A 70,151-nucleotide genomic window follows, 5' to 3' on the forward strand; every position below is an offset into this window, starting at 1 on the left:
TGCAGAGCTGGCCCTCGAGCCAGGGCAATGGTCCTTGAAGCGCACGTCAATGTGACGTGACCACAGGGGTCACTTGGAAAGGGCAGGACAAATGGGTCATGGGAGAGAACAGGAGCATAGCAGGAGCCCCTCCCATCCGCACAGTGGTTTGCCCCTTACAAATCCTGTTTCCACACTGTGGCTCCCTGAAAGAGCCACTACAAAAGAATGGGTGAAGCGAGGCAGGCTCAGAGAGCTCAAGTCACTTGTCCAAGGTCACACAGCCACACCACAGCCCTGCTGACCCTGCCTGTCAGCCTGCCCCTCCATCCCAGGCCTCCTTCACCACCCGCAGCCCCTCTCTGGCTCGCATGGGTGGGCTCAGGGAGGCAGGGGCTGGGCTCTGTGGCTGGGCCCCGCCATGTGCATTGAGGCATTGGAGTTGGCAATGACGATGGAGCTGCCAGAGCTGCTGTCTGCCGGGAGGAGGTCACGGTCTGCAGACGCCACGGTCTGTTGGCTTTGCGAGCAGGATGAACTGGGGAGGCCCACCTGGCCCTGGGTAGGTTGGGGTGCTCTCAGCAGAGCCAGGGGAGACGGCAGCTCCGCCAGGGCCCTCTTGTTTCCCTGCTTCCTGCTGGAGTGCGGGGGCAAATAGCCCATCCAAGCCTCCTTTGCAGGGCAAGTGAGTGGGTGATGCACTAGGTGAGGGGTGCACTGCAAGAGACCGGGGGACCTCAGGCCAAGGGCAGCATTACCCAGCCCCCTTGGAAGCCCAGCAATTACCTAAGCATGGGCACTCTGGAGCCACGCTTCTGGGTTCAAATCCCAGACACCTGTGTGTGACTGTGGGCAAGGTCACCTTCACCTCTCTGTCCCAGCTGCCCCATCTGTGTGATTACACTAATACCAATGTTTACCTTATAGGGTTGTTATGATAATACTGACCCTCATAACCAGCAAGTCAGGCAAGGGCCGGGACACAAACGTAGGATCCCTTTCAACAAAGGCACAGCGTATGCATGAGAAAGACTACCCTAGAATTGCTTCAAAAGCCTCTTCCCCTCTCCAGGCCTCAGTCTTTCTGTCTGAAGAGTGGGTGGGTCAGCCTACTAGGTCTCCAAGTCCCTGAGAGGTTAGCCACCCGATGCCCTGTGCCCCCTTGAGCACTGATGGAGGATGGAGAGGCAGCGGGATTAGGCAAGTGACCAGCAGGTCTAGGGCTGAGGACAGTGTGTCCTCTCCACTCTAAGGACACTGGGAGTGGTGGCAGAGGAGGGGATGCCCTTTTGGGGGTGTGGAAGACCATGTCCCCCATCTCACTCGCCCAGCTGACTAAGGCCAGGCCCTTCAGGCAATAGGGACAGGAACAGGATTGGGGCACCCCAAACTGCTCCCCAAATCAACTTCCTTTTGTTAAAAAAATGGCAAAATCTTTCTGGTGTGGATTGACAAAAATTACAGAGCCATTTAGGACCAGACAGAGGTAGATTCCCAACCCGCCTCTTCCACATAATGCTGTGTAACTTGGGTGAGACACTCAACCTCTCTCTGTCTCCAATTCCTCAACTGTAAAATGGGGCTTATAGTCCCTCCTTCACAAGGGGGTGACAGGTGGGAGAGCTCCCTAACCAGAGCGGGTGCTCAGAAGATGCTGGGCCGCTGGGTCCTTCCCACCTTCTTTTGTTGATTCAATCCAACTACCTTGATGCCACCTAAAGTGGACTAGGCCCTGTCGTGGGCTGAGGACCCACATAGACCAGCGTCACTCCTGCTTTCAACCAGCTCAAGGGTCCCAGGAGAAGTCAATGCTGTGACCAAAATGTTGAGATGAGTGAAGACTTCACGCTGGAGGTGGAGGCAACTGGATGTTTTACCATGATTGTTGAAGTCAGATGATTCAGACACGGGGTTTATGACACTATTCTATATGATGTTGTAAGTTTTTCATGAATCACCTAAAATCATCTCAAATTCTATCTTCCATATGTAATAGTCTCAACAACCAGACGTCAGGAAGCATTGGAGGATCTGTCTAACTTTGCCTCCTCTGGACAAGGTCCAGTTTGTCCATGGAGCCCAGAGCAGGCCGTTCTCCAAAGTAGAACATTCCTTCCATGTCCAGCTTTGGAGAAATGTAGGGTCCTGGCCCCCACATTTCTGGTGATGCAGCCAGAGATGATAATGGTGTCCTTTGCAGCCTGCCGCTGTTGGCTCATGGCCACTCTCCCCTCTGCTCCTATCCTGGGTGGCCTGCAGGTGGGCTGAACCACAGGCGGCAAATATTTGCTGACCGAGGGAACGTATTGTCATTGAATACCACTCAGCAGGTGTCTGCATGTGAGGGGGTGAAACAGGGGGCAGTGGCTGGGGAAGGAATTGCCTGAAGCTTCACACCTGTGGGGAGGCCCAGACGGTGGGTGACCCAGCCCCAACCCTGGTCAAGTTCAAAGGCTGAGGGAGAAGACAGGGGCCAGATCGGATGCTTGAACAACAGGGCGCAAGAAGTAAAGATGTCATCAAAGGCTGAGGTGACAGCTCTGCAGTTGCGCTGAGCCAGAAAGAGCTGGGCACGAGAAGACAGGTCAGGTCCCCACAGCAGAGTGAGGGCAGGGCACCAGCAGCTCCTGGGGTAGCCCACATATTCAGAGACACCCCCTCGCAAGGAGAGGGCAGGGTTAAACATGAGTGGCCAGGTGGAGTGTGGCATATGAGCATCAGGACCCCATAGAGACCCAGATCTACCCTCGAATGTGTGCAGCCTCACAGGGCACTCCTGCAGGTGGAGATAGCAGTAACACCCCCTTGAGATGTTCAGGGCGGAGTTGATGATGGGCTGACACTGTGGGTGGGCGCTCGGTGGAGAGGGACTCGCCTGCCTCTAAATCAGGTCCAGCCCTCAGCTCCAGGGCTGCTCCTAGTGAAGCTGGCCCTGCCCACCACTTGTTAAAAAATATTCCGAATAATACTCAGCTGCATCTTGTCAAGCATCTGCTAGGTGTCCGACAGTTGCTAAGTGCTTCATAGGCCCTAACACGGGATCCTCACGAAACTGCATGGAATAAGTGCTACCACTTCCTCCCTTTCCAGGCAAGGACACTAAGGCTGGGGAGCTGAGGAGACTGCCTGAGTTGCGAAGCCAACATTCGACAGACGACTTCGGGGACCACCAGCCAGGCTGCAGGGCCCTGCTAGTCCTGCGGCCATTCCTTCCTGCAGCTTGCCACCTAGGCCACTCGGCTGGCCCAGAACCACCTGCTGCCTTCTGTTGTCCTTAGAACAGGGAACAGTGGGGTTCCTTAGAACAGACTCCTGGGGTGCCCACTGGTCCTGTGGGCAGAGAGAGACTCTGACCACTACCTTAGGTCTCCCATTCCCAGTAGGGAGAGACTTGGTGGCCTCATGCCCTGTGGAGAGATGAGGGCCTGGGTGGGGGGAGTGAGAATTCGGCCATTGTTGGGCAGGGGTCCTCAGAGCAGCCACGAGTCCAGAGCTCAGAGGGGAACTCACCCAGCTTGCCATGCCAGGGGCTGCCGAGGACCCCGGCCTCCTGCTCCCAGCCAGGTTCTGGCCACGTCGTGGAAGAAGGGGAGGCAGGGAGCAGGAACAGCCAGGTCTCCCCCGATGGGGCCAAGGCATTGGAACCTCCCTGCTCACTGTCTGGGGTGGGGGTTGAAGAAACAGCACAAGGGCCTGGAAACTTGGGACCTGTGGAGTGGTCTTGGGCAAGCCCCTTACCCTTTCAGAACCTCCGTTTCTGCCCAGTTGACCCACTGGCTGAAGTGTCCAGCGAGACAATGTGTGCGAGTGTCCTCGGTGGTCCCCTGCCTAAGCTTTCTACCACTGCTCTTGCTACATGACCTCAGGGCACCTGTGTGGCTGTCCTGGCTGGGCTCCAGGCGGGAGCGGAGCTGTGGTCTGCTCAGATAAGGAGCCCCCCGGCTCCCAAACAGGATGGTAGCAGCCCCACTGTGTGATTTTAGGAACCATCATAGCAGTCAGGCAAACCAGGAAAATAATACTAACCCGGCCAGCTCCTTCCTGCTGCCAGAAATCACAGACGGGAAAGTGCAGGGGCCATGGTGGGCGAGGGTGCTGGGGAAGCCAGGTGCCCTTGAGCCCGCCTGCCATGGGACTCTGTGGGATGTTTCTGGGCAAGGCTGGGCAGGGGGGCTGGTCTCAGCTACTTATGCCCACACCTCCCCTAGGTGGGGCCCTGGGGTGGGGGTAGGGGCACCAGTGCACCAGAGGAGGTTTCACCGGGCTGGACTGGGAAGGCCCTGTCCCTGCCTCCTTGTGACTCTGGAGGTCCCTGGCCCTCTCTGGATGCTGGGATTCCCATCTACATTAGGGGACTTCTTTCTGACTCCCTATGATCCTGATAGGGGCTGGGGGGTACCATCTGCAGGGCCCTGTGGCTGACACAGGCCCAGGGAAGGGTTGGGACTCTGTCTCAGGCACTCCCCACCTCCCCATCTCCCTGCAGCCTGCTTCTCCCATCCCTCATCTGGACTACCCACTTCCTCCCCCGGGCTCCCCACCTCCGAATCTGCCTCACTCATTCCAGGGGGATGCAGACATCACCCGCAAACAAACAGGGCTCCTCAGGGTGAATCTAGGCACCTAGGAAATGTTCGCTTTTGGGAGGAAAGTTCCAGGCAGAGAGAAAAACACACTGAACGCCTGAGGAGACCCGGCCCATTTGGGCACAAGGGTGGCCCATGGTATGGCTCAAAGACCAAGACGCGATGGGGACACAGCGATGGGAGTGGAGGCTGGATGGGGCATGTGGGGGACAGTGAGGGCGGTAAATGCCTGTGAGGCCTGTGCTGGGGAGGCTGCTGCACAGGACGCAGGTGCTTGAGGAAGAAGCTCTGCCCACAGTGTGGGAGGCACGGCACAGGGCCGAGGAAGAAGGCAGAGGGACCGGGGCGGCAGGCCTGGGGAGTGTGCTGGGGTCGGGGAGGACTCCAGAGCCTTGACAGAAGCATCAGGATGGCCCAGAAAAGGGGCACCCACCGTGTGGATAGGAGCCTGGCTGGGCTCCAGGGTCGCCCATCCCGGGGCAGGTGCAGGGAGGTGTCTGGTGTTCAGTGGCCTCAGAATGTGGGGCCTGGTGCAGCCTTGGGGTGTGGAAGGGCTTTCATGAACTGTGAGAAAGAAATTGCTGTTCTTTATATATGACCCAGTCTATGGTGTCCGTGACAGCAGCAGGAGACGGCCTCAGACAGTGTCGTAGACTGTGAGATGGAGGCAGGGGCTGTAAGCGTGCGTGTTCAGCACCCAGTGTAGCATAATTCCCAGGGAGCAGCTGGTCAGCTCTACCCTAAAACGGGCTCTGGGCCAGGGATGAGCAGCATTATCTGTGTCAGAGACCCCACTGTCCCCTGCTAGGGACACTAAGCAGGACCCTGGCAGATACCCCCAGGGGGTCACCCACTCTGAAGGCAGAGGCTGGACTCCTGTGCCCGGGCAGGACAGACCCTCCTCTGCCTCAGCACAGCCCTGACCTCAGCCTGGCCCCTGCTGCTGACTCTGCTGACTACCCTGGACGCAGAGGGGCTGGAGAGAAGGGCCTGGGGGAGGATATGAGGATATGTGTCCAGGGCCTGGGGTTTTCCTATAACTGCAGGTGGCTCATGAAATCCTCACAGCAGCTGTCAAAGGAGGCAGGAGAGGTGAAGTGGGGTCCCCAAGGGCATAATGCAGGAAGCCGCAGAGCGGACTTGACCCCAAAGCCCTCACACTTTTTCTTTCAGGGCTGCTGCCCCCAAAAGGAAGGTGAGAGGTGAGAATGAACTTACCATACCACGTGGCCTACCATGGAAGCCACAGGCTCTGCAGAGTTGCCAGCGCTTCTCAAGCCAATGAATTGTTAGTCTCAGGTGGGAGGGGAGGAGAAGGGGGAAGGGGAGGGAGGGATGGAGAGGGAGTGGAAGCGTGTGGGAACCCCTGCCTGGCTGCCTGGCACTCAGACACTGCTCCAGGGAGCCAATCCCACCCTTGTGAAGCTGATGGCGTCTTTGCCCTGAGTTGATTGGCCTCCCCCAGGGTCTGTGGGTCCCGGTGGGAAAGCTCGATAGGGTGCTGACAAAACACTGGGCTGGGTGCAGTGGCTCACACCTGGAATCCCAGCACTTTGGGAGGCCAAGGAAGAAAAATCACTTGAGCCCAGGAGTTCGAGACCAGCCTGGACAACATGGCAAGACCCCATCTCTGCAAAAAATTTAAAAAGCTAGCCGGGCATGGTGCTGTGTGTGCCTATGGTCTCAGCTACTTGGGAAGCTGAAGCGGGAGGACTGCTTGAGACTGGAAGATCGAGGCAGCAGTGAGCTGTGATGGCACCACTGCACTCCAGCCTGGGTGAGAGAGGGAGAGGAACCCTATCTCAAATAAACCCGCTGAATCAAGGGCACGTGTCGCTGACATTCTGAGGGGCTGTGGGTAATTCATGCCTCTCTGGCCTCAGCTTCCCAATCCATGCAATGGTATGATGATCACCACTAGGCCCATCCCACAGGCTGCTGCGGCCCGGCAAGCTCATGGCGGTGAAAGCATGCATGGCCTTCTCAGCCTCCTGCACAAGGAGGGTGTCAGGATCGGTCTCCTCCTGGGGGCAGGTGCTGAGTGTGCTTGGCACCCGTGGGATCTAGGGGAAAGGAGGCTGCTCCCTGTCTGGTCTGTGGTTTCATCTCAGCCACCTGCACCCCAGGGCCTTGCTCAGCCGAGCCCAGCCCTGTCCCTCCCTGCCCGGCCCTGTCTGTCCCAGGAGCCCCAGTTCCCTAGGCCCCCATTGTTCTCCCAACCCTTCACCCTGTGGCCCTCCCAGCCTGGAGCTCTGGAGACAATTCACATTCCATTCCGTGAATTCCACAGCCCCCACCCCTGCCCTCAGCCTCCTTCAAAGTGGCCGCTGGGGCTGGGGTCTGTCTTTGCAGAGGTGCCAGGCCACATGCCCTGCCCACCTCTACCAGCTATGCCGCCTCTGAAGTTCCTCCAGCGGCACTGAGGAGGGGCCCTGTGGTCGAGGGTGCAGTTAAACGAGGCCCGACCGGGTAGTTGAGCTCAGCTTGGCTGTACTTGTCTTCCTTGGACCTGCTGGGCACCCCCAGGTAAGTCACTGCACGCCTGGACCTCAGTATCCCCCTCTGTAAAGTGGGGCAGAGACAGCAGGGCAGGGTGAAGACAGCAGGGCGGGGCTGAGACACTAGGGTGGGGAGGAGACAGTAGGATGTGGCAGTCATGAGCATGGGCCTTGGAGTCAGACACCCCTGCTCCCACCTTTGACCTGAGCAGGTGGTCAGGCCTCTCCATGCCTTGGTTTGTATCCATCCAGTGGAGAGGACACCAGTACCTATCTCACAGAGGCTGTGGGCTTTAGATGGGTCCCACAGGTCCCCATCATGATGGACTGCATATGTGTCCTCCAAATTCCTATGTTGAATCCTTAACCCCCAGTGCGATGTTATTATGGGGCCACTCGGAGGTAATTAGGTCAGGAGGACGGAGCCCTTGTGATGGGTTAGTGCACTTATAAAAAGAGACTCCAGGGAGCTTGCTTCATCTCGCTCTGCTCTCCACCATGTGAGGATACAAGGAGAACACAGCCATCTGCAAACCAGGAGGCAGGTCCTCACCAGACACTGACCTGCCGGCACCTGGAGCTCAGACTTCGAGCCTCCAGAAGTGCTAGCTCGTTGTCTAAGTCACTCAGTCTATGGGGATCTGGTGTAGCAGCCTGAACAGACTAAGACACCACCAAGTTCAGGGCCCGGCCGAGGTGAGGCTCGAGGGGAACAGCTGTTTCTAAGGGGCCTTTCAAAAGCCCCCTCCCCAGTGTCACTTCCTGCTATTCTCTGCCCCGACACTGGTTCTCCATGTGGTGCTGCCATCTTGCCTTTCCTCATGCTGCCCCCTGCCTAGCAGGCTTCTCTCAGCTTGTCCAATCCTCACCTGCACGCACATGCCAAATGGGAAGGGCATCCATTTTCCCTAGGGATCTGCTGGGCCCCAGCTATGCTAATGTCTCCTACCTCCAATCTTCCCACCTCCTCATTCTCTCTGTGGAGCCTAGCGGGTGCCTAGCACTGTACGCCCACCACACTCTCTGGGACAGGAAACCCCTCCAGCACATCTCCTTGGCCAGGTTCCTGCCGGACAGAGACTTAATTTGCCTTATGATTCAGCTCCCCTCCTGAGCTCCTGCCCTGTGCCTGCCTGGCCTGTGAGCTGCCCTCAGGTGGTTCCCAGGCTGTTGGGGATGGCGGAAGGTGACACCCTCTGAAACACAGTGATCTGAGCATATAGGAGGCTGGGGTATCCAGGGAAGGGGACCTAACTCTGTGGGGAAATGGGCTAACCAAGGAAGGCTTCTCAGAGGAGGTGGCACTGAGCTGAATCTTGAAAGATGAGTAGGATTCATCAGATGGACAAGGGAGTGGGGGTTCCTGCCTCACAGTAGGAAAACATACACGAAGCCCCAAAGGCTGAATGAAGCCACCAGAAGGGCTGCAGAATGACACATCTAACCCTTCACTAGGAGGCAGCACAGGGTAGAAGGGCTGGAGAAGAGCACTGGATTGTAGAAGAGGCCAGATAGAGCCAGGCTTAGGCACAGGGGTGCTGCTAGAGACATGCAATTAGTTGGCATTGCAGCAGGGCTCTCCTGGCTGCTGGCAAGGATGGCTTGGAACGGGTGAGACTGGAAGCCCAGAGCCCAGGGAGGGGCAGGGGCCCTGGCCTGCACAGGAGCAAGGAGGTAATAAGGAGGCAAATTTTCAGGAGCTACTCAGGCTCTGCACCGAGCCCTTCTATACTCTCTGGCCATTTCTCCTGGGCAATCTTTATCTCTACCTCCCTGTATATCTCAGGCCTCTCTTTCCAGAGCCACAGGGGCCACCTGACATCTCACAGGCTCATCTACCTTCCAAGACCAGCTCATCACTTCTGGCACCCCTCTCTATAGTTGCCTCCCAAAGTCTCCCATCTTATACCCACGGCCCCCTGGGCATCAAGCTGGACATCTGGGAACAACCTTCAGCACCAAGTCCCCCCACCACTCATCTGGACTTGCAAAAGTCTCCTTACTGGTCTCGCTGTCATCCAGGAGCCATGGTGAATTACTTAAAAATTCTTTTCTTCAGCGAGGCGCAGTGGCTCATTCCTATAATCCCAGCACTTTGGGAGGCTGAGGTGAGCAGATCACCTGAGGTCAGGAGTACGAGACCAGCCTGGCCTACATGGTGAGACCCCGTCTCTACTAAAAATACAAAATTAACCAGGCGTGGTAGTGCATGCCTGTAATCCCAGCTACTAGGGAGGCTGAGGCTGGAGAATCACTTGAACCCAGGAGGCGGAGGTTGCAGTGAGCTGAGATTGGGCCATTGCACTCCAGCCTAGGCAACAAGAGTGAAACTGTCTCAAAAAAAAAAAAAAAAATCTTTTCTCCAGCCTTAGAGCAAGGCCAGGGCATGCTTGCCCATCACCCTGCTGCACAGCCCAGGCCCTGGCACAGAAAACTGCACACTTGGTCATGTCCGCTTCTCTTTTTCAAGGGTTTCTGACCCTACACAGAATGGCTGCCTCACCTCCCATCCTCTCTCCAGGCTCCTGCGCTCCAGCCACACTGGCCTTGAACCTGCTCCTTCTTGCCTCGGCCTCCACAAGCTTTTTCCTCTGCTTGGCATGCCCTCCCCTGGCTCCTCCTCTGACAAATTCGCTCTCTTCCACCCCTCCCTGCAGAGCCATCTCCATGGTGGCCATCTGTGAGGCTATGACCGTCTCCCACCAGGTTGTGAGTCCCATGAGGTCGAGGCGGCAGAAAGCAGCACCGCTCAGATCCCAGAGCAAGGCAAGCAGGGAGCCACGCCTGCCTCGGGCCTAAGCCCTTGCCCAGGGCTGTCTTCAGAGCTCCTCTCCACCTCCTGGGGCAGGGCGGAGGCTGCTCCTGGCGGGCCCAACACTGAGAACCATCAGGGACTAAGGCAGAACCAGAACACAGGGATTTGCTCTCCTGCCAGCCCAGGCCTGCAACCCCCTCCTGCCCCTCACCTTCTTAGAGTTCCCTGGGGCCTGAGAACCCAGCAGGGTTCCACCCACAGTGCCCCGAAGGGTCACTTCCCTGCCTGCTCCCCTGATGGCCTCCTATACCTATCAAGAGCTAACTCACACCTTACCCTCTTCTGAAGCTGTTGCTGCCCCTCAGGCAGGGCTGGTCACCAGCCTCAGGGCACCCTGTGTCATTAGCTCCCTACTAGTCAGCCTCCCACCCAACCCCCTACGCACACACCAGGTCTGGAGCCCCTTGGAGTCAGAGCCTGAGCCTGCTCCATCTCCATCTCTGTGTCTGCACTCCCAGCACGGGGACTTCAGTTGGGGTTGGTGTGGAACAGGGTGGAAGGTGGAAGGAAGGATGGATGAATAGCAGAATCGAAGGGATACTCTGATCTCCAAACAGCCCCAGCCAGTTCTCCTCCCCCTCTGGTACCTCCTGCTCCACCTCCTGGGCAGGAGAGCAGCAGACCTAGCCCTCCCATTGCCAGTCCTGATTTGTAGGGTCTCTGAGGTGGTGAAAGGAGTCTAGGCCCCTTTCCCCTTCCTGCTTGGCCCACGTGCACCTCCTGGAGTCTCAGCGCCAGAGAAACCCCCTCTGGAGGGAGGCATCTCTCAGCAATGTCAGGGAAGGGACACGGTCAGCTCGTTTGTCAGCCCTGCTGGTCAACACCTGCCCGCCTCACAGGGAGGGGCTGGCGCTGGCCTCCCCTCCGGGGCCTGTTTCCCTTGGAGCCCTTTCCCAGAGCTGTCTAGAGCTCCCCACGAGCAAGCCCTGCTCATTTCCTTCTGAAAATACAAACCACTTCCTGCCTTCGCAGAGAACTGCTCCGGTGAAATGGGCCATGGTCTCGGAGTCGTCTATGCACCACCCCCCACGACCCAGCTGGTCAGAGCTGTGCCCCCGCCTCCCCGACCACACAGTCAGCCCATCCACAGGCTCCGTCCAAGTCCTCCTGCCTATCCAGCCCTGCACAAAGGAGCGGGGCAGGAGCAGGGTGTTCTTTGATTCCACAGACCTCCAGCGACATCTCCTCTGTGCCAGGACCTCAGCTGGCCACAGGGGAACCAAGTCAGCATGCCCTAGCACTGCCTATGGCTCTGCCAGCCTGGACACTGTCATCCCACATCCGGGTTTGCATTCTGACTCGGCCACTCTCAAGGCCATTTGGCCCCAGCAAATGCCTGGACCTAGGCCCCAGGTGCAGAGAGAACAGGGCTACGGGAGGAGCAGAGGAAGTAAGGTGTTTCTCACTGCAAAGCCCTCAACAAATCTTAGATAATAAGCAGGTGGCAAGGCTACAAATGCTTGGGGCTCAGCGAGCAGTTCACTCTGGAAGGGGTGAAGAGCTTCACAAACCATGATGTGGAGAACAAGAGCCTGCAGCCCCTGGAGACCAGGACCTCGAGGTCTGCCCCCCACAACCTCTGCCCAGGATCCCAGTGTACAGAAGGGGACACTGAGGTCCAGAGCGGAGCATGACCTGTCTCAGGTCCCACACTGAATCATGGCAGTGCCTGGGGTGGAAGGGACCATCAAAGCCAGGTTCACTGCAGGTGCCCTCACAACCCTAGACAAAGGGGAAGAGGAGGCAGGAAGGGGAGGCTATGGAGAGGATGGGGGCCAGGGGAGGCACAGGGGTGAAGCCTGGGGCAGGGATGAGGGGGCAGCAGGTGAACAGATGTGCGATGCACACACACAGCTGATGACCCCTGGATGCCCCCAGGCCCTGCAGACTCCCCATGCCCATCCATCCTCAAACCCGCTCTCCCTGGGTTCTCTCAGAAATGGCACTTCCAGAAGCCCAGCCAGACGGTGGGCATCCCCTGAATGACCCGCCTTCCCCTCCCTCCCCACAGTGAACTTGTCTACACCTCATGAAAACCTCTCCACGGTGACGATGTGAAGCACCTGGAGCTCACACAATGCTGGGCGAGTATAACTGAGTACAAATACTTTGGAACACTGTGTCACACATAAAGCTGAACATCTCCTATGAACCAGCAATCTACTCTTAGGGACATATCCAGTGGTGTGCTGGTAAATGTATAACAACCAGCTCTCAAAAAAAAAAAATAAATAAATAAAAAGCTGGGCGAGGTGGCTCACGCCTGTAATCCCAGCACTTTGGGAGGCCGAGGCAGCTGGATCACCTGAGGCCAGGAGTTCGAGACCAGCCTGGCCAACATGGTGAAACCCAGTCTCTACTAAAAATACAAAAATTAGCCAGTCATGGTGGCGGGCACCTGTAGTCCCAGCTACTCAGGGGGCTGAGGCAGGAGAATCATCTTTTTTTTTTTTTTTTTGAGACAGCGTCTTGCTCTGTTGCCCAGGCTGGAGTGCAGTGGCGCGATCTCAGCTCACTGCAAGCTCCGCCACCCGGGTTTATGCCATTCTCCTGAAGAATCATTTAAACATGCAAGGCGGAGGTTGCAGTGAGCCGAGATAGGATCATTGCACTCCAGCCTGGGCCACAGAGTGAGAATTCCTTAAAAAAAAAAAAAAAAAAAAAAGGAAGAAAGAAAGGAAAAGTCCTGATTTGTAACATTTGCCAAATTCTATGGTGTCAATAATCCCACTGTGGCCTATTTGAAACTACCAATGCAATGCCCCGGAACGCAGAGTTGGGAAGAGATGCATGTAATGGACTCTTTTTTTGAGACAGGGTCTCCCTCTATCACCCAGGCTGGAGTGCAGTGGTGCAATTTCGGCTCACTACAACCTCCGCCTCCCGGGTTCAGTCGATTCTTCTGCCTCAGCCTCCGGAGTAGCTGGGATTATAAGCGCCTGCTACCACACCCAGCAAATTTTTGTATTTTTAGTAGAGACAGGGTTTCACCATGTTGGCCAGGCTGGTCTCGAACTCCTGACTTCAAAGTGATCTGCCTGCCTTGGCCTCCCAAAGTGCTGGGATTATAGGCGTGAGCCACCGTGCCCCGTCACATGTCATGGACTCTTGCAAGCTGGCTCCGGCACATCACTGAATGTATCCCGCACACTTGTGTACAAATGCACCCCCATAGACAGGTTCTGGCATGCTCATAGCAGCACTGTTCCTAAAGCTCCAACCCAGACACTACCCAAATGCCCACCAACAGTAGAAAGGGAAAATCAATTGTGATCCCTTCACACAACAGAATGCAATACAGCAATGAGAGTGGCCAGCCACTGCTACTACATGCAGCCCCATGGAGGACTCTCACAGATACAACTCTGAACGAAAGAGGCCAGGCGTGAACAGCACAGGTGGAACTGAGGAGTCCCAACCCAGGGCAGGAAGGGCACAAGAACATCGTCCTGTTTGTGGACTCACCTGGTAGTTACCCGGATGTGTTCACTTTTGATAATTTATTAAGGAATATTTTTATGATTGGTGCACTTTCCTGTATGCATGTTATATTTCAAAAACAAGTTTTCATGAAAAAAAAAAAAAGCAAACAAATACAAATGCTGTCTGCTGTCCCCTCCTGTCCTCCCATGCCCTTGCCCTGTGCAGGCCAGCACCGCCTCCCCCTGGATGGCTGCCCTGGCCTTCCTCTCATGTGCTCACCTCCCCATACCTCCCACTCCCACTCCAAATTATAGTCGCCAGGCTTAGCAATAAAAGTACACAAATGCCAAAAAAGTTATTCACTGTTTATCTGAAATTCACATTTGACTGAGGGTCCTATGTTTGACCTGACAACTCTACTCCTGATGCGTGTTCAACCCCCGCCTCCTGAGAGGTCTTCCTCAAAGGCAAATTGGGCCATGTCCCTCCCCTTCCCCTGCTCCCCTCTGGCCTAGGACTCACCAAACTCCTTAGTATGATTTTTAAGACTCTCCATTTCCAGCCCCCTCCAGTGTTTTCCAGTCCCACACTCTAACTACACCAAACTTCTCATGCATTCATTCCTTCAAAAGATGTTTGCTGAGTGCTCGCTGTGTGCCAGGCCCTCTTCCCAGCCACACCGTTCCCTCTAGAGGACTGTCACTCTGCAGGTGCTGTTTTCCCTGCCTGCCTTCGGTGCCTTCCATAGCTGGGCACCCTGATGAACTCATCTTCAGAATGCAGGTCAGGCCTCCGCCTCCCCCAGGGCACACCCCCACCCTCCTGACCTCGGTCTATGTTAGGGGCCCCTCCCTGGGGCTCCTCTTTGTCCCAGCTCTGAGCACACCGCTTTGTCATTGTCATTGCCTGTGTCCACACCTGTCTCCCCACCAGACTGTGACTTCATCCTGGACGAAGGCCAGGTCTGACTCATCTCGGGGTCCCCAGCCCCGGCCCAGGGCCTACAGAGAAGCTGGCACCAGGAAAGGTGCGTGGAGTGTGTGGGAGAATCAGTGATAAATGATCACAGGGAGCAGAGTCCTGGAGTTTTCAAGACGGTTCTGATTTCGGTTTCTGTCCAGTTGCTCCCATAAGAAGCCAGCTGTGGCCAGACCACATGTCTCACCTGCTGGCTTAGAAAGCACAGTCTCCATCTACAGGAGAGGCATGGGACCTGGGGTGGTGGTGTTATATCCTGATGCTCCAGTTCTGCCTCTGCCCCAGGGGCTCCCTGCTCCCTCCAGTCCCCAAGCCTCAGTCCCAAATCTGTGACGGGGTCTGGGGAGACTGGGAAGTGTCTGAGGGTCCCTGCCATGCAGCCCTCTCACCCTCACTTGTCTTCTCTGAGCTGCCTCTGTGCCTCACGCTCGAGCGCCTTTGGCTCTGGGAGGCGAGACTGACAGCAGCAGAGGTGAAACCCCGGGTGCATTAATGGAGCCCGTGTTTACCCAGGCTGGGCCCGTAAAATGCCTCAAGCGGAACTGAGCTCGGCTTGCAGCTCCCGGGCATTGTCCGTTACGGCTGTTGAACCTTGGAATGGACCACCCGGGTGGGCATCTCATTCCCTTGACACCTTGGAAAACTCCAAAGGGAAGCTTGGGAATGCCTTGAGGCAGAGGAGTAGACAAGGATGCGTTGCAGGGCTCAGGGCCCTGAGAGGTTGGCCTGTCCAGCCTCTTGCCTTATGCTGCATTATGGCCTGGGGGAGAATGACTTGGGCTTTTTCTGCATGCTGCCTCTAAGCGGAACCCTGCAGTGGTACCCAGTAGACATGGCTCTGTGACTTGTCACCTCTGCCTGGTGTAGGTCTTCTTTCTCTACACTATTGCTGGGCTCTGTGGGCAGGTCCTGGGGCACCTCATCTCTCAGCCCCCCAGCCTGGCCCTTTTCTGAGTTCCTCTTCTCTGTCCTGCCCTGTGCAAGGGAAGAATCAGACTCTGTCTTGCCTTTAGGGAGTTCCCTGTATGAAAACAGCTAGCGCTGAGTACCCAGTAAACTAGAGGATGAGGCAGGCGTTCATCCATCCATCCACCCATTCTTGCATCCATCTCTTGGCAACAGTCCCATCAGTTTCTGGGGAACAAAGTTACCAGTGTAGCCTTGGGGGTCACGTGGTTCTGACTTCAAACCTGTCCCTATCAATCACATGACTTTTGGCTTCTCTCTCTACCTCTTTGGACCTCCGTTTCTGCATTGTTTTTAAAAAAAAATCCCACCTCACAGAGTAGTTACGGAGATTCCCTGAGACAATGCTCATCCACTGATTAGAACAGGGCCAGGCACCAAGGCAGACATACCCAGAAGCTAATAAAGTCTACACTTCAGTGCCCCTTGCTTACAGCTGTCCCTTCGCTGGAAGATAGATACCCTAGCAATGCGTTCCCATGGTCATATGTTTTTGTAAAACTTTGCACAAAGCAAGGTATTCTAGCCGCAAAGGGTTGATACCGCTGTTTCTTTTCACTTTTACTTCCCCTCCTTCCTTTCCTGTCAAGGGGTGTTGAGTGGCTGAGGCATTTGGGGGATTTAGCTGAAGGGAAGCTGAGCTGAGGATACATTTACAGTAATTTGGGATTAGTGGTGCATATTTATATGGTTCGCGGTCACTTACGGGTAGAGTTATTACTAGACGTTCTGGTATAGGAACAGCTTTCAGAATGAATACCTATACTGCCTGCCCACCGTGCCGACTCATTTGGTGTCATAGCTGTGACCGGGGCTGGAAGTCTGTGGACAGTGGAGGAGAAACAAGGTTTGAAATGTATAGAGACTGAAGCCAGTCTGGAGTATTCGTTCAGGCATCAGATGTACCAAATTGTAGGCAAAGAATTTGGGCCTCATCAAAACAGAAATTATCAGCCTCGTGTGGTGGCTCATGCCTGTAATCTCAGCACTTTGGGAGGCTGAGGTGGGCAGACCGTTTGAGTCCAGGAGTTCAGGACCAGCCTGGACGACATGATGAAACCCCCATCTCTACAAAAAAATGCAAAAAAAAAAAAAAGTTCTTTGGGCATGGTAGTGCATGCCTTATAGTTCCAACTACTCAGGAGGCTAAGGTAGGAGGATCACTTGAGCTCAGGAGGTGGAGGCTGCAGTGACCCATGATTGCACCACTGCATTCCAGCCTGGGTGACAGAGTGAGACCCCCTCTCAAAAAACAAACCAACCCAGTAATGATCTTGCATCAGGAATGTCATAGATAGTGCAGCCTATATAATTAGAAATTATAAATACATCTTTTCTGGACCGGGTGCAGTGGCTCACACCTGTAATCCCAGAACTTTAGGAGGCTAAGGAGGACAGATTGCTTGAGCCCACGAGTTTGAAACCAGCCTGGGCAACATGGCGAAACCCCATCTCTACTAAAAATTCAAAAATCAGCTGGGAATGGTGGCATGCATCTATAATCCCAGCTACTCCAGGACTGAGAGGTGGGAGGATCACTTGACCCTGGGAGGTAGAGGCTATCGTGAGCTGAGATCCCACCACTGCACTCCAGCCTGGGTGACAGAATGAGATCCTGTCTCAAAAACAACAACAACAACAACAACAACAACAAAAAACCACAATAGGCTGACGCAGTGGCTTATACCTGTAATCCTAGCATTTTGGGAGGTCGAGGCGGGCGGATCACTTGAGGTCAGGAGTTCGAAACCAGCCTGGCCAATATGGTGAAACCCTGTCTCTACTAAAAATACAAAAAAAAAAAATTAGCTGGGCCTGGTGGCAGGTGCCTGTAATCCCAGCTACTCAGGAGGCTGAGGCAGGAGAATCACTCAAACCCAGGAGGCAGAGGTTGCAGTGAGCCGAGATTGTGCCACTGCACTCCAACCTAGGTGACAGAGTGAGATTCCATCTCAAAAAAAAAAAAAAAAAACAGACAAAATAAATAAAAAGTAAATAAATACATCCAGGTTTTCTTCTTGATGGGAATCATGTGAAATAGAATTTGCCAGAGCTCTACATTTGTAGGGCACAACCCTACAGCAGTAGAACAAATAGCAAGTGTATTTGTGTCTGAAGCTGCATATTTTATGCATCTCAATTGTCAATCATAATACACTAGTTTCAATCAATCACATGAAAAAAAGACTGAATTATCTTTCTATTCTTTCTATAGAAAATATTGCATAAGTTGTCCAGGCGCAGTGGCTCATGCCTGTAATCCCAGCACTTGGGGAGGCCAAGGTGGGCGAATCATGGGGTCAGGAGCTCAAGGCCAGCCTGGCCAACATAATGAAACCCCATCTCTACTAAAAATACAAAAAAAAAAAAAATCTGCCAGGCATGGTGGCAGGCACCTGTAATCCCAGCTACTTGGGAGGCTGAGGCAAGGAGAATCGCTTGAACCTGGGAGGCTTCAGTCTCTATACATTTCAAACCTTGTTTCTCCTCCACTGTCCACAGACTTCCAGCCCCAGTCACAGCTATGATGCCAAACGAGCATCTTGGATGCTGATACACCATGTTGACTTCTGATTAACCCCTGTTCTGGGAAGGCCTCTAAGATTTCCAGTTTCTCTATTGTTCCTTGTGTAAGAGTGCACACTTACTGTAAATCCTGCCCTTAGGCCAAAACAACCTTGATGTTGTAGTACTTCGATTGTCCTACACATCCCTTCTGAATCACAGATGCCCTTTCCCTATGGTATATAAGCCCTGGGTCTTCGGGGGATAATGGTGCAGGGATCCACCATCTTGTCTCACTGCCACCCAAGACACAACAATGACTTCTGTTTGTCAGACCCTATTACATTTTTCTCTCTAAGAAACTGATTTGGCCAGCTTCAGCCTCTCGGTTTCCTCGGACACTGGGGACAGGTTTGCATATGCTTGCCCACCATGGAACACCATCCTATGGGGTCCTTGAAGCCTGGTGTGCACGGTTAGGAGCCCAGTGTAAAGGCTGGGCACACAGATGAGTTGAATACAGTTGCAATCTGTGGGCATACTCCCATAGAATGCACAGATACCTCTGTAAGATGCAGAACCCCTGCCTTATGTGGGCAAATAAAATAACACAATAGCCACTTACTGAGCATCTATAATACATGAAACCTATTTATATAATGTAACCGCCAACAGGACTCAGTGACTTACACTTGTAATCCCAGCACTTTGGGAGGCTGAGTTGGGGGAATCACTTGAGGCCAAGAGTTTGAGATGACCTTGGGCAACACAGCAAGATCCTGTCTCCACAAAAAATAAAAAAATTAGCTGGGCATGGTGGCTTGTGCCTGTAGTCCCAGCTACTCAGGAGGCTGAGATGGGAGGATCGGCTTGAGACCAGGAGGTGGAGGCTGCAGTGAGCTACGAACGTGCCATTGTACTCCAGGCTGGGCCACAGAGTGAGACCCTGTCTCAAAAATAAATAAGTAAAATATAATTTAATTCCCTCTTGGAGTATTATCCCCATTTTACCCAGGTGGGGAAACTGAGGCCCAGGGAGGTTAAAAACTTGCTCAAGATCACAGAGATCATGAGCTGTGGCTGGAGTTTAAGCCCCACCATCCACCCCGGAAGTGGATGTTCTTGTCCTGCCTGTTGCCACCCACCTCTTGGTTCAGGCCCATGTTACCCAAGCCTTCCTCTGTGCCCGGCCCAGTGTTGGGGCTGGGGTACAGGATAAACCTTCAGGGATCTGCCAGGGCAGGTTTGCTTCCTACATAGTCAATGCTAAGATGAGATAGCCGTTCTCAGAGCAGAAACTGGAAGAATCTGAGCTGGGGTCAGAGGGCCAGAGGTGGCCTTTGCACAGAGCCTTAACAGGTAAAGAGCGATGAGCCTCAAGACCATCTGCTTTGAATCCCCATTTTACAGACAAGACCACAGAGGGGTGCAGGAAGCAGGGGCACAGCTGGGCCTGTAACCCAGGCCCTCACACCCAGCCGGGCATTCAGGCCCTGCTCTCTGCCCACGGCCTCCTGCGAGTCCTTGCTGACTGTTCAGAGGGCAGCCAGGTGGTAGGAAGGTGGGAGCAGGGAAAGAATGGACCAAGAGTGGAGGTAGCCTCCAGAGGACACAGAACGCTCCTGTCACAGAGGGCCTGCCTGGGCAGAGGGAGTGGCAGACACAGGCTCCACCCACACTGGACTCACAGTATTTGCTGAAGGAAAACATGAACAAATGAATGAGTGGGGTCCCAGAGGGCAAAGTGAGGATCAACAGAAAGGAGGCTCAGGAAGCCAGATGTTTGAACCAGCGTCTGGAAGCATCTTCTCCCAGGCAGATGGGCCCCACATGAGGTTACTCTGGGAGGAGGGAGCACACGCCCCATCAAGGCAGGGGTGGAAAAATCACTTCCTGGAGGGCTATTGGTCAGGACTGCTGCAGCCAGGATTCCCTCCTGAGGAGCTGGTGTCTCTGGTCTGAGCTTCTTCCCACAAAGCCGCCTGGCCCAGAGCTGACTTGCATTAGGAGAAGGGACGTGCTTGCAGGCCAGTGATCTAGCCAGCTGACAGGTACCCCTCTGCTGGGCCAGGGGGGCCAGCCTCTGACCTCCACACCAGACACCAGCTCCCAGTGCCCGCTGGCCCCATGGGCCAAGGCCAGCCTGCCACCAGCTCATGGCGTGGCTGCGTGGAAGGTGGATCCCCTTGGTGCCTTCGCCTGCCCTGTCTGCAATCAAGACTGTTTTGATGCAAAAATCATTCCTATTTCCCCCCATGTTGCAGCCTAAAAACATGTTTACTTTATTCCTTTCATATAAAGGGTGGAGGTGGGATATAAATTGTATCCTCAGTCACGGATACAATTTCTTGGGTACAAAAGCCTCCCCCTGTAGTCGGGATGGGGGTGGTCCCCAGAACAGCCTGTCCTGGGTCATTTCTTTCTCCTCCTCTTTCTCGTCCCCAGGGCTACCTTGTTCTTCCAGTCTCTTCACCTCTCTGAGTCTTGGTTCGTGTCCTGTAGAATAAGAATATAGCGTGATTTTACAAAATCAAAACAAACCAAAAAATGTTATTTAGAAAGGAATGATCGTCTGCACCCAACTCAGGGGCTATGAGGACTGGCAGGACGCCTGGCAGGTGCCTGTTCCCTGGCTGGCTTTCAGGCCCCCAGTCTCGACCCCCACCCCACGGCAGGCCTGAGCGTGGGAGCTGCCCCACAAAGCACTGTGTCCAGCTCCTGCTCCTCTCATTTTGTGCCTGGGAGAAAATGGAAACTCTGAGGGCTTCAAACTCAATGTGTTTTATGGGCCCTGTGAACCCAGCAGCCCCGTAAAGTTGCTCTAGATGGTTTCCAGGTCCTGAGACCTCCTGGGATCCCCTGACCCAGGGAACCCTGAGCTCACTGGAGAGCACTGGGCCTCAAAACCAAAGGACAAGCTGCCAGACCCATGGGACTGGGCCGCCGAGATAACTCCCTCTGCCTACCTTGCTGCCCTTGCAGCCTGAGAGAGGCAGGGAATGGCTCTCACCATGGATGGGGCCATCAGAGGACCCAGAGAGGGATTCTACCTGCAGTGATTCTCAGCAGCTTCTGGCTTTCCAAAGAAATAATGTATCAACCCAGCCAGGGCCCGGGCGCTGAATGGGCTGAAGGAGTGGCCGTGCTGCCCACCCACATGGCTCTCACAGAGGTGTGGCGGGGGCCGCTGGAGAACGGCAGCCTCCCTCTGCTTCCCTTCCCAGGAGGGCCATGGTTATAGACACAGGTTCGGAGTCAGCCCCAGCTTGAATCCTGCTTCTGCCACCAGCCCTGTGACCTGAAGCAAGTGAGTCCCAATCACCTCATCTGTGCACTGAGATGCAGAGTGGCTATTTCTACTGCATGTGGCTGTTGTGGGGACTGGGCGAGAGAGATCCCCAATAGGTGCTATGATTTTTCTCCCTGCTTTGCCCTCCAGGTAAGATGGTACCAACCATGGACCCAACAGATGGGCACATCCTGTTGTTGCCATGTCCCAGTTCTCTCTGGGGCTTTGCCCAACCCAGCTACATTCTTTCTTTCTTTCTTTTTTTTTTTTTTTTAGAGCGGAGTTTCGCTCTTCTTGTCCAGGCTGGAGTGCAATGGTGCAATCTCCACTCACCGCAACCTCCGCCTCCCAGGTTCAAGCGATTCTCCTGCCTCAGCCTCCCGAGTAGTTGGGATTACAGGCATGCGCTACCATGCCCAGCTAATTTTGTATTTTGAGTAGAGACGAGGTTTCTCCATGTTGGTCAGGCTGGTCTCGAACTCCTGACCTTAGGTGATCCACCCACCTCGGCTTCCCAAAGTGCTGGGATTACAGGCATGAGCGACCACTCCTGACCCTACATTCTTTCTTGTTCCTTGATTGTCAAGGAACTTCCAACGGAAACATCTACTTTCTTGTTCTCTAGCCATACCCGGAAGCCCCCGAGTTTTGATCTGGCCCAGGTAGACCGATCATTTCCTCCAAGTCCCCCTTCCCTGAGGAGCTGGCGTGCTTCAGTCTCACAGGTAATACCACTACTACTAATGTCCATAATAATGATAGGAATAGCTGGCATTTACGGAGGGCGAGCCCCTCATGTATTGCACGTTACACACAATTGAGTTACAGAAACAAACCCAATTCATCTTCACCACTATCTGTGACATAGGTGCCAACATTATCCCATGTTACAGATGAGGATGCTGAGGCACAGAGACAAGTAACTTGCCCAAAGTCACATAATTAAGGAGTAGCAGAGCTGGAATTCAAACTTGTGAAGTCTGGTTGTAGAGCCCCCACAATGATCATTCTTGGCACATGCTATGCATGCATTCATGAGACATGAATGGGGACTGGAAGGCACAGAGAACGTGGGACAAGAGGAGTGTCCTCCAGGCTGGACATCCACAAAGCCCAAGTGTAGATGTGTTCCGCAAATGCTGCATGCCCACTATCTCTTTTTTTTCTTTCTTTCTTTCTTTCTTTTTTTTTTTTGTGATGGAATTTTGTTCTTGTTTTACAGGCTGGAGCGCAATGGCATGATCTCGGCTCACCGCAACCTCCACCTCCCAGGTTCAAGCAATTCTCCTGTCTCAGCCTCCCGAGTAGCTGGGATTAAAGGTGCATGCCATCACACCTGGTTAATTTTTGTATTTTTAGTAGAGACTGGGTTTCATCATATTGGTCAGGCTGGTCTCGAACTCCTGACCTCAGGTGATCCGCCTGCCTTGGCCTCCCATAGTGCTGGGATTACAGGAGTGAGCCACTGAGCCCCGCCTACACGCCCACTATCATTGCCATTTTCAGATGAGGTGGGTGAGCCTGAGAGGCGGAGGAGAGGTGAGTAGCCTAGGAGCTCACAGAACTGAAGGAAGGGACCCCAGGGCCCTGCCTGCTGAGGTCCAGAGATTTCCCTGGCGGTATGATGCCCCCATGGCCTGGGCATTCTGGAGCCGACCCTGTCACCTACAATGTTATTCTCACCGTAAAGGCATCAAGGTGAGGGTGGTGCTTCCCAGGACATGCTCCCTGGACCACCTACCTGTGCCAGAGTCTCCCAGACACTTGTGAAAATGCAGATTCCTTGGTTCCATTCCTGAGCTCCTGAATTAGAACCTCCAGGGGTTGAGAAGAAGCATTAGGCTAGAAGGATTTCTGCTCGGACGTTGGAATCCATTCAGATACAGAGTCAAGGATCCCTGGGCAAGTCATTGAATTTCTCTCAACCTTCATTTTTTTTCATCTATAACTTGGAAATGATAAAACCAGTGGCTGTGAGATTCAATGAAATAGTGTGTGTGTGACTGGTGTATGGAAGAGGCCGAATCAGTGGCATGCAAGTAAAAAACTTTTTCGCTACCATCTTTCTTTTTTTTTTTTTCTGAGACAGAGTCTCGCTTTGTTCCCCAGGTTGGAATGCAATGGCGCTATCTCAGCTCACTGCAGCCTCCGCCTCCAGGGTTCAAGTAATTCTCCTCCCTCAGCCTCCTAAATAGCTGGGACTTTAGGCGCGTGCCACCACACCCGGCTAATTTTTGTATTTTTAGTAGAGATGAGGTTTCACCATGTTGGCCAGGCTGGTCTCGAACTCCTGACCTTAGGTGATCCACCCTCCTCGGCCTCCCAACATACTGGGATTACAGGTGTGAGCCACCATGCCCGGCCTCACTACCATCTTTCAAACCTGCCCTGTTGGATCTCCCTCCCCACCCCTTGAAAAGGACCTAGGGACCAGGCACGGTGGCTCACTCCTGTAATCCCTGCACTTTGGGAGGCCGAGATGGGTGGATCACAAGGTCAGGAGTTCAAGACCAGCCTGGTCAACATGGTGAAACCCCATCTCTACTAAAAATACAAAAATTAGCTGGGCATGGTGATGCATGCCTGTAATCCCAGCTACCTGGAAGGCTGAGGCAGGAGAATTGCTTGAACCCAGGAGGTGGAGGTTGCAGTGAGCCAAGATTGTGCCACTGCACTCCAGCCTGAGACAGAGTGAGACTCCATCTCAAAAAAAAAAAAAAAGGGAAAGGACCTAGGGTGGACCCACATCTCCCTGCTCTGCGTTCAGTATTAAGGAACAGGCTCGTCTTCAGCTGGTAACAGGTGCACCCAGTCTGACCCCAGGAGCTTAATCTCATGCCCAATTCAAAGTTCCTCCTCCCCCAGCTCAGGCCCATTCCCTGATTCTACTGCTGGGTGGGGAGGGGCTCAGTTGGTTCCTCTCTTACCTCCTTCCACTCCTCTAGGCTGCCCTCTGCCCACAGTCAGGCCTAGAATGGGGAGTGGAGGGCAGTGTGGAACACCAGTAGGGTCTTACCAGAACTGCTGAATCCAGGATAGGGGAGTCCTCTCAGGGTGGCAATGTGCAAACGCCAGCCTTCTCTCTTTGGGGTGTCCTGTGTCCTGTGGGCTCTTCAGTGACCCCTTTTTGCTAAGAACCTCCAACCCACAATTCATCGGCCTGGGCACGCCTCCTCTTCCTGCTGATGACTTAACCAACCCCACCCTCAAGCCCACCTGATGTCTTCAGTCTTCCCTTCAGCCCCACACAGAGGCTTTCTGTTGGGATTCCCTGATCCTGGCAAGCAGCAGACTCCTCGGACTGGTCCTTGCTGCATGGTTTGAGCCCCACTCCATTCCAGAGTGTCTACTTTGACCGACAGGAAACTTGGCTTTTGCCTGCCAAACTCTGGCAGAGAGGGTTTGCCCCTGCAGCCCCCTCTTCTCTCCCTCCAGCTTCCAGCCTCCAGATGGTGTTTCAAGTGCAAATCAGACATCTGTCCCTCTGCCCCTCAAATCCAGGACTTGCCAGGAAGGGGACAGTCCTTGCACACCAGACCTCTCCTTCCAGTCTCTGCCTCCTTTCATGCTTGGGCTAAAGGTGGTTGCCAGTAATAGAACTGGTTTGGGACCATCCCTTTCTTCTGTCCTACACAGAGACCTTAAAATGTGTGGTGTTGAGCATCCGTGGTGTGCACTTTGGGGCCTCAGCACCTAACACAAAGAAGGAGTCCATAAAGAATCCCAGACCCTTCTCTTCCTAAAACAAGGGGAGATGGGGACTCAAGGGAGGAAACAGAAGAGCAGAAACCGGGGCTACGCAAAGCATCAGGCGGAGCGGGGCACCTCCACAGGCTCCCGGAGACGGACATAAAACCAGGGATTGGGAGAGATCCGTTTTTAATTAAAAAGCCATCAAGGCCCAGGTATAAAGTATCATGACACTAACGGCTCAGGAAATCTGGAACCTTAAATCACAGCAATTTCTCCCCGGAGGGCAGGCCTGGGACCCCCAGGATTAGATAGAGGGCTTGGCGTGTGCCAAGGCAGGAAATGCTGAAGGCGAGTGCAGACTCCTCCCTGCTAAGACATTCAGATACACAGCAGCATGAGAGCTCAGAGGCTTCAGAATCCAGCTGGGTGCCATCATTTCACAAATGGGGAAACTGAGGCCCAGAGTCACACAGAGAGCAGGGGCAAAGCCAGAAGAGGAGCCTGAGCTGGAGGCCTGTCCCTGTGCCAGCCTTGAAATCGCACCCCAGGATGGAGGGCTTTCCACACTCCCCTGCCAGGGTTCTCCAGCAGGCCCTGGGGGAGGAGAACTCTGCCAGGGTCACTGAGCCCAGAGTGTTGAGTTTCTGCAGAGCTGTTGAGTGCTGGTGCTGGATGGGGCTAACCTAGAGATCTTGTAAACAGGGTGAGCCAGCTGTCCCCACAAGTAGAGGCCACCGGCACTCATTATCTAATGTGGTCCTCCCCATCTGCCTGCACCGCCTTCCAATAGGGACTCCCTGGGTAGAGGCACCTTGCCAGCCTCCCTCTACTCCAGCCTCACTTTCACCATCTCTATGCAGAGGAGGTTGAACTGGACCCTCTGTAGAGGCCCTCCCAGTGCTGACAACCTGAGATTCCAGAGTCTATCAGTCTGCTGTTCCATCCCCCAAAGAGTGGTGTTGTGAAGGCAGAAGGCAATCAGCAGGGTGAGGGGAATGATGAATGGAAAGACAGGAAGTATTTTGAGCTCCCAAGGAAAAACTGTAACACCACCCCCAGCCTTGAAGATTGCTCTGTGCCCTCTAATTCTCCAGATTTCCCTCCTCAGGGCCGGCATGAGCCAAAAATCAGACACTTCATTCATTTATCCCACAAGGATTTATTGCTTCCCTGGAATGTTCTGTGCTTCTTCTACAAATCTTAAAATATCTGAGAGCATCTAGCCAAAGTGGACGGGTCTCCCTGCTGCAGCCGAGTGAGACAGGCTGCCAAATAACTACTGACCTCTTTGGCCACCTCAATAGAGATATTGTACCCAAATCCAGGGAGGTGATTTTCTCAATCTGCTCCACACTGACTAGATTCCTAGAGAGTTGTGGTGACCAGTGTGGAAGCATAACTTTGAGTGGAGCTAGACGAGGTGACCAGGGAGGTGGGAGTTCTGGAACCAGAACATGTGGGGAATGTTGAGGTTGCTGGGCCAGGTCAGCCCAGGAGAGGGGTAATCTCAGGGGACAGGGATGCTAGTTCCAAACCTCTCTAGAAGACCTCAGAGACGGCTGGTTCAAGCTCTCCCCGCATAGTCTCCCTGGTTGATAAACCCTTATCCAGCTCACGTTCTTCCTGTGGCAGGGAGCTTCCTTCCACCTGGCAGTTGCTTCCACAGTAAGAAGATGTGGGCTGGTAGAAAGTTCCACTTATAGTCGGGTGTGGTGCCTCACGCCTGTAATTCCAGCACTTTGGGAGGCCAAGGTGGGCAGATTGCCTGAGCTCAGGAGTTCGAGACCAGCCTGGGCAACACGGTGAAACCCTGTCTCTACTAAAATACAAAAACTTAGCCAGTCATGTTGGCATGCGCCTGTAGTCCCAGCTACTCGAGAGGCTGAGCCAGGAGAATTGCTTGAACCCAGGAGGTGGAGGTTGCAGTGAGCTGAGATCATGCCACTATACTCCAGTCTGGGTGACAGAGCAATACTCCATCTCAAAAAAAAAAAAGTTCCACTTATTTGTGGTACCCCCACTGGTTACATCTGTGTTGATCTCTGCCAGATACCAAGCTGGGTGCTTTATCAAACCTTTTACATTTAATTTTCACTGCCCTGAGAAGTAAAACTTATACTCCATTTTCTACAAATTCTGAGGCTCAGACAAGTCAAATAATTCACTCAAAGTCCCACAGCTAATAAGACCAGAACTGGGGCTCAATCTTGTATCTCTCTGGTTCCAAAGCCATTTACATCAGAGTGTTCACTTCTTTCCTGCTTCAACCACATGGAACTTCTTGTCCTTTTCCAAACTCATGATATCCATTCATGAGTCACTGCCTTTGCCTATGAGCTCCTTTTGCCTGGAGTGTCCTCCCTCCATGTCCAGGAGAGAAAAACTTCTATTCTGAGGGTTATGACTTTCTTCACTACTGTTTCACACACACACACACACACACACACCCCTAGCCAAAGTGGGTGGGTCTCCCTGCTGCAACTGAGTGAAAGACAGGCTGCTAAACAACTACTGATCTCTTTGGCCACATCAATAGAGATATTGTACCCAAATCCACGGAGGTGATTTTCTCAATCTACTCCATATTGACTAGATTCCTAGAGAGTGGTGGTGACCAGTGTGGGAGCATAACTTTGAAGTGGAGCCAGAGAAGGTGACCAGGCTCCACTCAAAGTTATGCTACACACACACACACACACACACACACACACACACCATCTGTGCCTATTATGTTTTCTGACACATAGCAGACACTGTCTAATCAATACATGAATGCATCAAAAATTCCAGTCCTCAACTCAACTCTCACCCACTCAGGGAAGTCTCCCCTGCCTCCTGCCTACAGGGGCTGCTGCAGGCCCCCTCCCTGCTCCCACCGTCTCCACCACCACCCGCATCCCTACCCCATACACACCCCCCAGCTGACCACTGGCGTCTCTCCTGACATGGCCTTGGCACGGAGGAGGAACCCAGAAAGGAACGTGGAGTGCACTGTAATGTTAGACCCCTAATAAAACTGAAAGATGACTATATCTAATCCTCTATTGTTACGAAAGAGGAAACTGAGGCCTGGAGAAGGCAGAGTTGGGAGGACAGGAATCCAAGCTCCAAATCCCCATCCTATTAAATGTCCTTACCAAAGAAAGAAAAAGGCCAATCAGATGAAGAGGAGGCCTGTGGGGGCTTAAGGGTCTGAGCTGGCGCTAAGTCCCACCTCGGGTCAGCCATCCCCGTAGTGGAGCTTGTAAGACCTGCCTCTGGGGCCCTGGAGGGGTGAGCTGGGGGTCAGCAGGAGTTACTCAGGCTCCTGCCTCCCCACAGAGGCCTTTTATTTTCCAAGCCAAGTGCCTCCTCCTTGCACTGGCTGGAGGAAAGGCCTCGGTGGGTGCTGAGTGGAAGGCTGAGGTTCAAAGGCTGCCTGTAGCAGGCGCCGGCCCTTAGCTTCCACCATAAATTTACAACCCCCAAATGGCCCTGCATCCTTCAGGGAGGAGGAGAGGTGGCGAAGGCAGGTTTTTCCATGGCTGGCCCCACTGCTCTACAGAGTCAATGACTTGTTGGAAAGTCTGAGTGAGACAAAGTGGTCCATCCATGCTGAGGGAAGTGGTGGGCCTGACCTGGGTGTAAAGGGTCTGCCCGAGGGGCCTCACTTGGGGGCATCTCCGGACAGGCTTATAGCCTGCCCCCATCTAATCAGGCCATTTCCTGCTTAGCACAAGCTCCCACACCCCATAGGATGAAGTTCAAGCCCTGGATCAAGAATCAAAAACCAGGGGTGGGTGGGGTGGAGGAGAGAGGTTAACTCCTTACCTCCAACCCCTGGGGGGCCTCTCTGGGCCCAGAGCCATGTGAGCCTGGCAGAAGCTGCCAATCCTACAGATGGCAGCCAGGATCCCAAAGTGGAGTGTCTGGGCAGCAGCGGAAGTGGGCAGCACAGTCAGATTGATGGATGGTTGCAGGTTGGGGCCCAGCCCCGCTGCCGTGCTCAGCCTGGGACCACCCCTGACACCCTCCTCTGTCTTCCTCACCTTCATGGCCCTCAGAAGCCAGTATCCACACTGGCCTCTGCTTGGTAGGGCAAGACTTCCGCACCAGAAACTGCAGAATCCCTGAGCATCAGATGCAGGAGGGGCCCGGGGTCCCTGACACCATGTCTTGCCTTTTGCAGAATGGGCAACTGAGGTTGAGAGAAAGGAAATAACTTGTCCCAGGCCAGCAGCTGAGTCACGACCAAGGCACTTCGTTCTTCATCTAGTGCGGCCTGTGCAGGTGAGTGATGACCCAGCCCAGGCTAGGGACTGGGACAGAGTCACAGCAGGAGAGCTGCCGGCAACTCTCAAATTATCTCACCTCCCCTGATGCCACCTTCATGCCAGGCCTGGCCTGGCCCTGGGGCCTGGTGCTGATGGTATCTGCCTCTGCCCTCCTAGTCATTTCCTGGCAAGACAGACCACCACATTCTGAGTGCTAAGTGCAGGGGTGGGGAGAGGATCGAGTGCTGTCTAGGGAAAGTGAGGAAGAGGAGGTCCTAAGCAGGGGAACAGCACGGGCAAAGGCCGTGCCCAGCTGGGGAGCTGCAGGTGGATTCGGTCTCTCTAGAATATAGGGTGGGAGTCAGGTGGAAGGAAGATAACCAGGAGATGAAGCACGAGAGCCAGGTGAGTGAGGCTTTGTGAGCCGCATTAAGCAGGTGGGCTTTATCCTGAGCCTGGGAAGGGTTCGAGGACGTCCTCACAGCCAGCTGCAGCAGAGTCACCTGTGGCCCAGGTGCCCAGCTCTCCCCTGCACCTGCCCACTCAGCAGAAAGACCCATGGGTCCCCTTACTGGGGAAAGTGAGGCACTGAGGTCTGGCCATGAGCCAAGGCCACCCCAAATGACCTTGTCAAGTTTCCTCCCTGGAACCTTGGGAAACTTGTTCTTAGCCAGGCCTGCCAGACCTCACCTCGAACCAGGAATCAGCTTCCTCAAGTCTTTATTTAATTAAGGTAATTTTCTCCCAACCTGCACATCAGACTGAAAACAAAACAACAGCCTAGGCCTTTCCCTCCGCTGCTGGGGACTGGCTTTCCCACCAGGAGGGCGCAGCCTCCACATTAACCTCCCCAAGGCCTGGGCCTGGCCCAGGGTAGGTGGGTCAGGCCGGCCCCCCCATGGCCAAGGAGGGGGCTGGAGCATAGTGTCCATATAAATTAATTTAATTGGGCCCTATTATCACTTTGCTCCAAGCCTGCAAGCCTAATCTAGCGTTGAAGTAATTCATTGGGTGTGAAGTGTCCTGGAGCCAAGACTTCCCTCTGCTCACGGAACAAACCTCTCCACGCTTGGCCCAGGCCCTGGGCCACTGCAGCCTAGCTCAGCAGAGGGGCTGTGTGGGGAGCAGGGCGGGCGGGGGAGGCATTAAAATAGCTCTTTGCCTTGGCTACATCCCCTGACTTTCCCAGAAGGAGGCTCTAGCCCACACCCCACCTCCCAACACACACACAGCCACATGTCAGGGTGACGGTCGGACCCTCACGGACCTAGAAGATGGCTGAAGAGGTCCAATGAGACCTGGGTGAACCCCCAAATACTCCAAAATTTTGGACAAGTATTTTTTCGCCTTTCTCTGCCTCAATTTCCCTTCTTGCAAAATTTTCTGGCTTCTCCCTTTAGTAGCTATGTGACCTTATGCAAGTTATAAGACTCAGTTTCCTCATCTATGAAACACAGAATCCAATAATGACCATCTTATAATGCTACTGGAAGGGCTGAATACATTAATATGCATAAGGTGATCTGAACTATGCCTGGCATACAGTAAGCACTGCATAAATGTTTGCTCATTCCTATTGTGAGATGTGGGTGGGATGGGAGCAGAGAGCCCTCTGTGCAACTGTGATTGCTGAGGCCAAGGTACACATTGTCATTATAATTTCAGAGAAGTAGGAGGGTGTGGGACGGTGTGGTTCCCACGGAAGTTCTCTCCCAGGATTAGGGCCCCTGAGAGCTGAGAGAATGCAAGTTGCCCAGCACAGTGTTGTTATGATTAGATTTGCATAACTTATGGTGCAATTATTTGTACCCTGATGCCAAGCTCATTAAGCAGTCAGGCACCATGAACCCACTGGTTGAGGCCCAATCTGAAGGGGAGACGTGGCTTGGGGGCTCTAGGGGGCCCTGCTCTGGGGGCAGAAGAGGACACTCATGCTTGAATGCAAGTGTGCATACCACATACCCACAGGGGGCCCAGGCACTGCCCGGGTCTCATCAGGAACAGGTAAGGGCCATAGGCCCTAAAACGATTAGGGAGGCTGAGGATTTACTGGTCTGCCTGCCCATTCCTTTACCCCTCCTGAAATACCAGCTGACTTTTGCAGGGCTTTTGTGCTCCAGAGCCTGGGCCTGTGTTAACCCCTGCCATCTGAGCCATGCAGCATCATGAAAGACAGCATCGATTAGCACTACTCCTAGTATTAACACCCATTTAATGGCTTTAGCACCCAGGCCAGTCTCCGGGGAGGTTAATGGGCAACACAGTGAGACCCCCATCTCTACAAAAACTTTTTAAAAATTAGGCACGAGGCTGGGTGCAGTGGCTCATGCCTGTAATCCCAGCACTTTGGGAGGCTGAGGCGGGCGGATCACAAGGTCAGGAGATGGAGACCATCCTGGCTAACACGGTGAAACTCTGTCTCTACTAAAAATACAAAAAATTAGCCGGGCATGGTGGCATGTGCCTATAGTCCCAGCTACTCAGGAAGCTGAGGCAGGAGAATCGCTTGAACTCAGGAGGCGGAGCTTGCAGTGAGCCAAGATCGTGCCACTGCACTCCAGTCTGGGCAAGACTCCGTCTAAAAAAAAAAAAAAAATTAGGCAAAATGCTGCATGCCTGTAGTCCCAGCTACTCAGGAGGCTGAGGCAAGAGGATCACTTGAGCCCAGGAGTTTGAGGCTGCAGTGAGCCATGATCATGTCACTGCATTCCAGCCTGGGTGACAGAGCGAGACCCTTTCTTTTAAAAATGAACAAATAAAAAATAAATATAAATATAAAATTAATCCCCATTTAATGGATGGGGAAAGTGAGGGTTGGTTGGTCCAACCAAAATTTCTCCCTAATAAGCACAAAAGTGAAACCAAAGGCTTCTCCCCACTGTTATTTACTCCCCAGTTCAGAGATCATAGGATACGCGTCCTATCATTTGTGGAAATAGCTGGGAAACAGCAAAGGAATCCTGGGCTGGGAGTTGGTAAATCTGAGTGAGTCCTTTCACCTCTCTGGCTTCAATCTCCCCATCAGAGCCATGGGAGTGATAATCTCTTTCCCACTGGGCCGCTGTGCAAATTGGATGGGCTCAGGGACTTACAACACCCCTATGCGGGGCTTGGCACCCACTAGGTGCCCACAAGACAAAATAGCATCTGAATTCAGCCCCAGAAACACTAAACCAGGAGAATACTCAAGTGGCTCCTGACACACCCCAACCTCTGGAAGAAAAGGCTTCTTGGTCAGAAACCATTGCCTTCTGCATGTCGCCTGTCACCTATAAGGAGACTCCCCACATGTTGCCAGACAGGGTAGAACGCAAGTTGCCCAGTGCACTGTGAAGTGAGCATCCCAGCTTCACTACCCGAGGTGAAACCTTCCTTGTTCTGTAGCCAATGGTGCAATTATTTGTAACCCAGTGGCTGGGAGGTGGAGGGTGGCTCTGCTCCTCCTTCCCCTCTCCTCCCTCAACACCCAGGGCTCAGCAAAATCCAGGCGGAGCAGGTCAGGCAAGATTCACCCAGGGCGCTGTGGCAGAAGCAGCTGTAACCCGCTCCATCTCCAAAACACCCCCAAGTGCAGACCAGAGATGGCCTGGCTGAAACAGGGCTGAGAGGCATCCTCTACACCCTCCCTGAGGGCTGCCAGCGCCCTGGAAAAGTGGTGGCAGCTCACATCTCAAGTCAGGGACTCTCCCCCGACCTCACTCCCATTCTCCACCTTGAATTCTCTCCCTCCTGGGATCCTCCCATCAACACTTATCAGCTGGATATCACCGTGCAAGTCACTAGAGCTTTTCAAGCCTCCATGTCCTCATCTTTAAAATGGGCTAAGAAACTATCCCTCCTGCCAGGCGCGGTGGCTTACACCTGTAATCCCGGCACCTTGGGAGGCCAACACGGGTGGATCACCTGAGGTCAGGAGTCCGAGACCAGCCTGGCCAACATGTCAAAGCCCCATCTCTATTAAAAGTACAAAAATTAGCCGGGCGTGGTGGCGGATGCCTGTGATCCCAGCTATTCGGGAGGTTGAGGCACGAGAATTGCTTGAACCTGGGAGGTGGAGGTTGCAGTGAGCCAAGATCACGCCACTGCACACTCTAGCCTGGGCAATAGAGTGAGACTCTATCTCAAAAAACAAAAAAAAAAATTGTCTCTCCTCACAGAGTTGTGAGAACGACCTGCAGTGTAAGTAAAGCACCTGAGGAAGTGCTTGGCAAACAGTAACAGAGGGCTGGGGAGCTGGGGGTTTTGTTTTGTTTTGTTGTTTAGCCTGTCTAACCCACAGTCCTGGGAATGGCAGGCCCAGCTCTGCTCACTTGTCTTCCCCCTCAATCATACCACTTACATCACCTGCCGGCTCTTGGCCAGTACCCAGGCTGTGCCTCTGAAGGGCACGGGGGCCAGGGATGCTACCAGGGGCCGAATCATGAGGACAGCTCTGATTCGGGGGGGCCTGAGAGCCCCCACACTCTATACACAATGGTATGGCCCCCAGAGGCAGCATTTGCAGTGCCCCTCCATGTACCAGGTGAGGCCAAGTACCAGACCTGGCAGAGGAACCAGCCCTCGCTGCTCCTCCAATGCACCCCCACGGTGCTGGATTATTGAATTCTCTGGAGTACCCCTCAGCCTCTCCAGTGCTCAGCTGCCTCCACGGCTCCCCACGGGGAAAGCAGGTGCCAAAGGAGGAGAAGTTTGGAAGCAGAGAGATAATTATAAGGCTGATGGGTGAGCCGTATGATGACAGGAAAGCCTGTGACTCCTGTGAGCCTCAGTTTCCCCACATGCCACGCATGGGTGATGACACATGCCTCCCATGTGCGATGCTAGGCCTTCCAGGTCCCTCTTCAGAAATGAAGTGCTGGGAGTGCAGGAAGACAGCCCCCAGCTGTCAGCACTTCGGCAAAATCAGCTCTGCTGAAGAAAGCTGCCTTGGCCAAGATCACTCCCTCTTCTAGGGGCAGCTTCCACCAATGACTGACCAGCTTGCAGGGAGGGGAGACCCAGCCCCTCACCTCAAACTGGGGCAACTCTGAGTCTTGTCTCAGGTCCAGAGCTCCCGCAGGGGCCAGCTGAGGCCTTCATACGACTATCACAGCCTCCTGCTTCCTCCCCTCCCTTTAGTAGGGATGATTCCAGGGACACCCCTCATCAGCCAGCCAGGAGCTGCCTCTCAGGGAAGCCAATCTGTGATCAATGCCATGTGAGAAGTGGCAAATACTTGTCCCAGTTTGTCTCTATTTCCTGGGCATTTCTCTGCCAACATGAGCCTCCCTCATTGGGATCCAGGCTCCCTGAGGGCCAGGACCCTGCTTATTTTTGTTCATCACTGTATTTTCATGCCAGGTAGATGGTAGGCACTTAACAAATGTGGACAGAAAGAAAACAGGCAGGAAATGGAGATCTTAGGATGATTTTTTTTTTCTTTTCGAGTCGGGGTCTTGCTCTGTCGCCCAGGCTGGAGTGCAGTGGTGCGATCTCAGCTCACTGCAACCTCTGCCTCCCAGGTTAAAGTGATTCTCCTGCCTCAGCCTCCCAAATAGCTGAGATCGCAGGCGCCCACCACCACCGAGTAGCTGAGATCACAGGTGCCCACCACCACACCCGGCTAATTTTTGTATTTTTAGTAGAGATGGGGTTTCGCCATGTTTGCCAGGCTGGTCTTGAACTCCTGACCTCATGATCCACCTGCCTCGGCCTCCCAAAGTGCTGGGATTACAGGCGTGAGCAACTGCGCCCGGCCAAGGATGGTCTTAAGGGAGGAAGGAAGGCAGTCAGAAGGGACACAGGAGAACCCACTAGACTCAGGTTCAGGTGAGAATAACCCCAGGATAGTGCTGTTCAAACTGAGAGCTGATGGGAGGGAAGACACTGGCCAGCGGTGGCCGCCGTGAGGAGCGGACGGAGGGGCAAAAGGACATATTCTTCCAGGCACAGGCAAAGGCTCTGAAGCAGGAGTTTGAGGAGCTGAAAGAAGGCTGGGTGTAAAGCCCAGGGGGGTCACGAGATGAGGCCGGAGAGGTGGGCACAGCTGGACACTGCCCCATGGAACATGGCCTGAGCCTCGAGGCAATGGGAGCCTGAGAGTTTTAAGCAGAGAGAGACAGGGTTTGGTCTGCGTTTGGAAAGATCTTGTTGCCACTGTGGAGGAGGGGTGAGAGGAGACTGTCACGGTCCAGTGTGACTGTGCTTCCATGACTGTGACGATGGTGGAGACGGGAGAATTGGCAACAGCAGCTTATTTGGAGGCAGTATCCTCAGATTTTTACTGCTTGCTTGTTTGGGTGTCAAGGGTGAGTGAGAGGAGAGAGGAATCTAGGAAGATGTGTAGATTTTAAGCCCTGGATGGATCATGGGGTCATTTACTGACCTGGGGAAACCTGAGAGAGAAGCAAGTAGCGGGTAGGGTGGGGGACAGATCAAGTGTTCTAGTTGGAGAAACCTATGGGACACCCAAAGGGCAAAGTCAGGGCGTCTGTGAGATATAAGGTCTGGACCTGGGAAGAAGTGCCCAGGTTGAGGACTGAGATGTGAGGGCAGCTTGGAGGTGGATTGTGAGTCTTTGAAGGGAGGACCCCGTGGGAGTCTGCTCAGCAGTCCCACATAGCCTAGGCCTGGGACAGAGACCATGCTGGGTAAATGTTTGCTGGCTGGATAGGTGTGTGGATGGACGAATGAATGGATGGTGGGGGATGGATGGAAGAATGGGGGGATGGATGGGGGGTTGGAGGGATGTGGGGATGGATAGACGGATGGATGGATAGATGACTGATGGTGGATGGATGAACTAACAAATAGATGTGTCCTCCCCTGTACATCCATGGGTTCCCTAAGGGTAGAGACTGGGCCCTCTCTTGATGCCCACAGCGCAACCCAGGCCTGAAAAATAACCAGTGCACAGAATGCTCCTCTTGCTACCACTTTCACTGTGAGGGTGATGGAGCAAGAGTGAAGAGGAAGTGGGGAGGAACAAGGGACAGCCAGGCCCCTCACTCTACAGACAGAGAGCTGAGGCCAGAGAGAAGCGGAGCCAGGGCCCGGCTCCCAGCTGGTGCCTTTTCCATAGTGCCCAGCAGCACCTCCACCTCTCCAGGCACCTTCAGGAGTACCAGGCAACAGCTATCCCCCTGAAACAGATAAAGAAACTGAGGCCCAGAGGAAATCACCCACTTGCCCAAATTCATACCTCGAGATAGCACTAGGGATTAAAATAAACCAGTTTGGAGTTTAAGACTTGAGTCCAGATTCCCAGCTGGGGCACCAGTCACTGGGCACTCGGGGCTGTTCCAGCCCCTCCCTCCATGGGTCTCACTTTCCTCAGTAACAGAGTAATGATGGGGAGTCCAGCCCTCTGGGGTGTGGGGTGGCTGGGCTGGGTGTGGCACAGGCTTGGAAACCTGCAGAGCATTGTAGAGGCTTTTTGATCCTGTGGGTGGATTGCAGGGCTCGGCCCCCAACTCTGGCCCCCAGCAAGTCCTGGCTGATGTCAGCAGGTCTGCTGGCCAAGCTAGCTTGCTTGGGGCAGAGAGATGAGAGCTAAGATGGAGCGTTTCTGAGATGAGGCAATGCGACGGACGCAGTGTGAAGGGAATGCAATTTGACGGGCCCTTCCTCCACCCTCGGTAGGCGGGGCTCAGGCTGAGGGGACAAGCACAGGGAGGCAGCTTCAAGCTGAGCATCTGCCAGTGGCGCTTAGCCCCTCCCTCGTTACCTGTTTCTCAGGGGCAGCTGAAGGGTCCCATGGCCACAGAGCACAGACCGGGCATGTGAAACCAGAGTGGAATGGGGCTTTGCCAGCTGGTGGCAGAACTGAAGCCCAAGGCTTGCAGGCTAGGGATATTTGCACTGCTTGTTTTATTTATTCATTCATTCATTCATTCATTCATTCATTCATTCAACAACCTTTCCTTCTGGCCCTGTCATGGGAGCTGCAGACTCGGAGAGGAATCAAACAACCCCCTGCCTTCAGGAACTCCTGGTCTGGTGGGGGAACAACCACATAACTAGTTGATGACAACATGGAACTTGTGTCACAACAATTCACAAGGGCTGGGGAGCCCAGAGCAGGGCCCAATCCAGGCTCCAGTGCAAGGAAGCTTCCTGAAGGAGGCTGAGTCGTAGGAGAAGAGGGGCTCCAGGGCTACATCCCAGCAGGGCAGGGAGTACAGAGAGATGACAGGAACTCGCAGAGGGGACACCCTCCGCTAACTAATTCAGGCCCCACCCTAATCCCCAGTTGTCTTCCCGCTTCTCAGATTTGCTTCGCCTACATCTCAAAGGTGGTGGGAACAAGCATGCTCTGCCCACAGGTACCCGAGCGGAGCCTCCCCTCACATCAGCAGCTCTCTCCACACAGTGTGGTTTCCAACAGGGCCAGTGCTGAATGCCAAGAAGGGCAGGTCATCTCAGCAGCTCCCAGTCCTAAGAACTAGTTCATTTGCTCACAACAAGTATTGACTGAGTCACTACTATGTGTTAGTTATTCTTACCAGTTAGAGTCACTTTAAGAAAAAAAAAAATGAATGAATATTGCTTCCCTATGCATGAATAAGGACAGCTTAGGAAAAGGTGAGAAACTGGATTCTGAAAGACATTCAAGTGCTGATTCCACTTTTAGTGGCTTGGCAATTCAGGATCTCAGCTGGTTGATGGGGATGGTAACACCTCACGGAGCGGCTATGAGGACTCTGGTGGAGGAGGGCTTTACACCACGCAGGGGCTCAGTAAAAGTGTATCTCCTCTCATGAGCAGCACCCTCCCCACACCTCCCTGGGCAGGGAGTGGGAGTTTCAGGGATGAGGCAGGACCAGAGGCAGCAGGAGAGGCTCTGGGGCATGCTAATACTTGCCTGACTTCCCCACTCAAGCTGGGATGATGCTTTACCCTTCGTGTTCCCTGGCGTGAGTTGGCGGTACCATCCCAGGGGCCAATCTGACTTTTCCCACCAGGAAACCAGCAGGGACTCTCACTGAAGCCCACAGCTAAGGACCAGTGCCAGAGGCCCTGCTGTTCAGAACTGGGTGGTGCTTGGAAGAGTCACCCTGCCCTGAGACTGAAGACCCAGGGGAAAGGTTTACCCTCCAGAAGTGGCTGGACCCCTTGGCTGAGTCAAGGAGAAGCCCCGACCACAACCCCAAGGGACCCGTAAGAGGTAGCCTCCCAGCAAGAGGCTGACCTCACCAAGTGGTGTGATGCTGGCAGGGGTGGTAATAGGAAGGTGGGCATCAGATTGCACTGGGCATCACCACCAAGCAGACACTCTCCAGCAACTCCCCACACTGTCCTGCCCCAAACACACCCCCAAGAAGGATGGCTGCAGCTAGGCCACAGGGTAGACTAAAGGAAGTTCTTTAGCATGCTCACCCGGAAGGCAACCTGAGTGCTCCCTCCTGGGAATAAAGATGAAGCTGCAGGCTGGGCATGGTGGCTCACGCCTATAATCCCAGCACTTTGGGAGGCCGAGGCGGGTGGATCACTTGAGGTCAGGAGTTTAAGACCAGCCTGGTGAACGTGGTGAAACCCAGTCTCTACTAAAAATACAAAAATTAGTTGAGTATGATGGTGGGTGCCTGTAATCCCAGCCACCCAGAAGGCTGAGGCAGGAGAATCACTTGAACCCAGGAGGCAAAAGTTGCAGTGAGCCAAGATAGCGCCACTGCACTCCAGTCTGGTGATAGAGCAAGACTCTGTCTCAAAAGAAAAAAAAGATGGGCCAGGCGCAGTGGCTCAAGCCTGTAATCCCAGCACTTTGGGAGGCTGAGGCGGGTGGATCACGAGGTTAGGAGTTGAAGACCAGCCTGGCCAACATGGCGAAACCCCATCTCTACTAAAAATACAAAAATTAGCCAGGCGTGGTGGCAGGTGCCTGTAATCACAGTTGCTTGGGAGGCTGAGGCGGAGAACTGCTTGAACCTGGGAGGCGGAGATTGCAGTGAGCCGAGATCGCACCACTGCACTCCAGTCTGGGCGACAGAGCGAGACTCTGTTTCAAAAAAAAAAAAAAAAGAAGAAGAAGCTGCAGCTGCCCAGCCAAAGAGGCTGCACCAAATGACCACCAAAGGGCTCCCTAAAGGATCTGAACACTTGCCTTGGAAGAACAGGAGGGAGTGTGCTTTGTGCCGTAACCAAGTCAGACTTTTCAGGAGTTCTTGGTTCTGGGCCTGTGTTCGTTGTGGGATGTGGGCAGGCCCAACCCTTTCTGAGCCTGAGACACCAAGGGCCCTTCTACCTTTGACTTCTATGTAGCATCAAAACTGGGCACCCAAATACAGAGGCCCCTTGGGGGACTTCAGGCTAAAATTTCCCTTATTGATGCCTAGAGAGGAACAGGGATAAGATCAAGGTCATGCAGCAAGTTGAGGACACTCCCATCATTGGTACAGTGACCTAGAATCCTGAGTCCACTCTGCTGGCCTCTGCGTTTGCCCTTCCATGCTCCTGGGTTTTTCTGCAACAAATATTTGCAGTTTGTTACCATGGTTTTTTGTTTTGTTTTGTTTTTTTCTGAGGCAGAGTTACTCTGTCACCCAAGGTGGAGTGTAGTGGTGCAATCTTGGCTCACTGCAGCCTCGACCCGCCAGGCTCAAGCAATCCTCCCACCTCAGTAGCTGGGACTACAGGTGCATGCCACTGCTCCCAGGTAAATTTTGCATTTTTAGTAGAGATGGGGTTTTGCCATGTTGGCCAGGCTGGTCTCCAACTCCTGGGCTTAAGCGATCCGCCCACCTCAGCCTCCCAAAGTGCTGGGATTACAGGCATGAGCCACTGCACCCAGCTCGTTACCACATTCTGCCCACCTATCTTCATGGGCAGCCCATCACTGCTTACTTCTTGCTTCCAGGCACCCAGCCTACTGACCACAGGGCCCCTTGAAAGGCCTTGGTATTAACATTTTGGCCGGGCCTGATCCCAGACCATGTGCTGCTTGCCCCACTGGGCCTTGCCTCTCCCTGGATCACTGGGTCGGCCTCTTGGCTGGCCTCCAGCTGCTGGTCTCTACCTCACAGCAGCCACAGAAGTGCTTCTGGTACTCAAGTCTGCCCAGGTCCCTGCCTGACTTGGAACAACTGGAGACTTCCCATGCTCTAAAACAGGGAGGGAACCTGACTTCTTGAGGGCGCAGGCACCTGAGTGGCCTCCTGATAGCTCCACATTAGCTTTGCTCAGACCCTGGGAGATTTGGCCGCTGCTGCCCTGTAGCTCCTGGGAGCAGTCTCACCATGCTGAGCCCATCCCTTTAGCTGCCTGTGGCCTTGCTATGCCAGGCAGCCTGATGAGCCTGGTTTCTATCACTCTCTTGCTGTGTGACTTTAGGCAAGTCACCTCTCCTCTCTGTGCTTCACTCTCTTCTGCAAAACAGAGTTAGTAATTCCAGTGTGACCCCACCAAGCTGTTGTTAGGATTTCGAGGCTGTGCATGGAAGTACCAGCACGGTGCCTGGCCCATTGCGGTGTACCGTGATCTGGTAAGGATGCTCTCAGAGTGCACCTGTCATTCAGTCATTCATCCAAAAGGACAGCACAAAGCTCCCATGGGGGCCAAGCCCCGTGCCACGGGGAGCAATGTGAATCAGGTGCCAGAGTCCCCACCCTGAAGGCGCTCTGGGTGATTCAGCAGAGAAGATGGGTGCAGGGACCCTCAGTCACACAGTGTGGTCACAGCTGTGGCAGCCCAGAAGGGGCACCTAAGCCCCCATACCTTGGAGGACCCCACTGAGTCATGGAAGGTGAGAAAGAGTGCGACATTAGGATCGGCATGGATAAGTCATGACGGCCAGGGTGAGCAGGGGCCTGGGAGCCCAGAGCAGATCTGCATCTGCTAAGCAGCATTTAGGGATGATGGGGGGCAGGGAAGGGTTTAACGGAGTGGGGGTGGTGATCGCTGGATCTGTGTGTGAGGGAAAATCCCTGGGCTGGGTGGGGGATGGATGGGGTGGGGAAAGGTATGGGCAGGCATGGAAGAGACAACACAGCCATCTGTGAGGAGGCTGGGACAGTGGTCCAGGCCAGGTAGATGGTGGGAACCGAGAGGAGAGGGGGCAATGGGGAGGGCAAGAGGAGGCAAACGGGAGGGATTTAGGAGAGGGAAGGGATGGGATGAACTCCCACATCAGGCACTGGAACCACCCCTGAGCTACTAACCCATTCAGTGACTCAGGCAAGCCCCTCCCCCTTGGGGGCCTCAGTTTACCTACATGTGAAATAGGACATGGGCCAGAAAATCCCTGGAGGCCCTCTCTACTCACACATCCTGTGGCTCTGTAAAGCAAGTGGCCTTCCCTGCTTCTGGAGGAGGAGGAGCAAAGCCCATCCCCACCCTACCCCTCCAAGCCTCATCCCTGGAGATGGGGCCCAAGCCCCAGGGCCAAGTGGGACAAGGGGTCTGACCCACTTAGGTGAGGGCAGGTAGCAGCGCCCTGGAGGCTGCATACACAGAGCTGCAGCGCCACCTACTGTCCATGTGGGAAGAGGCCACCAGTCCCAGGAGCCCGGCTCTGACCTAAATAAATCCCAGTGGACTGAAGCACAGCTAAGAGTTCCTACCTGGGCCCACTGGCCCAGTTCCCTCCCCGCCACCCCCAGGTCTCTCCAGATGGCTCGATGAATGCAAGATGCTTCCTTCTGTAATGGATTCTGACCACATCATTCTCTTGCTCAGAAACCTTTCATGGTTCCTCACTGCCCTTGGAGTCCATGCTTGCTCCTTAGTTGGCATTCAAGGCTCTTCCCATCCGGGCCTCTGCTGACCTCTGATGCCCCATTTCCTATACAGCAAAATACTCACCAGCTCCTTAAACGTTCCATACTTTCCCCAGTCTTGTGGCTTTGTATTAGGTTGGTGCAAAATTGCAATTTTTGCCTTTAGTCAACAGCAAAAACCACAATTACTTTTGCACCGACCAATATATATTCTTTTTTTTTGTGTTGAAACAGAGTCTTGCTCTGTCGCCCAGGCTGGAGTGCAATGATGTGATCTCAGCTCACTGCAACCTCCACCTCCCAGGTTCAAGCAATTCTCCTGCCTCAGCCTCCCGAGTAGCTGGGATTACGGGCACACCTCACCACGCCCAGCTAATTTTTGTATTTTTAGTAGAGACGAGGTTTCACCATGTTGGTCAGGCTGGTCTCGAACTCCTAACCTCGTGATCCACCCACCTCGGCCTCCCAAAGTGCTGGGGTAACAGGCGTGAGCCACTGCGCCTGGCCCCCGATATATATTCTTGCCTCTGCTTGAAATAACTTTCTCTGCCTTCTTGGCTTAAAAACCAGTGCAGGCCAGGCGTGGTGGCTCACACCTGTAATTCCAGCACTTTGGGAGGCCGAGGAGGGTGGATCACTTGAGGCCAGGAGTTCGAGACCAGCCTGGTCAACATGGTGAAACCCTGTCTCTACTAAAACAACAAAAATTAGCCAGGGGTGGTGGCACATGCCTGTAGTCCCAGCTGCTCTGAGGTTGAGCAAAAGAATTGCGTAAACTGGGAGGTGGAGATTGCAGTGAGCCGATATGGTGCCACTGCACTCCACCCTGGGCAACAGAGCAAGACTCCATCTCAAACAAAACAAAAAGTGCCAGTGCAAAGTCACCTCCTCCATGAGTTGCCTTCCTCAATATACCTTTCTCCCCAAGTTCACTACTGGGCACACAGCCTGCTCTCGATAAAAGTTCAATCCCATCTTCCTCTGGGTCCCCATAGTTCCTGTGCTGTCCTTTATCCCTGCATAGGCCAGGAATGTTTCTGTACCCATCTCTTGCCCTCCCCAGGCTCTGAGCTCAAGGGAAGAGACTGTGTGTGACCCATTGCTTCTCAGCATAAGGTCTGGTGTTCAATACATTTGCATTTATTAAGCATCTACTATGTGCCATTAGACTAGATGTTTTCCCGTGCTTTACCTCATTATAGACTTAAGTCACCTGTGTTGAACATGGGAGTCTTGACCACTTTGTTCCTGCTCTTCCTGTCAGCCAAAATGCCTTCCCATGAGCTTGCCACATAACCATGGGTGGCTCACTGGACTTTCATCTGGGCAAAGAGAAGGGTGTGCTGACACTACTCATGGCTCCTTCATCTGGGACCTACCCAAATCCCGTGGCTTTGCTCACAATCATCTGATCCTGTTGTGCCCAAGATGCCTGCTCCCATGCCTGGATACCTGCTGCAGCTGCTCCAAGCCAGGACCCTGCCAATCTGTCATTTTAGATCTTCAGCTCTGGGTTGGTCTTCCAGGTGCCTCTGCCTCCCAAGGAAACCCAAGGAACTCCGCCAGAAAGGGAATGCCTAAAAGAGCAGCAGTGGGGACTGTAGGGGTCCTCCTGCCTGCCCCTTTGTTATCCAGAGTGGGGCCCTGACTTGCCTGAAGTCACACAGGGACTCCGGTATTCCAATCCTCGGCCTTAAGATCGCTGCTATCCGGTTACTTCTATCTAAAAGCCCTAGAGAAGTTTCGGGAGACACTCAAAGGGCCCTTGTCTGGTTTCCAGGCTGACCAACTCTAATGGAGAAAAAGCTCACTCACTAAGCATACATCAAATGCCAGGCGTATAGAATCCTTCAGTGGAGGGATCATTCTCCCCATTTTACAGAGGAATAAAGTGAGGCTCAGAGTGAATGAAAGACTTTCCCAGGTCACATGTCTGCAGTAGAACTGGGGTTCTCGGGTGGCCTTGATCACCATGCTCGGCTCCCTTGAAGGCTGACGCACACAAATTAATTCCAAAGACAAGGCAGCAAATAACCAGATACAGGCTTTGGCGTTCTGAGACCCTGAGGGAGCAGGGAAGACTTCCTGGAGGTGGTGAGTGGGGCACTGAGAGAGGCCTTGGAAGAGGGTCCAAGCTGGACTAACGAGGAAGGAGGAGGGTTGGCAGGAGGGAGACATTCCCACTCCCGTCACCTGGGTGCAGGCACTGTGACTTCTGCCTACAGCCTCCTCACCCATCCCCTGCCACTCCCCCAGTCCCCCCCCGCCCCCCCCCGACACCAGCCAGAGTGGCCTTCCCGGAAAGCAAATGACTGGCCAGTCAGGGTCCTGCTTACAATCCCTCAGAGTCGCCCATCCTCCAGCATGGTTTGCCAAGGACCTGCTCGGGACTGGCTCTCCCCACTCTCTCCAGCCCCATCTTGAGCCACTACACCTTGAATTCAGCGTTTCAACAACACACAGTATTTGGAATTTCTCCAACTGCCCCCCTGTTGGTCTTTGCATATTCTGTTCCCTCTGTCCATCATATCCGTTCATCTTTCAGAGCTTAGCTGAAATCCCTCCAGGACGCCTTCCCTGAGCCCCGGATTGAGTGGGGTGCCCTCCCCCAGCTCCCACCCTGGGTCTGTGTCTGCCTGCCCTGCCCATGCCCGCCCCACAAGGCCCACGCTTGCGCCCTCGGGCTGCGCAGGGCGAGGGTTTGGGGGCGCGGTACTGACGGGTGTCCAGGCCTCTCCTCGAAGGGTTCCGCGCGCAGAAAGGTGGGCCGGGGCCAGAAGACGCGCTGGAAAGGCGTTTTCTGCCCCCTCCGGGCCTCGGGAATATTTGTGGGCTGCCGGCGGGGCAGGCGGGGTGGGGGAGGCTGCCCGGCGGGCGGGAAGCCCCGCGCACTCGGGTCCCCTGCGGTCCCCGGCGGGGGTCGGCGCGTGCGGAAAGCGGCCCGAGCCCCCAACCTCGGCCCGTCCGCAACCGAAGAGGAGGCGACCGCAGCCTGGAAAAGAAGAGCCCCCAGCTGTTTCCTTCCACCCGGGCGGGCGGGACGGAGAAGGGAGGGAGCCTGGGAGAGACGCAGGTGTGGCGCTCGCCTGTGCTGGCGGGGTGGCAGCCGGGGCGTGGCACCCTCGGAGTCTCGACTCTGCCCACTTCTCAGGCAGAAAACTGAGGTGGTCCCATGGCCAGAGCTAAGAAAGGCAGTGCTGATTCCTGGGCCCCCGCTGCTCACAGCGTCCTTCAGCATCCCAGTAGGCCGAGGGCATCTCACTCTTAGGTGACCACAAGAATCACGGGGACAGTTGTTAAAATGCAGATTTCAAGGCCCCATCTCCCAGAGACGCAGTAGGTCTGAGATGGGACCCAGAAATCAGCTCTTTAAAACAAGGAAATAGTCCACATGTTGTGAAGCACTGGTGAAGAGATGCTTTGGAATAGGAAGCTTCCCCCTCGGCCTAGTTACAGCAGAGAGCAGAGAGCGAGGACTCGGAAGGGAGGGACTTGGACCCTGAAGCCCAGGCTTTCCTGCTGGGTGACTAACTTCTCTGTGTCTTGATTTTATCTTGCCTAAAGTGGAGATAACATTCAGCCCACAAGGTTCTGTAAAATCAAAGAGATGTGAGTAAAAGTGCTTTACTAACTTCACCACCACCATCATTATTATTCACTGTCACCGCCCATCCCCTAGGCAAGGAAAGAAGCCATCCTGAACCTGTGGGGTGATGAGCTCAGATGCTACCACCTCTGCAAAGGCAGCCCTGGTCATTTGGGAGGAAGCCCTCTTTCCTCTGAACTGAACACCACTCCTTCACCCCCATTTGGTGCTCCTTGTACGTGCCCAGGGCTGACTGCAGTACCATGTGCCATTTTTTCACCAAAATATGAGCTCTACCTTTGGGGCTCCTCAAAGTCAGCAATTATGTCAGAAGGGCTGCATGGTAGAGACCTGAGTTTAAGTCTCAGGTCTGTCATTTACTGAGAGATCTTGAAACCGCCTTTGTAAAATTATGACTGAGACAGTGAAAGAGATCTAACTTAACTGACTCCATTTTGCTTCTAACCTCCAAGCTGTCCTTGTTCATTCCTAAGCATAGATTGAACTATCTTTGGGAGAAATTTAGTTTATAGTTTATTGTTTAAACAAAGATGGTAACAGACCTTTCCCAAAGCAGACCTCCTTCTTGCCTGGGGACTAGATTGCTTTGGCAGGTCTAACATTAGCCACAAGATAAGGAATTATATGCAGCTGGAGGATACAAGATTCTGACCCTCTCTAACCTGCTCTAAGATCAGTGCTTGAGATGTTTCACAGGCCCTGCACTTGATGGATCAGCTGGCACCACCCAGATCAATAAACTGGCTCATCTGATCTTGTGGCCCCCACCCAGGAACTGACTCAGCGCAAGAAGACAGCTTCCACTCCCTGTGATTTCATCTCTGACCAATCAGCACTCCTGGCACACTGTCTTCCCCCCACCCACCAAGTTATCCTTCAAAACTCTGCTCCCCAATGCCTGGGGAGACTGATTTGAGTAATAATAAAACTCTGGTCTCCCGCACAGCCAGCTCTGCATGAATTACTCTTTCTCTATTGCAATTCCCCTGTCTTGAAGAATCGGCTCTGTCCAGGCAGTGGGCAAGGTGAACCCCTTGGACTGTTACAATCTCAGTAAATGTAAACTGTCAGTTTACTGAGATCTCTCAGTAAACTGCCCCCGTTATTCTTGGGGCCACCAAAGAGTGAGCTGCCCTTGGCCTACTGTGATGCCAAAGGGCGCCGTGAGCAGCGGGGGCCCAGGAATCAGCACCGCCTTTCTTAGCTCTGGCCATGGGACCACCTCAGTTTTCCACCTGTGAAGTGGTCAGGAAGGCTGTGGGATCTTGATCAGTGCATCCACCTCTCCAAAAGTCTATCACTTTAGAGTGTAAAGGTTTAAATGGAATAATGTCTATAAAGTACTGTAATGTCTATCACTCAGTTGGCCTAACTTGAATAAAACAAATACAAGCTGGGCAGTCTGAGGAAGGCATCGCAAGGAGTGGCTTTTGACCTGGGCTTTTAGAGCCAGGAGTCTTAATAGGTAAAGAACTGGTGGGGAAGGGCCCCTCTAGGCCCTTTTCCATATTCTGGTTACAGTCTCTGTTAATGTTTATAACTTTAAACAGAGACTTCCTGCTCTGAAATGTGTTGTTACTGCCCATTTAAAAATTGAACTAGAATAAAGATAGCAAGCGGAACTCGCACTATGGTCTTCCCTGAAACCAACTAAAACAACACTAAAGGGATTTATCATAATATTGGAAACCAGACACAGCCAACAAAGAATGGTAATTGATTAAATCCTAAAAGGCAATAAAGAAAGTTGAAAATCAGCCCAATTTACACTGTTAAACCCCCAAATGGTTCAGGAGTTGGTTGTACCAGGTACCTCTGGAAAGTGGGTGGGTCGGAGGTGGGCGGGGTGGAGGCTAAAAACAGAAAGATTGCTTGGAAAACAATCAGACTTCCAGATACTCTCTCTCCTGGCAAAATACTAATACTCCAGACAGGATACACAGAATGCTTCAGGCAGGAGATTGGAGGAGCTTTTCTTTTGACTAGCACAAAATAAAAGACATGGAATGGCCCAATCATGTGCACAGCCCCAATCATGTTCAGAGGGTATCAAATCTGTTTTAGTGTCTCATTCTTAAATATGAGCAGACAGCAAAGGATGAGTAAGCATTTGAGAAAAGCCTCTAATTAAAAAAGAAGTCAAAAGAATAGGGGGAAACAACAAAGGAACTTAGAAGCTGGCAACTTTGCAAAAAGCTGAAAACTTAAAACTATAATTAACATCCTAAGAAATAAGATATTGCTGCAAAATGGGGAAATGTCTCCAAAATTCTGAAGAAAGTTATATTTCCATCCCAGAAAGTTATATTTCCACCCAGCCAACTGATGATCAAGGGTGAAGAGAGAATACATTTCTAGTCATGTGAATTATCTTTGCATGTTTCCTGAGGAAGCTTCTGGAGGATGTGCTTCAACAGAAGTGAGGGAGTTAACCAAGAAAGAGGAAAACATGGCATCCAAGGAAAAGAAAATGTAACAAAGGATAGGGGCAAAGGAATCCCCAGGCCATTCTATTCTATTGTGCAATAGAAGACAATTCATCCTAATGGGACATGGTGGAAGACTCTGGGAGGGACTTCTTCAGGAAGATGAAATCAGTAGACTAGCCAATGCATTTAAACATATTGAAAGGAGATATGCATAACCACAATTGTTATGCAGGGAAGGAAAAATAATTATAGAATACTACACGGCCCAGTTGTCAATAGCATTTACGTAGCCTAATAATGAAAACATGAATACTGTTCCAATCAAACTTGTGATACTAGGTGGAAGTAGGGAGACACAAAATGTACATGTGAGTGTGGAGAAAGTAAGGGGAAAGAGAGAGAGAAAGAGAAAGAAACTGAAAAATCAAGAAGTAGTAGTATAAGCAAATAATTTAGAGTCAAAAGCAGTGACACAGAGAGACTGCTCAATAAAATATTTGCTGAATGCATGAATGGTCAACACCTAGTGAGGGCCAGGCACATATTTATTGAGCATAATAGTACTTAAGACTTACTGAACAGAAAGGGTCTTCTTCCTTAGAATCACCTTGGTCTGTGTTTGGGTACAAAGCAAGTCCTTGACAAATGTGCATTGCCTTGGTTGAGCGGATGTGGCCTCCTGGATTCCCAGCCTGTTGTGTGATTTTGAACAACTTTCATAGCCTTTCACAAAGGTGCCAGGGTTTCTCCATTATCAATAGGGAAAAAAACGGTCAGAGGATGCTTCCTGGGTCTCAGAGCTGTGACTTGAGAATTGAGTGGGGGAGAGGGGATGGCAATGGTGATGCACAACATGCACCTGAGGATTCCTAGGTGTCCGGAAGACCTGCCCCTGGGGTGGGTGGGTGGAAGGGAAAAGTAATGGCTGATGAAAAGAGGCTGCGAGAGAGGCCTGAATGGGAGGAATGATTCATCCTCCAGCATCTCCCATCCAAAGCCACTCCTCCTCACTGCCCCTTGGCTCTGGCATCAAGCAGCCAACTCTGCTGAATCTGGAGGGGATGTTTTGGCCGGATTCTTCCTATCTCTTGAGATGGGGTGAAGTGGGCCCCTGGCCCACGTCTGCTTCCCTCTGGTTGGTGTGTCACAGAAGATAATGGCTCCAAGGGCTCCAGCAGCACTGCGTGGAACATTATTAGATCGGCTAGCCCAGAACATCTCCAAATTCTAGATTTTACCAACTGGTAAAATTTAAATGAAGAGGAGGTGACCAGCGTAAAGTTACCAGCTTTTTTAGTTTGCTAAAAAAACCAAAACAAACAAACAAAACAAAACAAACAAACAAAAAACATTAGAAAAAGAACTATCATGATGTTCTGTGGTTCCATGGTGTGTTCACTTAGTGGTAAGGCATCAAGCTGTACATTTAGGAGTCTGATTATTCTGAATACATATTAGACTTTGTGAAAAGTTTACTCGAAAAATATCATGTACTAGGCTGGGCGTGGTGGCTTACCCCTGTAATCCCAGCACTTTGGGAGGCCAAGGTGGGCAGATCAGCCAGAAGTTCAAGGTCAGGAGTTTGAGACCAGCCTGGCCATCTTTACTAAAACTACAAAAATTAGCCAGGCATGATGGTAGGTGCCTGTAATCCCAGCTACTCAGGAGGCTGAGGCCAGAGAATTGCTTGAGCCCAGGAGGCAGAAGTTGCAGTGAGCCGAGATCGCACCACTGCACTCCAGCCTGGGAGACAGAGCAAGACTCCATCCTCCATCTCAAAAAATTTTAAAAAAAGAAAAAAAGAAAAACTGTCGTGTACTATTGCACCACTACTTCATCTAAAATAAATTTTTGATGCCCAAAATGGGAAAAGCGTAATCTCAATAGAGTCCAGTTTGTCCTTATGAAAAGGCAGTGAACAGTGAATGGTAGGTGAAATTACAATAGTATGCTTTACATGTGTGATAGTAACATTCTAGGGGAGAAAGCCAAAAGTGTCATTTCACAATATCACTCACACATTGGTTTTTGTCAATTGAGGGATTCAGATGTGAAGTGGAATCCTATATCTAGCTTGTTCTTAAGCTTTATCATAGTTGTTGAGAAAAATCCAGTTTCACTCGGTTATCTTAAGGGAAGTGGAAGCCACACCCAGTGTAGTTCCACTGAATTTCTAATGTTCTCTGACTTCTGAGAGAGGCTGAGAACAAAGACAGCAGCTGCCAGCCCCTGCTCTCCCTACCACTGGAAAGGCCAGAGGCCAGGTGAGGGGGACTCACAGCCATTGGGCACCCTGATCACCAGGCACAGAATAGTCAGATCTTTATTTGAAAGGGATGCTATAGACCAAGACGACCCTGGCCAGTCCATCTGTAAGCACTTAGGGACCTTCTGTCAGTCTCCCTTTTATGAGAACTGAGGTCCGGAGTGAGGAGGTGATACATTCAAAGACACACAGCAAGTTAGTGAAGAGCTGGAGCTAGAACCTGGCCTGCCAGCCCTGTGTTCTCCCCATGCACCCTGGCTCAGGAGCTCCTGGTGGCCACCCTCCTTGACCTTGAAAACTGCTCACTGCCATGTTGGAGGTAAACTCTTCAGAGCTCCGGCTCTGGTGGCCAGAGCTGGGCTGGTGCTGGGCTGCAGGGAATCGAGTTACCTAGTTGGAGAGGATCCCTCAGGAGCCAGCCTCTCTCCAGTTGGCAAGAGGACAACTTGGCGAGGCTGGGCTCATAGAAGATGCCAGAGCTGCTACAATGGAGGGCTTCAACCATCCAACACCTCCTTCAGGGCTGCTGTCACCAAACCCAAGCTGACACCCTGGCTCTGGGCAGAGGCTGGCGGGTGTGGGTGGAGGAGGGAAGGTTGTTAGGAAGGCTCTGCCAGGCGGAGGGAGGGGGTTGGCTTCTGCAAAATGGGCCTCTTTCCCGCCTGGTGGGCTTTGCTCACTCTTGCCTCCTCGCTGCTTCTCTCTCCTCATGGACACGCCCAGTTTCCTCCGATTGCACAAAGCCTCTTTGATGAATGATGCCACAAAGAGGCTGCTTCAGGGGACCCAGGGTTTGGCCCACTCTTTGGGCCTTCCCACCCAATCTGTGAAATGGCCAATTGTGAGTATATGAATATACTCAGCTCTGACAGGGAACCTTTCAGAGGAGCACCATGGTTAAGGAGCTCCCAAATGAGGGCATGGGCCCATAGCAGCCCAGGTGGCCCCATTCCTACCCTGAGTGGAGGGGTAGGGACCCTTAATTTCTGTAACACAAGTCAGAGACACTCAAAGCAGGAAGAAGTCTGGTCAACCATATGTTTCAGGTGCCTTGAAAGTCTCAATATTTGTTGAATGGGCGAATGAATAAAGTTCAGCTTAAGACTTTTTTTTTTTTTTGAGACAGAGTCTCACTCTGTCACCCAGACTGGAGTGCAGTGGCGCGATCTCGGCTCGCTGCAACCTCCACCTCCTGGGTTTAAGCGATTCTCCTGCCTCAACCTCCAGAGTAGCTGGGACTATAGGCACACGCCACCATGCCCTGCTAATTTTTGTATTTTTGGTAGAGACGGGGGTTTCACCATGTTGGCCAGGCTGGTCTCGAACTCCTGACCTCAGGTGATCCACCTGCCTCAGCCTCCCAAAGTGCTGGGATTACAGGTGTGAGCCACCATGCCTGGCCAAGACTATTTTAAAGAAAGATGCCACTGCTGAACAGTAAAATCAAAGACCTCATTTAACAGCCCTCATCTGACAGAAGAGAAACATGCCCGGTGAAGGGCCCTTCTTGCTGACATTTCCAAGTAACACAAGGGACCAGGCAGGCGTCCCAAGCCCAGGTGTCTGATGGCTGCTCTTCTGCTGAGTGAGAGTCCCCCAGGACCCCGCTCCAGGGCCTGGGCTCACTACTCCATAAGCAGCCCCACTGCTTGCCGGCAGATCTGCAGCTTCCGCAGACACTTCCAGCTTTCAGTTCCTTGAACATTCCTGTCATTCCTTGGGCAAACCCACTCTACTCCACATTTCTTTGAACTTCCCCGACTTCCCTGACCCTCTGCGACTAGCTGTGTGACCCTGGGCAAGTTGCTCAACTTCTGCAAGCTTGAGCCTCCACATCATGAAAGCGAGAGAAGCATTACTGACCCCGAAGGGCTGCTGTGAGGCCCACAGCTCCAGCTGAGAAAGTGCATGATAAAGTCAACATGATGGGACCTTCACTCTGTGCCAGACATGTGCAAGACAGGGTTATGTCCTGCACAAAGCAGTGTAGGGGTTAAGCACAGATTAGATTCACAGGTGGGGCCAACCTGAGTTAGAATTCTAGCCCTACCACTGACTCACTGTGTAAACCTGGGCGAGTCCCCTTAGCCTTTCTAGGACTCTCTTTTCTTGTCTGTAAAATGGAGACAATAATACCTACTGTTGCTTAAAGGATGAAAAGGGAACCCCATAAACGAAGTGCCCTGCCCAATGCCCAGCATACAGCAGGTGCTCAGTGAAGGGCCACCTCCACGCACCTCCTTCTCCATGAAGTCCCCAGCAGGCTGGTCCTGCAGGTCCCCCAGTGATCTAGAGTCCCAAGTGTGAGCACTGGCCCCTGCTGCTTTGTAAGTCCTCTGCCCAAAGCTGTGGAGTCCTACTTGGGTCTAACTGGGAACACCAAAGTAAAGAGGAATGAGGGGGCCCCAGGATGGAGAGTTTGGAGTGGGGCTGCTGTGTAGGATGGCAGCCAGCAGGCCTGGCCCTGAACCCCAGGGCCACCACCTTTTTAAATCAGATCCTTCCCTCCAAGCAAGCAAACAATCTGGCTCTGGCGGAGGCCCTGGTCAAGCACAGCAGAACCTTTGTGAGCTCTTGACTCTCCCCCTGCCTCCCCACTTCATCCTTGTCATCGCCTGCAGGGAGCTCTGGGGGTGGTGCTTTGGGCAGGGGAGCAGCTGGTAGGCTGCTGGCTTAGCCTGATGTTAAAGGCCTGAGGGGCTGGTCTCACCCTCTAGCCACATCTCCCTCCAGCCCCCTCCTCCCCTCCCAGGCTGCCGCTTGGTCTTTGCAGGCATAGTTGTCTCTCCCTTTGATACTCTGGAGAGGTAGAACTGAAGTGGAGGCTAGGGCTGTGGAAGGGCAGGGAGAGGTCTTCGTTGCAAGAGAGGCCAGACTTGTCCTCACGCCCTTTGCTGTTCCTGGTGCGGAGCAATGCTTCACCTCCGCCCTGGCCAATTCTAAACCCTCAGACCCTAGTTTAAGTCTGTTGGCAGGGTAGCTGCAGCCCTGAGAGGTACTTTGCTCCTCCATACAAAGAGGTGAAACTCTCTAGACCCTCACAGGGCAGCTTTCTGTGCACCTCAGAGACTTGACGAGACTCCTGGGACTCCTGTCCTTGCCTTTCATGTGTGGCCATACCAGGTGCTTCATCACCACTCAGTAGAGCTTAGGCTCCAAGAACCTGCACTCTGAAACCTCTGTCTCTCCAAGATCTAACCTTGTACGAGTTATTGCTCAGAATCCTCCCGCTGCAGCCCGGACCCCTGGGTAGTCCCTCTTCATTCTTCAGGTCCAGCTGGGGAGGTGTCCCTGTAACACCTGCGCTTAGTACTGCCCTGCTTACCCATCACTGCCATGATGGCAGAGCCTCCGCCCGCCTCACTCACCGCTGGACCCCAGTGCCTGGGACAGGGCTGGGAACAAGGTAGGGGATCCAGAAACAAGTATTGTCTGCCTGGCCAAGGTCCCCCATCCCCTTCACTGTCAGCACCTGGACCCACCTTCCCTTCACTGACAAGGTGAGCATTATTACATGAAAAAAAAAAAAAAAAAAAGTCAGTCAAGTAACAAATGGAGAAAACATTTGGATGCAAGACACAAAATGCTAATTCCCCCTTGTTTTTGTAAAGCAATAAGAAAAATACTTTTGCTCATATTTTTTGTTTTTTTTGGAGACAGGGTCTCACTCTGTTGCTCAGGCTGGAGTGCAGTGGCATGATCACAGTTCATTGCAGCTTCAACCTTCCAGGCTCAGGTGATCCTCCCACCTCAGCCTCCTGAGTAGCCAGGACTACAGGCACGCACCACCACACCTGGCTAATTTTTTTTTTTTTTTTTTTTTGAGACAGAGTCTGTCGCCCAGGCTGGAGTGCAGTGTTGCGATCTCGGCTCACTGCAAGCTCCGCCTCCTGGGTTCACACCATTCTCCTGCCTCAGCCTCCCAAGTAGCTGGGACTACAGGCTCCCGCCACCATGCCCCGCTAATTTTTTGTATTTTTAGCAGAGACGGGGTTTCACCGTGTTAGCCAGGATGGTCTCGATCTCCTGGCCTTGTGATCCACCCACCTCAGCCTCCCAAAGTGCTGAGATTACAGGTGTGAGCCACCGCACCCAGCCATGCCTGGCTAATTTTTAAACTTTTTGTAGAGATAGGATCTCGCTATGTTGCCCAGGCTTATCTCGAACTTCTGGGCTCAAGTGATCCACCCACCGTGGCCTCCCAAAGTGCTGGGTTTACAGGCGTGAGCCGCCACACCTGGCCCATATTCTTTATCAAATTGAAAAAAACATTTTACAGAAAAGAGGAAACACACACATGATATATATATATACACACACATATAAATATATGTATATAATTTTTTTTTTGAGACAGGGTCTCACTTTGTCACCCAGGCTGGAGTGCAGTGGAACAATCATGACTAATTGAAGCTTTGACTTTCCAGATTCAAGCAATCCTCCTGCCTCAGCCTCCCTAGTAGCTGGGACTACAGGCATGTGCTACCACACCGGGTAGTTATTTTATTTTATTTTATTTTATTTTTGAGATGGAGTTTCGCTCTTGTCACTCAGGCTAGAGTGCAGTGACACAATCTCGGCTCACTGAAACCTCCACCTCCTGGGTTCAAGCGATTCTCCTGCCTCAGCCTCCTGAGTTGCTGGGATTACAGGTGCCCGCCACTACATCTGGCTAATTTTTGTATTTTTAGTAGGGACGGAGTTTTGCCATGTTGGCCAGGCTGGTCTTGAACTCCTGACCTCAAGTGATCCTCCTGCCTCCGCCTCCCAGAATGCTGGGATTACAGGCGTGAGCCACCACACCCCGCCTGGGTAGTAGTTTTAGTAGAGATAGCAGTCTCACCATGTTACCCAGCTGGTCTTGAACTCCTGGGCTCAAATTATCCTCCTGTCTCAGCCTCCTAAATTGCTGGGATTACAAGTGTGAGCCACCACACATGGCCCAACACTTTTATGTGTTTAAAAAGATGCTTAGTTAACTTCACTTATAATAAAAGAAAAATTAACTAAAATCGGTGAAATGTGCTTTTTGAGCTATGTCTCTCAGATTGGCTTAGACCAAATGGGCTATTTATGAGAGATCTACTTACATGTTTGCAGTAATGGGGAAAGATATTTGTTGCAGCATTGTTTAAAGCAGAGGTCAGCAACCTTTTTCTGTAAAGGATAGACAGTAACTATTTTAGGCTTGAGGACTATACAGTCTCTTGAACTCCTGGGCTCAAGTGATCTACCTGCCTCAGCCTCCCAAAGTGCTGGAATTACAGGCGTTGAGCCACCATACCCAGACTATATGGTCTCATTGTAGCTAATCCACAATGCTGCTGCAGCTCAAACGCAGTCATAAACAAACGTAAACGGATGGGTATGCCTGTGTTCCAATAAAATCTTATTTACAAATGTTGAAACTTAAATTTTGTATACTTTTCATGTGTCACAAAATATTATTTTTTCAAAATCATTTACAGGCTGCTTGTGGTGGCTCATGCCTATAATCCCAGCACTTTGGGATGCTGAGGCAGGAGGATCACTTGAGGCCAGCAGTTTGAGACCAGCCTGGCCAACATGGTGGAACCCCGTCTATACCAAAAATACAAAACTTAACTGGGTTTGGTGGCACATGCCTGTAGTCCCAGCTACTCGGGAGGCTGAGGCATGATAATCACTTGAACCTGGGAAGTGGAGGTTGCAGTGAGCTGAGATTGTGCCACCGTATTCCAGCCTGGGCAACAGAGCCAAATTGTCTCAAACAAATAAACAAACAAACAAAAAAACCCATTTATAAACATAAAAAATTCATAGCTTAAGGTACATAAAAAACAAGAGCTGAGCTGGATCTGGTCAGGAATCCATAGATTGCCAACCCTGGTTTAGATTAACAGAAGACTAGAAACTATCTCAATGCCCCTCACTGGAAGAATGGCTAAATGCACTATGATATATCCTTAGGACCCCTGGATAGTTCCTCCTCATTCCTCAGGTCCAGCCAAAGGAGGTGTCCCCATGACACCATTGCTGAACACTGCCTTGCACCTAAGCCCTTAAAATACCTGCAGTAGAGATGTGTTTATCAGCTGCCTCCACCTGCATTTTGAAAAGAAAACACACCCATACATCCTTGTGTAGCCTGGAACTTGGGAGGATACAGAAGGGAGACAAATGACCACCTTTGGAGAAGGAAACTGGAGACTGAAGGAGCCAAGGGTGGGAGGAAAACGCTTCAAAGTGCACCCTAGTGCACTGTTTGGAATATATTAATACCATAAGCCCATGGTAGCTTTTTCAAAAAACAGTCAATCAGCTGGGCACGGTGGCTCACACCTGTAATCCCAGCACTTTGGGAAGCCGAGGCGGGCAGATCACCTGAGGTCAGGAGTTCAAGACCAGCCTGGCCAACATGGCCAAATCCCGTCTCTACTAAAAATACAAAAATTAGCCAGGTGTGGCGGCACGCTACTCGGGAGGCTGAGGCAGGGGAATTGGCTGAACCTGGGAGGTAAAGGTTGCAGTGAGCCGAGATCGTGCTACTGCACTCCAGCCTAGGCAACAGGGTAAGGCTCTGTCTCAAACAAACAACCAGTCAATTCCCCACTCCCTCAAATAAAGACGTTCCATGACACAAAAGGATTTTTGGTGAAATAAGTTTGGTACATGCAGGGTTAAGTGATGTTCAAGTGTCTTTGCTGCATAGGTTTGGGGTGGGGTGGCCTTTAACATGCTGCTGGGTCTGGTGAACCCATCTGAGGCCTGGTGCTCTCTACGCTTGCTGCTGGGACCATTTTTCCAGTCCATCTGATGTGGTTTGGCTCTGTGTCCCCACCCAAATCTCATGCTGAATTGTAATCCCCAGTGCTGGAGGAGGGGCCTAGTGGGAGGTGATTGAATCACGGGGGTGGTGGTTGTGAACAAAATGCTGATAGTGATATGGACAATGAAGTCCAGGCTAAAGAGGTCTCAGATGGAGATGAGAAACTTATTGGGAACTGGTGTAAACGTCACTCTTGCTATGCTTTAGCAAAGAGACTGGCAGCATTATGCCCCTGTGCTCTAGGGATTTCTTGAACTTTGAACTTGAGAGAGATGATCTGGGGTATCTGGTGGAAGAAATTTCTAAGCAGCAAAGCATTCATGATGTGGCCTCACTGCTTCTAAAAGCCTACACTCACCTGCATAAACAAAGAAATGACTTGAAATTGGAACTTATATTTAAAAGGGAAGCAAAGCACAAAGATGTGGACAATTTGCAGCCTGGCCATGTGGTAGAAAAGGAAAACACATTTTCGGGGAAGGAATTCAAGCTGGCTTCAGAAATTTGCATAAGAGGAGCTTTACTTATTAAATACTTAATTACATTAAAGCATGTTAATAGCCAAGGCAATGGGGAAAATGCGTCCATAGCATTGCAGAGATCTTTGCGGCAGCCCTTCCCATCACAGGCCTGGAGGCCTAGGAGGGAAGAATGGTTTCACTGGCTGGGCCCAGGGCCCTGCTGTCTTGCGCAACCTTGGGACACTGCTCCCTGCGTCCCAGCCATGCCTAACAGGGGCCAAGCTGTATCTCAGGCTACTGTTCAAAAAGTGCAAGCAAGTCTTGGCAGCTTCCTGTGGGTGCACAGAGAGCAAGAGCTGAGGCTTGGGAGCCTCCACCTAGATTTCAGAGGATATATGAAAACACCTGGATGTCCAGGCAGAAGTCTGCTGCAGGGGTGGAGCCCTCATGGAGAACCTGTACTAGGGCACTGTGGAGGAGAAATGTGGGGCTGGAGCCCCCACACAGTCTCCACTGGGGCACTGCCTAGTGGAGCTGTGGGAAGACGGCCACCATCCTCCAGATGGCAGAATGGTAGATCCATCAACAGCTTGCACCCTGTAGCTGGAAAAGCCACAGGCACTCAACACCAGACCATGAAAGCAGCCAAGGGGTCTATATCCTGCAGAGCCACAGGGGTGGAGCTGCCCAGGACTTTGGGAGCCCACCCCTTGCATCAATGTGGCCTGAATATGAGATATGGAGTCTTAAGAGATTATTTTGGAACTTTGAGATTTAATGACTGCCCTGCTGGATTTTGGACTTGCATGGGCCTGTAGCCTCTTTGTTTTGGCCAATTTCTCCCTTTTGGAATGGCAGCATTTACCCAATGCCTATACCCACACTGTATCTTAGAAGTAACTAACTTGCCTCTGATTTTATAGGCTCATAGGTGAAAGGGATTTGCCTTGTCTCAGATGAGAATTTGGATTGTGGACTTTTGAGTTAAAACTTAGGGAACTATTGAGAAGTAATTATTGTGTTTTTAAGTGTGAGGACATGAGATTTGGGAGGGGCCAGGGGTGGAATGATACAGTTTGGCTCTGTGTCTCCACCCAGATCTCAGGTTGAATTATAATCCAGTGTTGGAGGGGAAGGCTTGTGGGAGTTGACTGAATCATGGGGGTGGTTTCTAATGATTTAGGCACATCCTCCAGTGCTGTCTTGTGACAGAGTTGTCATGAGATCTGGTTTTTTGAAAGTGCATAGCACCTCCCCCTTTCCTCTCTCTCTTCCTCCTGCTACAGCCATGTAAGATGTGCCTACTTCCTCTTTGCCTTCCACTGTGGTTGTAAGTTTCCTAAGGCCTCCCAGCCATGCTTCCTGTACAGCATGTGGAACCATGAGCTGATTAAACCACTTTTCTTTATAAATTACCCAGTCTCAGGTAGTTCTCTACAGCAATGCAAGAATAGACTAATACAGCATCCCTGAGGACTAGTATTCTGTGTATTAGATGTTGGGGATCACCACCTCCAGAAGCAAGTACAAATGCCCTCACCTTCCTGTACACACACACACACACACACACACACACACACACACACACCTCCCAGCTTTTCCTGAAGTGCATTCCTCAGGCCACTGATCTGAGATTCTCCATGGTCAAACATTCCTGGGAAACACTGCTCTGTCAAAGTAAATGACAAAGTAAATGACAAATGATCACCAACATTTCTCCGAGACTTTAATACTTCTCTGCCTTAGCTCCCACCATTCTTTCCATCGGGACTGCTTTTGTTTTAACTCGTTTCTCTCTGCCAAAGTTCTATGTCATCTGTCAAGGGTTGAATCTCATGCTTTTTGCACCATGATGAAGGCTTCTTGGATCCTAACAAAGTGCTTGAGGTGCCTGACGGGTGTCCCCACTCATTGAAAGAAATAAATTACTGAGTGCAATAGGGGAATGACTGAAAGGAGGGAGGAGGAAGTGATAGGTGGATGGGGAAGTGGAGAATTAGATCATTGGGAGTGATTGTGACCGGGTTAATGAGTGGTGGCATGCAGTAGTTTGCTATTCCTGTCCACAATTCTACTCATTGTGGGTGGTTTAGGCAGGATCTTGAGCTCTACAGGTTGGACTGAGGTTCCCACAGTAGCCTGTTGGTGGCTCTTGGGCAGCCCCCAGAAACAGGTGAAAGGTCCCTCTCCTCAGCCTTCCCCTTGGTCTCTCATTCTTTTCTGAGAATGAGAACACTGCCACCAAGTCTCTGCCACCACTGGACAGTGATCTAGGAGTGTCTTGCTGCATTGCCTGTTCTTGTCCTTTAGACCATCCCCATGGGCACTCCAGAGGAGAGGGCACCTGAATTAGTTTGACCAGAGAAACTGGTAGGGCTCTGTGGAAACTGGGCTGTACTCACTTCCCACCCAGATTCTGCAGCTCACTGGACACCCCTATACTGCCCCTCTCAGGGGCCATAGGAGGGTGGACCTCCAAAAGGACCCAAAATGGGGAGGCCTATTGACCTGCTTATCCTCATTTATTTTTTATTTATTTTTATTTTTTGAGACAGGGTCTCACTGTCACCCAGGCTGGAGAGCAGTGGCACAATCATGGCTCACCACAACCTGGACCTCCTGGGCTCAGGTGATCCTCCCACCTCAGCCTCCCTAGTAGCTGGGACCACACAAGTGCACCACCATGCCTAGGTAATTAAAAAAAAAAAAAATTAATGGAGACAAGGTCTCACCATGTTGCCCAGGCTGGTCTCAAACTGCTGGGCTCAAGTGATCAGCCTACCTCAACCTCCCAAAGTACTGGGATTACAGGCATGAGCCACAGCACCTGGCCTGACCTACTTATCCTTATAAGCAATTTCCTCTGGAACCGTCACATCAGCAAATTGTCTACCCTCTTTGAACCTCATTTCCTCCTAACTCTACAATGGGTCTATCTATCTCACAGGCTAGTTTTAAGTTAAAGTAGATTAAAGTGCCTGGCCTATAGTAGGTCCCTAGCAGCAGTTACTTTCCTCCTTTTCCCCAGTCCTGATTCTGAGCTGCTAGACAGAGACTATTTTTCAGTTTTCCATCATGTGGTGTCAGGACACTGAATGTAGGATAAGTTGGGATGATGGGAGGGGGCAGCTGTGGCCCAGTCCATGTCAAATACAGGTGTGCAAATTTTAAAAGAAGCCTCACTGCACCTCTGCCTGCCCCCCTCCTCCCACTCCAGGGAAGGCTTTCCTGAGCCTTTCCCCTTCAAGGATTGCTTTTATTGTGCCATCTTGTAACTAGCCGGTTTTCTCATCAGTCTCCCACTCACTCCCACCCACCTCCCACAGATATGAACTTCCCTCAAATCAAGTGTCAGGGATGACTCAGGTCTGTGTCCTCAAGCCCACTCAGGGCTTGGCACAGAGCAGCCTCACCAAATAGAATAGTGAGAAGGACGGTTCTCTATAGTTGTCACTGAAGGTCCCTAAGGACAGTTTTACTGGCTGGGAACAGTGGCTCACGCCTGTAAGCCTAGCACTTTGGGAGTCCAAGGCGGGCGGATCACCTGAGGTCAGGAGTTCAAAACCAGCCTGGCCAACATGGCAAAACCCCGTCTCTACTAAAAGTACAAAAATTAGCTGGGCATGGTGGCGGGTGTCTGTAGTCCTAGCTACTCAGGAGGCTAAGGCAGGAGAATCGCTTGAACCCGGGAGGCAGAGGTTGCAGTGAGCCGAGATCGTGCCACTGCACTCCAGCCTGGCGACAAAGCGAGACTCCAGCCCCCACCCCCCAAAAAACAGTTTTACTTGCTGCTGAGAGGGTGCAGAGCTCTTCCAAGAGTGAGTGGGCACTGGGAGCTGAGACAAGGAGAGGAGATGATGTGGTGAGAGACGGAGTGGACAGAGCTCAATGAGGAACAAACTACTTTGTGATTTCCCCTTGTATTCATTCATTAAACTCAATTAACAGTATTAAGTGCCTAGTGTTTGCCAAAATCTTTGCATGTTCTGGCTTGGGGTACTGCAGTGTGTTGGGTGAGTGATATGGATCTTGCTCTATGCATTCTGGGCAAGTTGCTCAGCGTCTCTGAGCCTCAGTGGTATCAACAATATGGCCATAATACCCAATGTTTCACGAGGTGCTTCTGAGACATAACTTAAAAAAATTTTTTTTAGTGACAAGGTCTCGCTTTGTTGGCCAGGCTGGTCTCGAACTCCTGGCCTCAAACAATCCTCCCACCTCAGCCTCCCAAAGTGCTGGGATTACAGGCATGAGCCACCACACCCCGCCAACACAACTTTATTTATGTAAACTGATAGACACAGTCCCTGCTATATAATTGTTCCCTATTAAAGATAATAAAAATCCTCACTCAGTTCTGTGTGGTTAGAACGAGGGCTCCAGTAGGCCTTGGAGTTCAGGCCAGCAATCTAGTTCCTTCATCCAAGAGCTCAGAAAACTGGGGCCAGAGAAGACAGAGGTGGAGCAGGAAGAGATCCCTGGCCAAAGGCTTATAGAGCACTCTCTTTCCATCTATGCTGTTGTTTTTCCCAGAGTTTAGAGTCTGCAGAGCAGGCGTGTATGCTGGTTTGCCAAGCGCTCCTTTGGGGAAAGTGGTATGTGAAGCTGGGGCGCAGTTTGCACATAACAGAGCAATAAAGGCGACTTCCTGGACTCACAGCTGAGGATGCACTTAAGGACTGGGCCTGCAACGTGCTGCTCTGAGCACTTCCTCTCTCTGGCTGTCCCTTCTGCTGAGTTACAGCCTGGCCCGGGAGAGTTTATTGCTTCACCCCAGAACATTCTCTTACTGGATAGAGTTTGAGGCAATAATAATGATACAAGTGTATCTGTAAGATTTTCCACTGTTTCCCTAGTGCTATCATATTCTTGATTTCATTTGATCCCCGAAACGTGTTTTTTTGTTGTTTTGTTTTTGTTTTTTTTACAGCTGGAGAAACTTTGGCTCATGGAGATAAGTATCTTATCTGAAGTCTTGGTTCTGATCACCAGGTAGTTTCACCAAGTCTAGTGCTCACTGAGTACTTGAAATAAGAGTTGACACTGAGTGCCTCCTGGATGCCAGCCTCTGCTTGAAATGCTCCACCTGCAGTAGGTCCTAGTAATCCACACAGCCACTGTATGTGGAAGACAGTTATTATTCCTTCCCCAGATGAAGATGCTGAAGGACAGAAGTGAAGCAACTGACCCAAGGATACACAGCTAGAGATGGCAGAACTAGGGTTCAAATCAAGGCAGTTAGGCTCCACAATCTATGTTCTTCATCTCAATGTCAGGGTTTCCTAACCTTTATGGGGATTTTGGGCCAGATGATCCTTGTTGTGGGGCTGTGGGATGCTCGGCAGCATCCCTGGCCTCTACTCACTAGAAGCCAGTACCACTTCCTTGCACCACGGTTGTGACAATCAAAAATGCCTCCAGATATTGCCGAATGTCACTAGGGGGTGGGGGTGGGGCAAAATCACCCCCAGTTGAGAACCGTTGGTCTGTGTTATGCTATTCTAAAAATGACAACATATAGTTATTCAATGGCAACCCATAATTTGACAAAATATGTTCCTGGAGACCTCTTCCCAAAATGAACCAATATTCAGACTCAAACAACCTTAACTGCTCGCCTCCTATGCCCAATTTATAGACCATTTAAAAATGCACTGATGCCTAAATAAATCAAGTGACTTGCCCAGAATAACAAAGCTAGTATGTGACAGAACAGAAACTTGAACATTGGTTCCAAAGTCCACATGACTTTTTTTGGTAGTATTCATTCTGATGTGAGATAACTGTATTTTTTCAATTCTAAGATACATTTTATCCCCACAGTTTAATGGTTTTGAAATTGAGATGCAACATAAAACTAGTGTATGTTTATAGCTGAAATATGTTTTATTCCCCTAAAAGCTATTATGTAATTGAAAATGTGTCTCCACCAATAGCCTCTTAGAATTGAGACTCACGGGCTTGAGCTGTGAGAGTGGAGGATGCTGATGGAGTCAGATGGAAGGAAAGAGACACAGCAGTAGCCCTCCTGTTCTGATAGGACACCGGGCCTCTGCCCTGGCCATCCACACCAGTTCTGCATCCTTACCTGCTGACCTATCCAGTCTTTGTGACCTAGTTCACACCACACTCCTCCAAGAAGCCTTTCTAGGTCCCTTGGCACATATCTCACCCTGTTCTAATTTCGTCTAGAAGCCTTTTTTCTGTCAGAGCATTTTAGTAACAATATTGTATATAGCTGATTAAATGCTTTCTCCTTCATCATGAGATATGTTAGCATCCTTGCTTTACAGATGAGGAGACAGGCCCAGAGAGGGGTGGCAATCTGCCCAACATCTCTCTCAAGGTCAGTGGAAGGGTGGGGAAAATAAGTGAGTCTCTGGGTTCTTCACACCAATATTTCATGCTTGTCGTGGGATAGTTAACCACAATCAGCTGGTGAGCAGTCGGGTTAGCCAGACCTTTCCTTGGAGAAAGTGGCATTCCAGGATGTGATGAGGTTTGCCCATAGACTCCACAATAAAAACTGTAATACATGAGCTCAGAGAGGTGAAGTGGTTTACCCAAGGCCCCACCACTTCAAAGTGACAGCATTTAGATGGGGTGTCCCGATACCCTCCTTGTTGCTTTCTCTGGTTCCTTGCTGCTGTTTTGTCCAACCCTGACCCTTTTCTCACTCTGATGCTTCCAGGTCCCGGCCACACTTCTCTCCACTTCCTTCAGCAGGAAAGGGACAACAGCCTCTTCTAGGCCCATGTCTCTGCTCTTATTGATGTCACACGGGCTGTGGCTCCTCCAGCATCTCCCACCAATGCTCTCTTCAAGAGCCAGATTCAAATCCCTCCACCCACCACAGTGACATGCACCAGGACCCTATGCACCAGACTCCAAATCAGAAAGCCACAGAGCTGGCCAGGCGCAGTGTCTCATGCCTGTAATCCCAGCACTTAAGGAGGCTGAGGCAGGTGGATCCTTTGAGTTCAGGAGTTCAAGACCAGCCTGGGCAACATGGCAAAACCTTCTCTCTACAAAAAATACAAAAATTAGCAGGGAGTGATGGTTTACATCTTTTGTCCCAGCAACTAGAGAGGCTGGGTGAGAGGATCGTTTGAGCCCAGAAGGCAGAAGCTGCAGTGAGCCGTGATCACATCACTGCACTCCAGTCTGGGTGACAGAGTGAGACTCTGTCTCAAAAACAAAAAACAAACAAGGAAGAAAGAGCTGGAGGAAAAGAGACATAAAGTCCATCCCAGCAGTGCTGCATTTTGGCAAGCCACCTGGGGATGACACTGCCATCTTATAGGCTGTTACGAGGACTGAAATGACAAGACATCTGTACAAACTCTTGGTGCACCTTCGAGTGCTGTGGGATTGAGGCTGGCTGTGTGGTGCAGTGCGAAGAGCACTGCCTCTGGCTTTGGGCAGACACGGACCTCAGGCAAATGATCCTGAAATTCAGTTCTCCCATGGGAATAATATATCAGCCTCATCAAATTGTGGGTCCACAGTGCCTGGCATACAGGAGGCACACAATAAATATTATATTCCTTCCTAAGTGTAAGCGTCATTATATGAAGCACAGCAGAATCAATCCTTTAATTCTATTATTTAAGCACATGGATAAATCTCATGCTATGGGTAGGGAATTTAACCTCAAATGAGCACTAAGACTGCTAATAATTTTAAGGCACAAGGATTTAGTCATCTGTCTTTCAAGGAGACTGTACGCTGGAAAAGAATGCAGTCCAGAAGAAGATGCCACTATGTATGGAGGGTGATTTAAAAATGCGCATCTCTTCATCCATACTGTTTCAGGTTGGCTCCCCTTCTGTATAAAAAGGCAGGAGCTGAGACACAAGCAGGTTCTAAAGAGGGCAATGAAAATTACATGGGTTGTGGTTTGAGCAGGGAAGGAAGAGAAGAAAAAATAAGGCATAAATTATTTCACTTGGAAAGGAAGGGGTAAGACGGGTGATAAATAGGAGGGTATTATATGGCAGCAGAGGGTGGTGAGTCGCATGCCAAGGTTGTTATTGTGGCAGGGGCCTGGGGGCCAAAGGGATCACGTCTCGAGACTTGGAACACATTGGAAGAAAGACTATACATATCACAGACGTTATTAATTATGATTAACAGTGGCCAATGTGAGGTTTGCTTTTTGATTGTCTTTTTTTTTTTTTTTGACAGTTTCGCTCTTGTTGCCCAGGCTGGAATGCAGTGGCATGATCTCGGCTCACTCCAACCATTGCCTCCCGGATTCAAGCGATTCTCCTGCCTCAGCCTCCTGAGTAGCTGGGATTACAGGTGCCTACCTACCATGCCCGGCTAATTTTTGTATTTCTAGTAGAGACGAGGTTTTACCATGTTGGCCAGGTTGGTCTCAAACTCCTGACCTCAGGTGATCTGCCTGCCTCAGCCTCCCAAAGTGCTGGGATCACAGGCGTGAGCCACTGCACCTGGTCTCTTCTCTCACTTTCTAAACACGCCCAGAAACTACAGGCTGTACTCTGCCATATGCATCTCACCTGCGAAGGGCACTGTTTCTATGACCAGGTCACATGAGTAGGGCCAACTCCTAAGCAGGGCTTCCTAGGTTTTCATGGATTGGCCCCTAAATCCCTTTCTATCCTCACTTTGGTTGCTTTCCTCCCCTCCAATCCTCTAGCCACTCTGAATTTCCCATTGGCCCTAGAACCCACCATTTGTTCAACAAGTATGGAGCAACTATTACATGCCAGGTCCTGTTTTACACATTTGGAATACAACCAGTAAATAGGACAAAGTCCCAGCCTTTGTAGAACTTATATACTAGTGTGGGAAGACCCATTATTTCCAGGAAAGGTAGGCTAGTTTTGAAAGGGTAGTCTGAGAAAACTTCTCCGTGGAGAATATTTCAGCAAAGACCTGAATGGTATAAAAAATGAGCTAGAAGCTAACTGGGTCAACAGCTTTCAAGGCACATCAAGTGTAAAGGCCTTGAACAAGCTTCTCTCAATGAGCTTGGCGAGTAGATGAAACCAAAAGACCACCATTAATAGCTGGGCAGAATGAAGGAGGTCCAGAAGTTGGCATAGACCAGCTCACATAGAGCCTTAAGAGTCATGGTCAGGAGCTTGGATTCTGGTCTAAGTGTGGGGGTCTGAGAAAAGGAGGTCCACGCGATCACTCTGCCTGTTGGGTGGAAAATAACCTTGTAGGGAACGATAAAGTGAGAGATGATGATGGTTTGGACTAGGCAGGTAACAGGAGAGGGGGTGAGAACTGAGGGCCAGACATAAGGGTACACTGGTTATAGGACACTTGAGCTGGGCCCTGAAGAATTAGCAGTCTAAGTTTGCCAACAGGGTCAACGTCTCATCTTTGCAGCCAAAACACCTAGCATAATACCTGGCATGACGTGTGTTAAATGGAACTGGAAAAGTAGTAACAAATATTCTGGAAGAAAAATGTTTTCATGAAGTAATCTTGAATTTTCTATTTCAGAATGCTATTTAATCTTTTTCAAGATGGCTATATATATAATAGAAAATTTGAAAAATTGTAATGTCAAAGACGGGAAGTTATAATTCCTCATAGTCCCACCGCCTGGAGACAAACTGGTATTTTGGTGTACTTTCCCCCTAGTCTTTCCATACTCATTTGTAAAAAGGTGGGTATTTCCTCTTTGAGGAGCAGCCTAGTCTACCAGAATCAAGTTGGTTAGGGTCTGAATCCCACTCTACCACTGAGTGGTTTTGGACAAGCCATTTGCTCTCTTGTCTATCCCCAAAATGGCGATAGTAACATCTGATTATTGTGACCTAAATGACTGATACAAAGTACCTAAAACGATGCTTGGTACATAGTAAGTGCTCAATATACAGCAGCTGCTATTAATAAAAGGAAGTCCAAATTCCACAAATCCAATTATAAAGAAAGCTTTCAACATCTCTTTTAGGAAATAAAGGCTTTGCAAATCTACAATCTAATCACATGTACTCTTCTAAAGAAAAACAATCATACCAAGAATAGGAATTTGCCAAAAAAGATGTAAGCAATACCAAATATTTTTAAAACCAAATTTTACGGTAACACAAAACAGAAATGGTGCCAAAAACCCCAGACCCTGGCCTGTTTAATAAATCTCTCTCCTATAAAGATGACATACTTATGGGATTACCATTTACACTAATAACAATTTAAAGGGCAGACACTGCTCACCTGCCAAGAAATGATTCTTTCAGGTTTTCCATCTTGAGTTGCGTCTGTGTGGTGTGACAGAGCACAGCACTGAGTGAGGGAGGACACTTCTGCTCACCCCCAGCCTCTGCCATCACCAAGCAGTGCGATTCTGAGCAAGCCGTCCTCTCCGGTACTCTGTCAAATGAGTTGTCTACAGTTTCCACAACTCCTTCCAGCTCTAAAACTCTACCACTATGAAGAATTTACAGTTCAATGTGTGTAATACTGGTGTGAGGAAGATGTATTACTTACATATCAGGTACCTTAACAACCTGAAATAGCATGCTGAATATCACAGTTGTTTTTTTTTGTGTGTGGTGGGGGGGACGGAGGATGAATCATACATTATATGGGTATACTTGTAATACTAAGATAAAAGCTACATTTTCACTGAGAAGGAAGTGTGAGACTAACCTAATACTTGGGGTCATAAAGTTGCACAGTACACACCATTTTCAAAGGTCCAACTACTGTTAGCAAATGCCAGTTTCTCAGTGGCTTCAAACATGTTTCAACTGGACCTATATTGGCAATGATGGTGGTGAATTTGGCTTAGTTTTATATACCATCATCACTCATTAACTTAATGAGGTAATATGTGGAGAAACAAATATTGCTGTTTTTATAGGTTTCTGCAAAGGCTGTTACCTACCTCTTTGACCTCCTATATTCAATGCTGTCTTTCTGCAAAGGCTGTTGCCTACCTCTTTGACCTCCTATATTCAATGCTGTCTACTACTCTGAGCTGCAAACTGAGAGACACCTCACAGCCACACAGGTTCTCACACAGCTTTCATCCAGTGGCAGAGCCGGGCAAACCTGGAAGCACATGTAAGGACCCCCCAACCCAGATTTCAGGGCTGAGGAAGCCCCTAGGGGAACTGGCATCTAGACTAAGGCCTGTAACGGTGACAACACACTACACATGCTGCACTCTGTTGATCCAGGGCATTGTCTCTGGTCAGTCAGGGTACTCTCCACTGTACTCCCCTCACACCGAGTTTACCTCTAACTATGGTGAACAAAAGTTGTGGCGCGCTGTAGACAGTCTGTTTTATCTGTTGTCTGGCATAACTATTAATAGTGCCCCCTTACATGCTCGAAAGTGCTTTGGTTAAGACCATCAATTATAGGGTTACCCTACCTTTAGACCTGATCCTGGCAGACTCCAGCTTGCTTGTTTGGCTCTCCCATGTGACTCAGCTTACTGGGGGCCGGGGGTCAATCTTATTCTCCTGTGTATCCATGGCATGGGCTGTATGTCATTCACATTTGTATCCATGACAGCCTTGTGCCTGATGCCAAACAGACTGAGCAACATAGGTTTTCAATATGATATTCAAAATTAGAATGAGAAGCAAATACAATTAACAACAAATTAGATCTGCAAATCATTATATCATGTTGGGATTCTGGATTTACCTTTCACTAGCTGTGCGACCTTCTGATTCTTAGGTTTTCACCTGTAAAATGGGGATAATAGTACCTTCTTCATAAAGTAGAGAAGTTTAAATGAGACACTATAGGTAAAGTGTTTTGCACATAGCTGGCATATATTGAGCACCGTTAACAGCAGCTGCCGCTGTGGACAATGATGACTGCTGCTGCCACAACCCTGTTTTGGTGTGAGAAAACTGACACCTAACAAGCATCCAGTAGAAACTCAGTAAGTGTGCACTAAAGGAATGCTTGGTCTCATGCTAGGTGCTGGCTTCACATCAGAATCTTGGGTTACGAGATGCATTAATCAAAATTACAATTTAGAAGTCAAAAGTTTTGACTCCTCTAAGTCCAGCTTTCATAACAATTCAAAAAAACCTCCTCATATCCATAAGAAGCATAGAACACAGCAGCACTATCTGGCTGCATCCTTAGATGTGTACCAACATTTAAACTTCACCTTTGTTATAACTATACTCTTACTCATATAAGAATGCCAACTTGGATATTTGGGTCCATCTCTTCTCTTTTTGAACTGTCAACCTCTCAAGTTGTATGTGATTAATGTATATAGAGAAAAGTAGAAAGGCCTCAGATTGAGTCAACAGTTTTCTTGATCCCTCAATTACAATATCCTCTTTAAAGTATATCCTTGTTGAACATTTGGAATGAATTAAGACTTTAAACTTCCAGATGTTTAAACTACTACTGTAAATTCAAACTCATTAAAAAGGAGCAGATTTACTACCTCTACATAGTTTTGAAGTCTGTTGTTCACCCTGTCCAAATAATTTATGAAACTAAATACAGTGGCAGGTAGTGTATTCTATTTACATAGTATTCATGGTGAGAAATAAGGGGCATTTTAAAAAGGTCTGGAAATTAACTGCCATTTGGCCAACCTATAGATCACACTTATTGTTACTTCTAAGCTAGGAATTGTTTCCTGAAACTGATCTTGTGGATATTTTTATGCTAATCTGTACTAAAAATTACTTTACTTTTTCTGGCCACAAAAAGCTGGCTACAGAGAAGCATTTGATTATGGCAAGACAGCTGCATCCACTCTCATGAAATAAATGGACCTGGATCTAGTCCTCTGTGGTAATGTCTTGGCAGCCAAACAAAGGTGGCAGCATTTCTACACCCAGTTTGTAAAGTCTCAGAAGTTTCAGGCTCCATTTTTTTTTTCTTTGCAAGAAACCCATGTCGACTATAATGAGTGCATTTTAGAGATGCTGT

The 70,151-nt window shown here is 51.3% G+C and overlaps 1 long non-coding RNA gene across 5 annotated transcripts, besides 6 other annotated features; it reads left to right on the forward strand.

The window, feature by feature from the left end:
- The first annotated feature begins 6,858 nt into the window (after window positions 1-6,858).
- Window positions 6,859-43,121, forward strand: LOC105369395 (uncharacterized). Of its 5 annotated transcripts, none has more exons than XR_950328.3 (5): window positions 6,859-7,091; window positions 20,975-21,189; window positions 21,665-21,764; window positions 28,901-29,001; window positions 42,942-43,121. It is a non-coding gene; the product is annotated as an uncharacterized LOC105369395 (long non-coding RNA). The 5 variants fall into 5 exon arrangements; XR_950329.3 differs by having other exon boundaries at window positions 20,975-21,057; XR_950333.3 differs by having other exon boundaries at window positions 21,040-21,189.
- Window positions 13,726-14,521: an enhancer, noted in NCBI's record as "H3K4me1 hESC enhancer chr11:76002308-76003103 (GRCh37/hg19 assembly coordinates)". NCBI's record gives its function as "activates a minimal SCP1, AML or CMV promoter by ChIP-STARR-seq in primed H9 embryonic stem cells {active_cell/tissue: H9 hESC(primed)}" and the evidence as "EXISTENCE:reporter gene assay evidence [ECO:0000049][PMID:30033119]".
- Window positions 14,329-14,388: an enhancer, noted in NCBI's record as "active region_5286". NCBI's record gives its function as "activates an Ori minimal core promoter by ATAC-STARR-seq in GM12878 lymphoblastoid cells {active_cell/tissue: GM12878}" and the evidence as "EXISTENCE:reporter gene assay evidence [ECO:0000049][PMID:35858748]".
- Window positions 27,606-28,227: an enhancer, noted in NCBI's record as "H3K27ac-H3K4me1 hESC enhancer chr11:76016188-76016809 (GRCh37/hg19 assembly coordinates)". NCBI's record gives its function as "activates a minimal SCP1, AML or CMV promoter by ChIP-STARR-seq in primed H9 embryonic stem cells {active_cell/tissue: H9 hESC(primed)}" and the evidence as "EXISTENCE:reporter gene assay evidence [ECO:0000049][PMID:30033119]".
- Window positions 36,508-37,057: an enhancer, noted in NCBI's record as "H3K4me1 hESC enhancer chr11:76025090-76025639 (GRCh37/hg19 assembly coordinates)". NCBI's record gives its function as "activates a minimal SCP1, AML or CMV promoter by ChIP-STARR-seq in naive H9 embryonic stem cells {active_cell/tissue: H9 hESC(naive)}" and the evidence as "EXISTENCE:reporter gene assay evidence [ECO:0000049][PMID:30033119]".
- Window positions 37,209-37,387: a silencer, noted in NCBI's record as "fragment chr11:76025791-76025969 (GRCh37/hg19 assembly coordinates)". NCBI's record gives its function as "represses an EF-1alpha promoter that drives an FKBP-Casp9 reporter gene in an ReSE screen in HepG2 liver carcinoma cells {active_cell/tissue: HepG2}" and the evidence as "EXISTENCE:reporter gene assay evidence [ECO:0000049][PMID:32094911]".
- Window positions 41,531-41,590: an enhancer, noted in NCBI's record as "active region_5287". NCBI's record gives its function as "activates an Ori minimal core promoter by ATAC-STARR-seq in GM12878 lymphoblastoid cells {active_cell/tissue: GM12878}" and the evidence as "EXISTENCE:reporter gene assay evidence [ECO:0000049][PMID:35858748]".
- Window positions 43,122-70,151: the final 27,030 nt, after the last annotated feature.

The sequence above is a fragment of the Homo sapiens genome, chromosome 11, assembly GCF_000001405.40.
Source record: "Homo sapiens chromosome 11, GRCh38.p14 Primary Assembly".
Lineage (NCBI taxonomy): Eukaryota > Metazoa > Chordata > Mammalia > Primates > Hominidae > Homo > Homo sapiens.